Source organism: Rattus norvegicus, chromosome 9, assembly GCF_021556685.1.
Source record: "Rattus norvegicus strain SHRSP/BbbUtx chromosome 9, alternate assembly SHRSP_T2T, whole genome shotgun sequence".
NCBI classification, from domain to species: Eukaryota; Metazoa; Chordata; class Mammalia; order Rodentia; family Muridae; genus Rattus; species Rattus norvegicus.
The window spans coordinates 32,067,556-32,138,895 of NC_141542.1; the positions used below are offsets into that span (position 1 = coordinate 32,067,556).

At 43.5% G+C, this 71,340-nt stretch overlaps 2 protein-coding genes and 3 long non-coding RNA genes across 24 annotated transcripts; 2 read left to right on the forward strand and 3 right to left on the reverse strand.

Annotated features, from left to right (window-relative positions):
- Positions 1-15,183: 15,183 nt before the first annotated feature.
- On the reverse strand, positions 15,184-27,095 carry LOC134480346 (uncharacterized). 3 transcript variants are annotated; one of them, XR_015629439.1, is made up of 3 exons: positions 26,861-27,095; positions 25,984-26,099; positions 24,342-25,161 (listed from the first exon to the last, which is right to left on the reverse strand). It is a non-coding gene; the product is annotated as an uncharacterized LOC134480346 (long non-coding RNA). The 3 variants fall into 3 exon arrangements; XR_015629438.1 differs by lacking the exons at positions 24,342-25,161; positions 25,984-26,099 and adding an exon at positions 15,184-15,487; XR_015629437.1 differs by lacking the exon at positions 24,342-25,161 and having other exon boundaries at positions 25,925-26,099.
- A 33-nt stretch (positions 27,096-27,128) lies between these two features.
- Positions 27,129-36,775, forward strand: Enpp4 (ectonucleotide pyrophosphatase/phosphodiesterase 4). 17 transcript variants are annotated; one of them, NM_001432305.1, is given in 6 exon segments: positions 27,152-27,412; positions 29,341-29,516; positions 30,380-30,463; positions 30,876-31,237; positions 31,558-31,728; positions 33,444-36,775. In NM_001432305.1, coding segments are annotated over 3 exon segments (759 nt in total). In that variant the 5' UTR covers positions 27,152-27,412; positions 29,341-29,516; positions 30,380-30,463; positions 30,876-31,017; the 3' UTR covers positions 33,812-36,775.
- LOC148003633 (uncharacterized) lies at positions 28,894-43,540 on the reverse strand. Its single transcript, XR_015629440.1, has 2 exons — positions 43,239-43,540; positions 28,894-32,523 (listed from the first exon to the last, which is right to left on the reverse strand). It is a non-coding gene; the product is annotated as an uncharacterized LOC148003633 (long non-coding RNA).
- A 36-nt stretch (positions 43,541-43,576) lies between these two features.
- Positions 43,577-45,929, forward strand: LOC148003634 (uncharacterized). The gene is made up of 3 exons (XR_015629441.1): positions 43,577-43,801; positions 44,032-44,203; positions 44,349-45,929. It is a non-coding gene; the product is annotated as an uncharacterized LOC148003634 (long non-coding RNA).
- A 2,356-nt stretch (positions 45,930-48,285) lies between these two features.
- Positions 48,286-55,627, reverse strand: Enpp5 (ectonucleotide pyrophosphatase/phosphodiesterase family member 5). 2 transcript variants are annotated; one of them, XM_087565904.1, is made up of 4 exons: positions 55,588-55,627; positions 53,346-54,210; positions 51,954-52,130; positions 48,286-49,679 (listed from the first exon to the last, which is right to left on the reverse strand). In XM_087565904.1, the coding sequence occupies exons 2-4, from the start codon at positions 54,172-54,174 to the stop codon at positions 49,252-49,254; spliced, it is 1,434 nt and encodes a 477-aa protein (XP_087422030.1). In that variant the 5' UTR covers positions 54,175-54,210; positions 55,588-55,627; the 3' UTR covers positions 48,286-49,251.
- Between the last annotated feature and the right edge of the window lie 15,713 nt (positions 55,628-71,340).

The window sequence follows — 71,340 nt, forward strand, 5'->3', positions numbered from 1 at the left end:
TTACAGGTATCCCTTGCCCCCTGTATCTAAGCTGATTGATTATACCTTAGTGTTATTTTGGATTACACATCTGTAAGAGGTTCTAGAGGAGATTAGGTGGATGGCATTTATGGACACTTTACTATTTAGGGAAGATGAAGAAAGAAAGCAGTTAAAGTTGAAACATTAAATATTGTAAAAACAAGACAAACGGAATACTCAGTCAAATATCAATGGCATGGGATGACAAGATTATATTGTTTTAATTAATAAAGAAATAGAGCACCCAAAATAATACCACTTGTAAAATAGAGTGCACTGTATGCCATCAAATACCAAGGCAGAACATCCTGCTTCATCCTATCCCCCCATCTAATATTGTCATCTGGACACTTTATATATATACCTAGGAGGGGCTACGTTCTCAACATCTGCACCCATTTTCAGGAATGGTGTCTCACTGTCCATTTCTGGACTGCTTCATTTCAACTGTCAAGTCGTTACAGTCTAAAAACACCTGGCAAAGAGGTTCTTAATGAGGAATTATCTAGTTAGCCTCTGAGCACGAGGGATTGTTGTGGTAGTTAATTGACTCGGCCCACTGCAGGCAACACCATTCCCTAGGCTGTGCTCTAACCTATATAAGAGTGAGGAAAACTAAGAGCAAGCAAGCAAGGATGCATGCATTTCTCTCTCTCTGTTCTTGATCGTGGCTGTGATTTTTAAGTTCCTGCCTTTACTTTCTTGTAGTAAGGGACCGTAAGCTGGAAATCTGACCCAAATAAACCCTCTCTTTCCCTGCATTGCCTTTTGTCCAGGTATTTGTCACAGCAGCAGGGCAAAAACAGGACCTCATCTTTCTTCCTTATTCGGGGTACCTCTAGTTGTCTTCTTCTGTCTCCACCATGAACAAGTTGGACCCTCTTGGAGGTGTTATGTCTCTTTTCTGGAACCTTCAATACAGGAAAGCAACATCTTGAAGCAGATGAGCCTACAGATTGAGCCTACAGATTGCCCAAAGGTGACCAGCTTCACACAGAGCAGAAGATGCAGTGCCTGTATATGTATATGTATATGTATATGTATATGTATATGTATATGTATATGTATATGTATATGTGTATGTATATGTGTATGTGTATGTGTATGTGTATGTGTATGTGTATGTGTATGTGTATGTGTATGTGTATATGTATATGTATATGTATATATGTATATATGTATATATGCATATAACACAAAAATGTTCTCCTGACTTACTCAGAAAAGAGAAAGGGCTGCCTGGTTTGATACCTAATTCCACTGGGTTCAGGATACAGGTTTCATGTTTTCTTTGTGTGTGTTGGTGTTCACTTACATATGTATTCATGTGGGTGTGTGCTTATATGTACAGGTGCTCAGACATGTGCATGTGAATGCATATGGAGGCCTGAGTCTGATATCGTATCTTCCTCCACTGCTTTCCGCCATACCTTTTGAGACAATGTTTCTCCCTGAAGTTGGAGCTCATGGATTCAGATAGCTGACTGATCAATAAGTTCCAGGACTCCACGTGTCTCCACCCCCCAGCTCTATGCCAACACATCTACCTCTGTACAGGTACATCTAGCTTTTGCATGGACACTCAGGAACTGAACTCATGTCCTCATGCTTGTCCAATTTTACCAATGGCGCCTCCTCCCAAGCCCAGTTTATATTTTCTGGACAGTATTTCCCAGTTCTACTGTCTTTAGGTCTCTTTCCCAAAATACAAGCTTAGCATGAACTAATGTTATACTAACAATGTCAGTCCACGGCAGGAGACATATTACAATGGTGGTTCCATAGAGTTGAAATGAAACTGAAAATTCATACTGCTTAGTTCATTCATTTTTCTCTTTTACTGTGATGAACATCATGACCAAGGCAAAGAAAGGTTTATTTGATATTATGCTATCAGAGGGACGCATGTCTATAATGTCTAGGTAGTGGCATGCAGGATGGCTGGAGTAACAAGTGCAGAATCATACCTTGAACTGCAGGCAGGATGCAGAGCAAATTGGAAATGGCACAAGTCTGACCCTGATGACATACTCCCTCCACCAAGGCCATACCTTCCAAACAGTACCCACTGGGAACCAGGCCAAAGTCTACAACTTGGTCATTCAAACCAGCTCCCCCAGGAACCTTGTAGACACCCCTGTATGCTGTAATCACAATGCATTACCCAGGTTGTCTATGGGGACACTGGTGTAGACCAACCTATGGTATAACAAGCTGTATGAAAAAGTAGTATATACAGTTATGCAAAGTAGACAGTACCCAGAAATCATAATAGTAACTATGTTACTGGTCATATAATAGTTCTGTGATTGTAGAGTGTATCTCCTCTATTTAAAGAAATAAAATCTTAATATAATACAATTTTCCCTGTTCACCTGGCACCAAGCTCACATATGTTGTGTTTATGAGTTCTATTAGTGGGCCATATCGCAGGACTGTCCAACCATTTGGTACTGTGGTGGGTGGCATTCATAGCTAGTCTAGGATGCATGCAGCTAATAGGATATAGATTGGCCACAAATTACCCTATTGCAATATAGATTTGTGTAAGGAAAGTCTATGGGTGTTCATACTATGAAGAAATCACCCAATGGTGCATTTCTCAACATGTATTCTCATCATTACAACTACAGGGGTGCAGGGAGGCAGCTGCCATCTTGGAATTCTTGGGCTTCTGTTGTAGAAGGTGTTTTAAACAGGGTTTCTCTGTGTAGCCCTTACTGTCCTGGATCTGGTTCTGAAGACCAGGCTGGCCTCAAACTCAGAGATCCACCTGCTTCTGCCTTCCAAATGCTGGTATTGAAGGCATGTGCCACCACCACCTGGCTAGATTTTTTTTTTAATATGAAGAAATTTTTTCTGTTTATAAAGGAAATTCATACACACACACACACACACACACACACACACACACACACACACACACACACTATTTCAGATATTGAATACCATATCGGGTGATGTAACTTGTAAATTTAGAAAATTGAAAGGTAGATTTTTGTTGTTGTTGCTGCTGCTTCTGCTGCTAAACCAAATGAAATTTAAAAAGGCAGAGGATGCTGTTAAGACTGCTCATCAAATCCAGCACTGAGAAAAAGAGATTGCTTGTGTTAGCTTACCTCTGTGTCCTTCCCAAATGGCAATGCTGTGATTCTTCAGAAAATACAGATTTATGACCACAGCTGGAAGTCCACCCACTGTCGGGCAGGACACATTCAGAGGGTGGACCACTTCCCTTCCGGGTAGTGTAGTCAATTGCTATCCATATGCAGCATTTGCAAGTAGCATAGACAAGCCAAAAGGAAGATGGAACAAATAGTGAGATTGAAGGAAGAGAAAAAAAGTGTTCAGCAAGGCCTTTTGTGTGAGAGTGTGTATGTGTATGTATGCGTATGTGTGCATGTGGGGGATTATGTGCCCATGAGTGTTTCAGTACCTGTGTGATGTATGCGCACAGTGTGATTTATGCAGGTGTGTGTGATATAGACACATGTGTGAGGGTGTGATGAATGTATATGAGTGTGTGTATGATGTATGCACATGAATGTGTGGGTTCAAGTGTATATGGAGTCCAGAGCAGACTATCCTCCCTATTCCTCTATTGCTTCTACTGTCTGTCTTTCTATTTTGAGACAGGGTCTCCTAATGGACTTGGAATTTATCATTTGTACTAGGCTGACTGGCCAGGAAGTTCTTGGGGCCCTACCCGTCTCCTTTCCCAAAGCCCAAGCCTTTTATGTGGGTGCAGGGAATTCCAACCCAAGTCCTCATGCTTTCAAAGAAAGCGCTCTTAGCCACAGAGCTACCCTCCTGCCCCAGAGGTATTTCATTTAATAAAAGTTGTGTAGACATAGGGAGACCAACCTGCACATTGCTTTAGCAACGTGTAATGTGGGGTTGGGGTACTTGAGTTCAAACTCCCCTCCCTGAGGACTCCTGGTCACAATCCTCTAAACTTTCATAATCATCGTTATGAAAATGGAATATCCTCCTCAAAGCATTGCTGGGAAAAGTACGTGTAATCTATGAGTAAACTCTCAGTATCCAGCAGACGAGACGGCACAGGTGTTCTGTGCTAGTGCCTTACATCTAAGCACTACCTGACATAAGACTTTCAGAAGAGGAAGAAAATGATGGAGAAGAAACATAATTAATCATAACACATTAGCATATAGACGGAACCGCATTTCAGTGTATCGAACTGATTGGTATGCATTTGGGAACGTGCTCTCCTTCAATGAACTAATCCCTAGTAATCATAGTGATTGAATTTGCATGTTGCAATAGTTTCAACCTTCAAAAGTCAATCACAGACATCGTTTTTTATGATGTGTGTGCTTTCCTAAAAGTGAGCCTGAAAATTCCAGATGCTAGAGCTGATACATAGTGATAATGCATTGAAATGAATGTGAAGATGGTCATTTTCAAAAATCAGATGCAAACCTTTGAAGGAATCATGTTCAAATCACTGAGAACCTCTGGTGCTTCTGCTCCCAGAGTCCACGAGAGGGCACCATTGTCCACCGTATCTGATCTCTCTCCCTAAAACTTGACAAGCTAGAGCAAAAATTGTATCTCAGAATGGAGTCAGCCTTGGAGCGTTCCCTGAGGTGATCTGCTTAAAGGAGGGCATCTTCACGTTCTAAACCTTGTCAAACGCATGTGATCAGTGTAAGTCAGGTTGCTTTAGGAATCAGTATTACTTACAATTCACTTAACAACTATTACATTTTATTAAAAAAAAGCTTTTAATTTGTATGTGTGGGTGGGGGTGGGTTTAAATGTGTGGTTATGTGTATGTACATGTGTATGGAGGCCAGAGATTGGTGTTGGACACATTCCTCTCTCCACCTTAATTATTTTTTAATTAAATCGTATGTATTTGTTTATTCATTTATTTTTATTTATTTACTTAGAGTTGGTGTTTATTGAGATTGAAGCACAGTGATTGGCTAAACTGGTTGGGCATTGAGCTTGGAAGATCTATGTCAGATTTTATTGTGACTCTCTGTCCCCAAGCCTCAGTTCTAGGATTATAAATGTGTACCTCCACACCTGGCCTGTATGTGGTGCTGAGGATCTGAACTCTGGTCCTTGAGCTTTTAGACGCTTTACCATTAAGGCATCTCCCCAGCCCTCTGCTTTTGGAAACTTAAAGAGATCAATTCGTGTATACTAATGGTGTACAACATAGTGCGTGCGTGTGTGTGTGTGTGTATGTGTATTTGTGTGTGTGTGAGCCATATATGTGCCCGTGTGTGCCATGTGTGTTCATGGTGTGTGTGTGTGTGAGCCACGTGTGTGTGTGTGTATTTGTGTGTGTGTGTGTGTATTTGTGTGTGTTTGTGAGCCACATATGTGCCTGTGTGTGCGACACATGTGTGTTCATGGTGTGTGTGTGTGAGACACGTGTGTGTGTGTGTGTGTGTGTGTGTGTGTGTGTGTGTGTGTGTATGTGATGGCTAAATATACTTAGCTTACTTCATAGACTTTATACTTTGTGTGGTGAGAACACTCAAAACATGTTCTCCAATCAATTCTCGAACATATAATATTTTCTTATTAACTTCCGTCGCCACGTGGTACAACAGACTTGTTTAGTTACTTTCAGAGGTTCCAGGACAAAATACCTGATTAAGGCAACTCACAGGAGCCAAAGGATCTACTCTGGCTCCTAGCTGCAGGCATGTCTAAGCTGCAGCCTGTGGGCTGCATGCAACCTGAGCGCTGTGGCCCAATACACTTCTAGATGACAACACCCTGGATACCCCTGGTAGGTGGGCAGTCTGCCATGGCAAAGGAAGACATTGAGTTGGGAGTAGTTTGTGTCTGGCAGAAAGACCTTGCTCACATCTGGGGATATCAAGAAACTGAGAAATGTCCCGCTTCTCTGATTACCAGGACCCTAGCCCATTACACTGTACCACCCACAATCTTCCCTGCCTGGAACCTGGTAACACCCTCAGACACACCCAGAGGTGTGTCCCTTAGGCTGTTACAATCCAGTCAAGGGAACGATGAAGAGTAACTTACAAGACCATGTATTAGTTCTTTTTCTGTTGTGGTTAAATATCAGCTTATAGAAGAAGGAAGAGCTTGGTTTGGTTTACAGTCCGCAGTCCACCACGGTGGGGAGGCATGATGGCTGATAGTGGGCAGGGATGGTAACATGTATCTGGCATGGTGGCAAGGAGCTGAGATCAAATTTTTAAACATGAAACTGGGCACTGTAAGTAGGTCCAGAGGTAGAGACTAGGAATTCCCAGAGCCCTTACCAAGGTTGTACTTCCTTTGCTGACAGCGCCCCCACGGGCAAGCAAGAGTCAAACCCCTGAGCCTATGGGGAATGCTTCTCCTTCAAGCTATCTAGCACAGACTGCTTGAACTGTTGCCTCCTACCGGAAGTTTTGTATCATTTCACCAACATGTCCTCACAGGAACCCCTTCCCCAGGGCCTGACAACCACTATTGCATTCTCCACTTCTGGACATTTTACTGTTTCACAGTCTCCATAGAAGGGAGTGCGTGTAAAATAGGGTTTAATACACTTAGAACGATGTCTTCCAGGCTCAACTATGTAGTTTCAAATGACAAGATTTCCTTAATTGTAAAAACAAAATAAGGCTGCATTAGTTTGAACACACTGAATTTGCTTTATCCATTCACCTCTTGGTAGAAAGGTAGGGGAATTCTGGATCTTGCCTGTTATGAACGATGCTGTAATAAACATGGAAGTGAAATAGTTTATTGGATATATATAAAAAATATATCTATTCACCCAAGCTACACCATTGGTCCACCTATACACATTGTACTGGCTGGTTTTGTGTGTCAACTTGACACAAGCTGGAGTTACCACAGAAAAGGAGCCTCAGTTGTGGAAATGCCTCCATGAGATCCAGCCGTAAGGCATTTTCTCAACTAGTGGTCAAGGGGGGAGGACCCAGCCCATTGTGGGTGGTGCTGTCCCTGGGCTGGTGGTCTGGGGTTCTATAAGAGCAAGCTGAGCAAGCCAGGGGGAGCAAGCCAGGGGGAGCAAGCCAGTAAGCAACATCCCTCCATGGCCTCTGCATCGGCTCCTGCTTCCTGCCCCGTGGGAGTTCCAGTCCTGACTTCCTTTGGTGATGAACAGCAATGTGGAAGTGTAAGCTGAATAAACCCTTTCCTCCCCAACTTGCTTCTTGGTCCTGATGTTCGTGCAGGAATAGAAACCCCGACTAAGACACACATTGTTCTACCCAAGTCTGGGTCAGTGGACCAGTGAGTTTACTGGGTTCCTTACAGGAGTGGGGGGTGAAGGGTTAAGGCACGAATAACCCTGCAGCAGCTCCATCACATAAGAGCCCACACCAGCGTGGGTGATGACTTCTGAAAGCTCTTCTGGAGCTCCATGCTCAAGTTGTAGTCAGTTCCACAGAAGAATCTCTGTTCCTCCACATCACTACTGATGATGCAAGCCTGGTAAGAAGCCCTGTGGGTCTTGTAACTCTCTGAGCTTCCCAAACCATGGCTTTACATGCTTGCTTGGGCTCTGGCACCTTACACACCTTTCTCCTCCCCACACAAGGCAGAATTTCAAGGTAGAGGAAACAGCTAAGCACCCACCTACCAAACGTATGGCATCGTATTTATTTTTAATTTTTGAGGCACCTCAGTACTGCTTTTCACAGTGGCTGTGCTAATTTCCATCCCTGCCAACGTGTGCACACAGGCTCCCTGTTTTCCACATTCTCCTCACCATGTATCTTCTGTAACTTTGATGAGATCCATTCTATAAAGCTATGTAGGGATGACTTGAAATTTTAAAAGGAAAAGGAAAGGAGGCTCGTGACATAACTGTTTGAGGCAATCAGCTTTTCTACTGCATAAATGAGGACATGGTTTTCAACAAGTTGTCCATGATCACAGAGGCAGGAAGTAAGAAAGCAACTGAAGTCACAATGGCTTTGAACCCAGGAATCACCTCTTCCCTCCTCCTCTTTAACATCTTGACTTCCACTGCAAAGTATCTTAAACTAGTAAATCCTCCTTACATCTACTAGAAAAAGATGATATTTTTAAATTATGTGTCTTAGGGCTTGTATTCCTGCACAAACATTATGACCAAGAAGCTAGTTGGGGAAGAAATTATTCAGCTTACACTTCCACATTGCTATTCATCACCAAAGAAAATCAGGACAGGAACTCAAGCAGGTCAGAAACTTTGAGGCAGGAGCTGATGCAGAGGACATGGAGGGGTGTTTCTTACTGGCTTGCTTCCCCTGGCTTGCTCAGCTTGCTTTCTTATAGCACCCAGGACCACCAGCCTGGGATTGGCACCACCTACAATGATCAGTAATTAAGAAAATGCCTTACTGCTGGGTCTCATGGAGGCATTTCCTGAAGGGAGGCTCCTTTCTCTGTGATAACTCCAGCTTGTTTCCAGTTGACTCACAAAACCAGTCAGTGGATAATGCTTACTTCAGAGGTCCTTTACAGAACCTCTAAGGTTTTGTTTTCTATCTTTCTCTTTAACAATCCCCCCTCCCTCCAAGGTTAGTCAACAGCAGTTCTAGGATGGGGCCTGGAACTCTGCACTTCTAACCAGTGCCCAAGGCACACAAATACTGCTGATGCCCAGAACACAGTGAGCAAAAACCACCTCTGTACACACCAGAGATGACTGAAAGCTAAAAGGCAAGAGCAGAATATAAATCAAAACTAACATGACTTTCTGTCGTTGTGACAAACGCCCCCACAAGAGCAACCTTAGGGGAGAAAGGGTTTATTATTGGGCTTGCTATTCCAGACCACATCACTGCACGGAAGTCAAGGTAGGACCCTGAAGGGCCTGTCTCACCCACAGTCCAGAGGAGAGAATGAACACACGCTTGACTGCTGTGCTCAGTTTATGTTTTCGCTCTCACAGGGTCCAGAACACAGTCCGAAGGAAGACGGAGTGCAGCAAGAGCTGGGTCTTCCTGCATCAATTAACATAATGAAGACTTACCCCCCCCCCTACAGACGCGCCCAGAGGGCAGCCGGATCTAAATCCCTCACTAAGACTCCCTCCACACGGGACACTAGATGGTGGCAGGTTGAGCATTAAAACTATCCATCGTGGATGGGTGGTGAGTCGACTCCCACCGACATGGCTATAACTTAAAAATCGACAACATGAAGAGTCCTTGAGGATGTGCGAGCACCTGAACGCTTGCATCCTCTTGCAGCTGCTTCAGGGGAAAGGCGGCACGGTTCTGAGCATCGTTTGCTCCTGAGAGACGGTCTCATCGTGAAGCCCAGGCTAGCCTCTAACTGCTGAGCCTCTTGCTCAGTGGTTCTCAACCTTCCTAACGCTTCAACCCTTTAATACGTTTTTGTGTGTTGTAACTTCCAACCGTCAAATCATTTTGTTGCTACCGCATAACTGTAATGTTGCTAGTGCTGTGAATCATAGTGTAAATCTGGGACGTGCGGGGTTATCTGATATGAGAACCTCCAAGAGGTCCCGACCCACAGGTTGAGAACCACTGCTGTGTAGTCAGCGTTCTGTGTGCTGGGATGACAGGTGTGTGCACCACAGTGCTCAGCTTTAAAAAACATTTCATCTCACACGCAATTCCAGGTATTTATTACACATGAAAACACACATCCACAAAGATGTCAGCACAAGACATCATGATTCATAATAGCCCCAGACTGAAACTCGCCCAGAATCCGCTAACTGGTAAACTGATCTGTGAGTTGTGATGTGTCTCTATGTGTCATTCAATGTTAGCTACTCCTTCTAGGCCATGTGATACAACTTCTTCTGGCTAACATTCCCCCATGATGGTGCAATCATGAATAAATATGGATAAAAACATGCTTTGCATTCAGAGAAACATCAGACACAAAACACATGTGATCAATTATATTTCTTTTATATAGAAGAGAAATCTATAATTTAAGCTAAAACACAACAGTGACTACCTGGGGACAGACTATTTTAATGGGATCATGTGGGAAGTTTTCTGAGGGGCTGGGATGTTCTGTTTTTCAATAGGACTCTCTGGGTTGCAGGTACATGTGTGTGTTTTAACTCAGAATAAAACACACTATTCTCTACAATATTTATTTATCTATCCATTTATTTCTGTGTTTGCCTGTGTGGTATATGCTTTTGGGCATGCATGTATGCATGTGGGTGCACTCTCACATACATGTGACTGTGGAGTCTACAGGTCAACCCTGGGTATCTATCTACTTCAGTACCTTGCCACGTGATTACACTTTTTAAAATATTTTTATTGGATATCTTATTTATTTACACTTCAAATGTTATCCCCTTTCCCAGTTTCCCCTCCGGAACCACCCTGTACCATTTCCTCTCCCCCTGCTTCTATGAGGGTACCGACCCGTTCCCGACTCCCTGCCCTGGCATTCCCCTACACTGGGGCATTGAACCTTCACAGGATCAAAGTCCTCTTCTCCCATTGATGCCCGGCAAGGCCATCTTCTACTACATATGCGGCTGGAGCCATGGGTCCCTTCATGTGTACTCTTTGGTTGGTGGTTTAGTCCCTGGGAGCTCTGGGTGTGTGTGTGGGGGGGGGGGTCTGGTTGGTTGATATTGTTGTTCTTCCTATGGGGTTGCAAACCCTTTCCAGCTCCTTCAGTCCTTTCTCTAACTCCTCTATTGGGATCCCTGTGCTCAGTCCAATGGTTGGCTTCAAGCATCTGCCTCTGTATTTGCCAGGCTCTGGCAGAGTCTCTCATGAGACAGCTATATCAGGCTCCTGTCAGCAAGCACTTCTTGGCATCTGCAATAGTGTCTGGGTTTGGTGTCTGTATATGGGATGGATCCCCAGGTGGGGCAATCTCTGGATGGCCTTGCCTTCAGTCTCTGCTCCACACTTTGCCTCCATATTTCCTTTAGACAGGAGAAATTCTGGGTTAAAAATTTGGAGATGAGTGAGTGGCTCTATCCCCTAACTGGGGGCCTTGCCTAACTCTAGATATGGTCTCTAAAGGTTCTCCCTCCCCTTTGTTGGGCATTTCAGCTAATCTCATTCCTTTTGCATCCTGGGAGCCTCTTGCTTTCCTGGCATCTGGGACTTGCTGGTGGCTACCCCCAGTTCCCATCCCCCATTGCTACACACCTCTGTTCAAATTCCTCACCCTGTGTATATCATCCCCATCTCCTCCCATACCTGATTCTGCTCCCCCTTCTCCCCCTCCCTCTCCTCTCTTCTTCCAAAGTTCTCCCACCTCCTACCTCCCCTGACTATGTTGTTCCCCCTTCTAAGAAGGACTGAAGCATCCACACTTTGGTCTTCCTTCTTCTTGCGCTTCATATGGTCTGTGAATTGTATCTTGGGTATTCCAAGCTTTTGGGTTAATATCCATTTATCAGTAAGTGCATACCATGTGTGCTCTTTTGTGACTGGGTTACCTCACTCAGATATTTTCTAGTTCCATCCATTTGCCTATGAATTTCATAAAGTCATTGTTTTTGATAGCTGAGTAGTACTCCATTGTATAGATGTACCACATTTTCTGTATCCATTCCTCTGTTGAAGGGCATCTGGGTTCTTTCCAGCTTCTGGCTATTATAAATAAGGCTGCGATGAACATAGTGGAGCATGTGTTTTGGTTGTATGTTGGAACATCTTTTGGGTATTTGTCCAATTTTCTGAGGAACCTACAGACTGATTTCCAGAGTGGTTGTACCAGCTTGCAATCTCATCAACAATGGAGGAGTGTTCCTCTTTCACCACATCCTTGATAACATCTGCTGTCATCTGAGTTTTTGATCTTAGCTATTCTGACTGGTATGAGGAGGAATCTCAGGGTTGTTTTGATTTGCATTTCCCTGATGACTAAAGATATCGAACATTTCTTTAGGTGCTTCTTGGTCAAGGAAGAAATAAATAAAGTAGAGAGACATTTTAGAATTTAATGAAAATGAAGGTACAACATATCCAAACGTATGGGACACAATGAAGCAGTGCTAAGAAGAAAATTCATAGCTCTGAGTGCCTCCAATAAGAAATTGGAGAGACCATACACTAGCAGCTTCACATCATATCTGAAAGCTCCAGAACAAAAAGAAGCAAATACATCCAAGAGGAGTAGAGGCAGGACATAATCAAATTCAGGGCTGAAATCAACCAAGTAGAAACAAGAAGAACTATACAAAGAATCAACAAAACCAGGAGCTGGTTCTTTGAGAAAATCAACAAGATAGATAAACCCTTAGCTAGACAAGCCAGAGGGCACAGAGACAGTATCCAAATTAATAAAATCAGAAATGAAAAAGGAAGCATAACAACAGAAACTGAGGAAATTTAAAAAATCATCAGATCCTACTACAAAAGACTAATCTCAACAAAACTGTAAAATCTGGAGGAAACGGACAATTTTCTAGACAGATACCAGGTACCAAAGTTAAATCAGAATCAGTTAAACCATCTAAACAGCCCCATAACCCCCAAGTAAATAGAAGCAGTCATTAGAAGTCTCCCAATCAAAAAATCCCAGGACTAAATGGGTTTAGTGTAGAATTTTATCAGCCCTTCAAAGAAGATCTAATGCTAATACTCCTCAAACTATTCCATGAATAGAAACAGAAAGAACTGCCCAATTCTTTCTATGAAACCACAGTTACACTGATACCTAAACCCTAAAAAGACCCAACAAAGAGAACTTCAGACCAATTTCCCTTATGAATATTGATGCAAAAATACTCAATAAAATTCTCACAAACTGAATCCAAGTACACATCAAAATGATCATCTACCATGATCAAGTAGGCTTCATCCCAGGGATGCAAGGATGGTTCAATATACAGAAATACATCACTATATAAACTAACTTAAAGAAAACACATGATCATCTCATTAGAAGCTGAGAAGGTATTTGACAAAATTCAACACCCCTTCATGGTAAAGCCACTTGATTTTTGAGAACAAGCTCTCACACTGAATGCATCATCAGCTAGTCTGGCTGGCCTGGGAGACTTCGGATCTGCCTGCCTCTGTCCCCAAGAGCTGGGGTTATGGGCACACACTGCTACTCTCGGCTTTTCCATGGGAACTAGATCCAAACTCAGGTTCTCTGTAAAGTCCATTTGAAGCCATCCACTTATTGAGTGTTAAAGTTGCAGATTTATGTAGACAAAAAGGGTGGCAGAGTATAAAAGGAATTCATTTTTGAAACTGTGGCCAAAAAAATTTCATTGAAAAAAACATGTGAGTGCTTTAGCTTCTAGTCCGTTTTCCCTGGCAGAGTCACTGGAGTTGTGTTAAACAGAAGTCTTGATTTCCCTCTCTACTCAAGTAAATATGTATACTTTAGAACATTGAATCCAGATGAAGACCTGTGGACGTTTCAGTTCTTGATTTAATTAGTGTTGAACCAATTGGTTGGGTGCAGGCTCCTTATTGGAGTCAAAGTAAGTTTCTTCTCCCCACTCCCAAGATTTATTTTGTGTGTGTGTGCATGCCTGTATGTGCACCACATACATGAAGCTGCCTTTTAGATCCCCAGAAATTGGAGCTACAGACAGTCGAGAGCCATCCAGTGTGGGTGCTTGGAATCAAATTCTGTTCCTTGCAAGAGGAAGTCCTCTCAGCTGCTGAATCCTTGATGGCTCCATCCCTCGAAGGCTGGCCTCTCACTGGAACCACATGGTGCTTTTAACAGCCGAAGGATGCAGCCCACCATACAGAAGGCTCAGCATGGAGGGCTGCACAGAAAGAGGCCTGGGTATCGGTAATGTTAGTTTTACTTTAGTTTTACCGTTTGTGTGTAAGTGTTTTGCCTGAACCTGTCTCTGTGTGTCACTTTTGTTCCCATGAAGGCTAGAAGAGACTGTTGAGTCCCCTGGAACTAGAATTACAAACTCTTGTGAGCTGCCCTCTGGTGCTGGGACTAATTCCTAGTACCCTGGGAGAGCAGCAAAAGCTTGAACTGTAGAGTCACCTCTCTAGTCCTGTTCATTTTTTTTAAATTTATTATTCTTTCATATATTATATCCCAGCCAGTTTCCCCTCCCTTCTTTCCTTCCAGTCCCGACCTTCCCTCTCCCCCAGATCCACTCTTCCTCCATTTTCCTTCAGAAAGGAGCAGGCCTCCCAGGGCAAACATGGCATGAGAACCCTGAATGGACCAGGCAAGGTTTCCCGTGGCGGGACTCTTCATTGTATTTTTAAAATTCTCCTCCTTGGTGGGAATTTTACATAATAATATTTTAAATTTCTTTTAATGTATTAAAATATAATCTTCAAACAAAATATAACTTTCTTTAGGGAGCAGACTTCTGTTTGTTTGAGGCTGGAGCAATGACTCAGTGATTAAGACAGAATATTGCTCTTGCAGAGGACCCTAGTTTTGTTTTCAGCACCCACACTGGACAGCCTTTAACCTGAACACACATGCACATATGCAGACACACATAAGTACATTTAAATGAAAAAAAAAGAGCACTTTGGTCTCAGATCATAGGAACACCTCAGTTTTCTCAGAAGGATACTTTTTTTTTTTAAATGATGTTTCTAACCTTAAGATTAATTCCAGAATTCCTCTGGGTATATGCATGTTACCTCCTGGGCAGTATCAGCATGAGCTTGGGGCAACTGTCAACTGCTTTTGGGAAAAGCTTTATGTTTGATATTTCTGAAGTAGCATTGAAGGACTCACTGGAGTATGAAAACAAAAAAGGAAACCAGAATTGCACCAGCATTCTTTATCCAGATATGGGAGGAGGGAGGAACCATGGCCTTTGGAAGGAAGGCCGGTTGTCAGAAGGTCTCTGCAGACTGTCCAGGGAGTGAGCTCTCCTGTTTCTGGGCTCTCTCCCCTCCTTAGTCCCAGCTATTAGCACTCAGAGGACTAAGGAGTTAAAGTACAGGAGGTCAGGAGGGAGCCTGTGCCTGCCCCTGAGGGTTACACACTAGACCTAATTGAGAACAGAGTACTTACTGTTCTTTCTTTGCTGAGCAGGGCCAGCTGCCAGCTCAGAGCCACCCAGCTCTGAGATGCCCAGCTGGGCAGATGCCTCCAGAACCCCGCCAACTAGGTGTGGGAGCACCAGCAACCAGTTGCTCTCTTTCCTGGTCACAAGGTCAGGAGGAGAGAGCAAAGAATGTGATTAATCTGCGGTTAGAAATATCAAACTTCCCAGACAGGTTCCACCACAAGATTTGGAGTTTAGAACTTTATTTTGTTCGAGAAAAGGGGCTGAAACCAGCTAAAAGTTGGGCTAGCAGCGGCTCAAAGACCAAACCCAGGAAGGAGGAGGAATTTATCCTCGCTACAGATGCAATGCTCTGCTAGAGGTTTGCAGGCAACAAGAGGCAAGGCAGTCACCAGACTGTTCTCAGAGCTTTGTGGGAATAACCGGAGCATCACAGCTTCCTGGAGTAAGGCGACAGCTGCAGGAAGCCCGAACTTTCTAGAAAGATTATCACTGCACACCAATATGAGCCCAGGCAGTGGTTTCTTCCTGCAGTGGGAAAAGTAGTCAACACATACATTTTAGAAAAACACAGAGAGAAAGTTGTCTTTGGGTGAGAGGATTGTGGGAGGATTTTACTTTCATTTCTGTATATTTCTAGAGCATGCAAAGACCGTGCACATCTTTAAAACTGAGGGCTGGGGGGATGAATTATGTGGGCTGTGAATGTCCACTGGCCTTGTGGCTGGGGTTTGCTGTGTGCACTGGTGCTGGAGAGGGAATCACTAACGGACATATTTCCTCATTGACATGAACAGCAGAACAGAGACCATCCTGGTAAAAGCCTGCCCTAAAGAGGAGGGCTGGCACTCTCTAACTGCTCCGGTGACTTGCCACCAGCTCCCCTCCTGGGTATGATGTTATTTAGCCATGGTCTTAGCTCTGCACACATGCTATGCTACAGACATATTTGCCATGACAGTGTGCTTGCTTCTCTTTGTTAACCCCCTCAACCCTTGCTTTGTCTGCCTCACAATCTTTGTCTTCCTTCAGTCTTCAGTTACCGAGGTCAGAGATGTAATGTGTGGAAAAACACAAAAACCGAACCAAACTTAAACCAAATGAGAAAGCTGTATGCTGCAGACTCAGCCGCATCCTTGTATTGGAAAGTCATCACTTTACCAGTCTTTCCACACTGAGAGCTGGACCAGTTAGGAGTAGGAGGGAATTACGTGTCAGGTACCTTTCCACATCAGTGTATGTCACAGACACGAGTGGCAGAAGACCAAGGCCAAAAATGAACACAAGTACAAGGTCTGGAGATGAGTTAAGGTCACTGGCACCTTTGGCTCTTTCTGTGCACATGCTCCACCATTTAGGGGCACCGGCTGGCACAGAGGGAGTGCCAGCTAGGTACCATGTTGCTGGTGGTAGTCTTTTTCCATGCACACCATTGCAACGCAAGTGAGGAATGGTACTCTACGACCAGCGTGAGGTGGGGAGAAAATTTTAAGTATGGATGCCCTCTACTGAGTACAAGGAAGTTCACGCTATGCTTTCCTAGGATGCTATGATCACTGGCAGGAATGTCTTAAAGCCTGGTCTCTGGTCCTCAGCATCAGATGTCTCATACATTTGCAACAAAACATTCAATTCTTTCTTTCTTTTTCCATTTCTTTCTTTCTTTCCTTCTTTCTTTCTTTCTTTCTTTCTTCATTCATTCACTCATTCATTTTACATCTGGATTGCTGCCTCCTCCTCCCAGTCCCCTCCACACAGTCCTTCTCCCCATCCCCCTCATCCTCTTCTCCTCTGAGAAGATGGTTCCCTCCTGGGTATCTCCCCACCCTGGCACATGAAGTCACTATAGGACCAGGCATATCCTCTCTCACTGAGGCCAGACAAGGCAGCCCAGTTAGGGGGAACAGGATCCACAGACAGGCATCAGCTTCAGGGACAGCCCCTGTTCCAGTTGTTGGAGGACCAACCTGAAGACCAAGCTCCACAACTGCTACGTATGTGCAAGGGGCCTCGTTCCAGCCCCTGCATGCTCTTTAGTTGGTGGTTCAGTCTCTGAAAGTCACCAAAGTTCTAGGTTAGTTCTATTGGTCCTCCTGGTAGTATTGCTAACCACTCTGGGAGCCCCAATCCTTCCCTCAACTCTTCTACAAGATTCCCGTTTCATTCAGCTGCTGGATGGAGCCTCTCAGAGGACAGTTATGCTAGGCTCCTTTCTGCAAGCATAACAGAGTATCATTAATAGTGTTAGGATCAGATGTGGGGAGTCAGGAGAGAGGCTAGAGGGCTATGTGAATGATTAGAAATCAGTGGCTTGAGGGGGTGGGGACATGGGGGGGCATCTCTGGGATGTACCAGAGACCTGGGATTGGGGAGGCTCCCAGGAGTCTTGGGGTGGGGTGACGTTAGCTGAGATTCCTAGGAGTGGGGATATGGAACCTGAAGTGGTCACCTCCTGTAGCCAGGCAGAACCCCCCAGTGGAGGAACGACACCAATGCACCTACACAACTTTTGACCCTAAATTTGTCCTCTCTATAAGAAATTCAGGAAGAAAGATGGAGCAGAGACTGAGGGAACGGCCAACCAATAACTGGCCAACTCCTCCCTGGTCCATCCTCTCGGCTCTCATCTCTCTACCCACCCCACCTTGATTTTCTTCTTCTTAAACCATCCATCAGCCTAGTATGTTGCTCAACTACTCTAGAAGTGGGACTTGGCCCCAAGTATGGTTGACCTGCCAGGGCTTATACCACTAAATAAGACTTACCCCACTCGGCAGCTACGAAATGCCAATAGCCCCTCAACTTGTGGTAGGACATCATGCCCACCTCCCATTTCCTACCTCCATGCCAGGATCTTGTCTGACTTGATCTGCTCAGGCTTTGTGCAGGCTGTCAAAATCACTGCAAATTCATATAAGCATCTGCCCTGCTGTGCCTGGGAAATAGTTTCCCCGAAGTTTCCCACAATCTCTGGAACTTAAGATCTTTCAGCTCCTTCCATCAATACCTGAGGCTTTGAGTGTTGTGTATGTCCCGTAGAGGGTTGAACACTTCACACCTTCTTATTTGTGGGTTGTGCAATTGTGGGTTCCTGTGTGAATTGTGAACTAGAACAAGAAGTTTCTTCACAGAGGGTGTGGAGAAATGTACTGGTTTATAGGTATAGATACAGTCATTAGGAACTGTTTTCATTCTATGTCCACTTAGAATAATTGTCGTAAGTTTTCCCTTAGGTCTCAAGACCTATCTAGCCTCAGTACCAAGTATAGATTTTATCTCATAGAACAAGGCTTAGATCTAAACAGGAAGCCATCAGTTTCATAACCTCTAGATATGTCACTAGTAGATGTGTCACTAGTGCACCAGTGGACACATATTGTCAGGTCAGCTGTCATTGTGGTTTGCAAGGTTCACAACTGGGTGATTGATGACAACTTTACTTCTGTGGTAGTGTGCTACCACACCATGAAAGCTAGGGGGGATGGGATGTGAAGTGTCCATGTGAGTATCAGCTATATTCATGTTCTATGACTCATGAACATGGTCTTTTCAGGAAGAGTATATTACCATCAAGTTCTGATGGGTTATCAAGACCATTGCCAATAGCCTGTATTATTTGGGGTTCTATGGGGCTCCATTGTCCAATGACTGAGAAGAAGGAAACATGTTCTGGTGGGTGCTGGGATTTTAATTTGCTAGCATGTACAAACTAGTTGTAGGCATCATATTCTTGCCCACAGTATCCAGCACAGATCAGGCACTCAGCAGGGAACAGATGAGGGAATGACCTGTGCACTCATCAGGGATTAGTTGGAAAAACATAGTGTCGAAGATGTAAAAGTTCTGTTCTCAACTGGATGAACTGCAGTCTGCATGGAACAGAAATGTATTCAGAGAAGGCACTGTGACTACAAGACTGCCCCGACATTCAGACAGTGTCTGACGTACCCAAGAAGCAGGTGTAGACATGCCTTAGACAGTCATTCAATGGAGCACAACACAATTTGACAGCAACATGGCACAGTCATGGGAGGCAGCCAGTTTCTAATTAGAAATTAAGACGTTAACAAAAGCTTCTTATATATAAAGTTCAGGGATGACTTCAATAATCTCTGAGGTTCTTTTTGACATGAACTTTCTTTAGTCACCCAAGAAGTTTACTATCCCTTAGGAGTCACCATTGTGGGGAGTACCCCGTCCTGAGGGAAGAACTGTCTTTATATTTCTTCTGGGGTTGTTCTAGACATGTTGAAGATTTCCAGAAGAATGTGTATGGTGAGTAACGGTTGAAAAGTGTGGTGACAGAGCAAGAATTCACATTCTGGAAACATGTTCTGGTGGGTGCTACCATATCTTCAAACTAAATACACCTAATTTAGGGTTTTTATAAAAGGGGGGGCAAAAAGGGGGCTGGAGAGATGGCTCAGCAGTTAAGAATACAGTCTGCTCTTCCAGAGGACCACGATTTAATTCCCAGCACCCATAGGGAAGGTCACAACTGTCTATAACTCCAATTCCAGGGTATCTGACACCTTTTTACAGACATACATACAGGCAAAACACCAAATGCATTACACACATACACACACTTCAAAGCATTGTGGAATTTCTAAGTTAACTTTAAGCATGAGGTATGTCTGTGAAGGACGATCTGCTGCTCTGAACTGTATTTACACAAAGCCACTTTTTCCAGAAGACACTTGGTTGACATAAAAAGTAAAAATCAAAGGAAGAAAATGAAAATTGGAAAAAGGTTCAACGATGACACCATGTCAAGAATCTGTGTCGACATGTTCAGAGACAATGGGTAAATACCCAGGTGAGTTATCAGAGTCTCTCCTTTGGTTGCTCAAATGTTCTCTCACCTGGGCATGTTTAATGTGTCACACAGCTTTGCAGGATGGCCCTCAGGTTTCCGTTGTCTAGGGGACTATCAGAAACTTCAAGAGGTTAGTATGCCTACAGTCACATAACTAGTTTTAGCAGAATCCATAATTAAGATTCTTTAAAAACAAATCAAAACATGGCTTTTGAAACTGAACCAGAAGCTATGGGGAACATGCTTTAGTGGCTTGCTCTGGTGCTCTAGAGCTTTCTAATAGCACCCAGGACCACCTGTGCAGAACTCACAGAAGACTGGGCCCTTCCATATCACCTATCAACCAAGACAATGCCACACAGATAGGCCCACAAGCCAGCGTGAGTAGAGTGGTTTTTTGTTTGTTTGTTTGTTTGTTTCTTTTTTCTTTTTTTCGGAGCTGGGGACTGAACCCAGGGCCTTGAGCTTGCTAGGCAAGCGCTCTACCACTGAGCTAAATCCCCAACCCCCCCCCCCCTTTTTTTTAATCAGAGGAGCTGCTCTCTTCTCAGATGACTCTGGTTTCTGTCAAGTTCACAAAAGCTAACCAACAAAATGGCCATACACAAGCAGAGGAGAGAGGCCCTCAAAGCTTACTGGCACTTTCATCTTAAGACTTTTAGCCTTTGAAACTGTTCAGCCATCTCAACTGTTCAGAGAGAGAGAGAGAGAGAGAGAGAGAGAGAGAGAGAGAGAGAGAGAGAGAGAGAGAGATCTGAGGGGAAATGTGAGTGAGCAAATAACATGGAAATAAACACGAAGTTCAAGAGTTGCCGGGGAGATGGATGTCTGGAAATTACTGGGTGACCCTAGCAAAAGTCTGGAGATGATAACTGTCATTTATTTTACTGTTGCAGTAATACAATACTAGGACCAAAGTGACTTATGGCAGAAAGAGTGTATCTTGGCTTGCAGTTCCAGAAAGAAAGGCTATAGTGTTTGGGGAGCCATGGCAGCAGGCAGCTGAGGGATCATAGCTTTAACCACACACAGAGAGCAGAGAACGTGAACTAGAAGTAGGCTGAAGCTACGAACTCTTAAAGCTCACCTCTAGTGACATGCTTCCTCTAGCATGGTTGCATTTCTAAAGGTTCTGTAACAACAGTTCTTAACCTGTGGGTTGTAACTCCCAAAAGACCACTGAGAAATATCTATTTTTATATTATGATTCAGTAATGTAACAGTAACAAAATTATAAAGTAGTAACAAGTCATTTTATGGCTGGGGGTCACCACAATACGAAGAGCTATGGTAAAGGGTTTCAGTATATAGAACTGCTGTAACTTCCCAAGTATCGCCATCAACCTGGGTGCCAAGTGTTCAAATACACAAGCTCGTGAGAGATAATAAAGAAACATCTTAATGAGACAAGAGTGCCTGAGTGCCGAAGATAAATCATATGGGTGTGGAAAGTGGGAAGATACTGGTTTGGGGAGCTCATTTTGTGTTGCCACTGAATCACTAGAGACTGAACCATAAAGAGTATTAGGCTTGACTGTTGAAAAGCAACAGTTCTCAGGTGTCACACATAATTTCCCAGGTACAAATCCTTAGGGGAGGCATCTGTACCAGTTTAAATGGAAGCCATGGGATGGCTCAACATACTGGAGGAAAAGCCAAAGCATGAAAATGCATTAAGAATCACATTAATCTATCTGTACGTAAGTGACCTGAAACTGAAATACATCTTAAAGGGACACACGCATTGGGAGATTACAGGTAGGGCCCAGGGGAGGATTTATTCATTAAATAGAATTCCTTTAATGGTACTGTTAGGAAGAAATACTTATTGCAGTTCCATGGGTTAAGTGACAGGGGAGTGTCCCCAGTGAAAAGTTATAGAATAAGCAAATAACTAGAAGATATAAGTGACAAATAAAATGACAGGAATGAAGTCATTGTTTCAAAAGTCACTTTGCCAAGAGTCTTTAAATTTGAGAAGAGATACTATCTACAGCTTCCCAATGGAACATGTAACATGTTCACGGTGTAACATGGACGAAATTAGAATATGTTCTGTAGCCGGCTGTGAACGAATTCGTTTAGTAGTGTATAAAGTAAACACGTAATGGGGTTTCTTCCTACAGGGTCTTAGAATTGCTGAAGGACTAAAAGCACAGACACTGACCAGTCTTTCCATTTCTTCTTATGTGGCTTCTTGCCTAGATGCCACCAAGATCTCGACTCTACTAACTTGACCATACGTGTGGCTCCAGCACCAGCTAGCCCATTTCACAGTGTCCCGTACCCTGCTCCCCTAGGACAATGCCACACAGACATTGTCTTTTTTTTTTTCTTTTTTTTTTTTTTTTGGTTCTTTTTTTTCGGAGCTGGGGACCGAACCCAGGGCCTTGCACTTCCTAGGCAAGCGCTCTACCACTGAGCTAAATCCCCAACCCCAGACATTGTCTTTTACATCTACTTTGTTTCTCTGTGTAAACCTTTTTATATTCTTCTGTGACCAATTAGCTTTTAGGGTGTCTTATCATTTGTAACATTCTAGGTTCATTTCCTGTAGCTGAATAGCTTCTTCCTCTGTGGTGTCTCTCGTAGAGTGTTTACCTCACTTGATGGCAGAGGACAAGCTATCAATTTGATTTTCTCATCCCCACTTTAGATATAAGCAACAGGAACTCAAGTCTGTCTAGTTTTTAGATAAAAGAATTTATCAAAAGCTGGGAGAAGGTTCAGTGAATAAAACACTTGCTGCACAAATTGCCTGAGTCTAACAATCCCAGAACCCAAATGACCTGGAAGCTTCTAGGGCATTTGTAATACCTGTGCTTCTGAGGTAAGACGGGAGGGCAAAGACATGAGAACCCTTGGAAGCTCATGGGCCTAAGAGCCTGGTATATACAGCGCAGCCACAAACAACTAAGGGGCTGCCTCTTACAAGGTGTGGGGGAAGGACCAACAACCAAGCTTGTCTTCTTACTGATTCTCACATGATGTGGCACAGACAAACACACACACACACACACACACACACACACACACACACACACACAACAGCTACACAAACAACAACCACAAATTTACTGGGGCATGTAAATTACACTCAGCATGAAGTTACAAGGAAACGTGGATATAAGCAGTCAATGTTCCCAAGTGTTGGTTTCCTGTTCTTGGTTCCTCTTTCTCACCTTGCTTTATTCCCCTTTCCTTTCCTCTCCACAAGGTTGACCAGGATGACCTCTGCACTTACTGATTTCCAATGTTGACACACTGACTTTCTTAGTCAGCTCATCAAATGTTTATAGAGACTGTAGCATGTTACCATGACTGAACAAAATCTTTTGGATAGAGGAGTGGAATTATTCCAACAGACCAGGCTTCGGGCAGTTTTGACAAACTCACTCCAATTTGTCTAGTATTCTTCTGACTTTCTATTAAAAAAAGAAAACCTCCCACACCCCAAGAAAGTCCCCAATTTAGTGTCAACCAAGACAGTTGGCACCTCCAGGGTCCATTCTGGAGATGAAGGAGTACTATGGCTGGCCTCACCGAACTCTCATAGACTAAGAAGGTGCAGGCACCACACTGCAGAGATGGCTCTGTGGTGAAGAACATGTACTGCTCATCCAGGGGACCTGGATTAGGTTTACAACACCCACACAGGCAGACTGCAACTGCCTGAAATACCAGCTCCAGAGGAACCTGCAGCCTCTAGATTCTTCAGGCACCTGTCCTCACATGCATATAGTCACACACAGACACTCACATGCACACAATTAAAAATAATAGTTAAATAGTTAAATAATATAATATTTAATATTATATTAATATTTAACTATTATAAGTATATATATTAAATAGTTTTTAAAAAAGAATGAAGGTGGCAAGTTTCCATTAGAACCACAAGAAAAAGGAAGAAAGAAAGCTGGGCAAGGAAAACACCAGAATAATATCTGGTCATCTTTTCAGATTAGAGGACCCCAGAGGCAGAATCATATTCATTTTCGTTTCTCTCAGGAAGGGATGACCATGTTAATCTCTACATAAAAAAGCCTCAGAAGAAGATTTGCTCTCTCGTTTTATTAAATACTTGGGAAAATATCTCTCAGGATGAAGAAATGTCACAACAGATTATACAGGATCATTTTAAACAACGTTTCAAACCCATCACCTCTAACAGAGATTACTCAGATGCGGTATTGCTTAAAGCAAGGTAGATGGATGAGTTCATTCACTGAACTTTCAAAATCATTATGGAGCTATGTTTCCTAAGGTAGCTTTATGCCTTATAGCTACAATAAAACCTACATTATATATTTAAATATAGAAGCATTAATATATACATCAGAATCTGAACTATAACCTGCTCTCCTGAAGAGCTGAGAGTGACCCTCGGGCTTGTGTTTCATGGCTGTCTCCTTAGAACTGAGCAGTGAGCCGCTACTGTTTTTCTTTGGCCAGGGTGTGGCTTTTGCTCTGAAACCATTTTCCTGTAACTTCTGACCTAACTCCTGCCAACAATGAGTTAGGCATGAGGATTTTATTGTTGTGTTTGTTTGTTTCTTTAAATCACAAAGAGCGACATCTTTAACTCTGAAACTGAATAAAGTTATTTTAACATGTTGGGTTAATGAATGGATGGGAAATCTTGAGCTTAGTTCGTGAAAGAAAAAGAAACATTTGACGTGCTGCTTTAAATCTAATGTTGCCTGTGGAGACAACTTTAGTCCCCGTGCATTGAGCCTGGGCAGTTCTTTCTGAAGCACAGCCTTTAACTGTGACTGAGTTTGGGTGTTGCTTCTTTGCAGTCTCCAAGGCAAGGCGAGTTTAAAAGATCTCTACAAAACCCTCTTTTCAAAAGCTGAGTTGGAAGAACACAGTAAGTCAATTTACATAACAATAGCATGTTAGAAATGAAGATCAGTAGGAATGTCACATTCTTTTATCATTACATTTCCAGAAGGACCTCTCCAGTACCCACTCCATCTCTAACCTACTAAGGAAACTGTAGTTTTGGTAAATAACTCCTGCCTCCTGCTCAGCCTAGGGTGTGGATAGGAAGAGTGGCAAGGACCTGTTTTTATTTTTATTTTTTACTGCCTTAGACTTGGGCACGTGGGACAGGAAGTAGTCTAATTGAAGTGGGAGGTGACACCAATGAGAGACCAAACCCTCAAGAAGTCACTTATACCACCCAGGGCACATGAAAAAAAAAAATGGATCTTATTCCTGTAACTGCAGGTACTTAGACCCTTTACCACAGAAGGAAACAGATGCCAATTAATTTCCAGACAGAAAGGAGAGAGCGGTGCACATGAATGATGCCTCCCTCAGCAAGTTGCAAAGTCAGCGAGTGCTGAAGAGTACCTTCTCTTCTGGATTTCTTGTTCTACAAGGAAACAAATAATCCTTACCATTTACCCTTATTTGATGCAGATTTCAAGCATGTGATGAAGGAAATATAAGAGAGATAAGAGGAGTCTGGTACCAAAGGAGACCATTTTGTCCCTTTGTTCTTGACTGCTATATCTTTTTTTTTTTTTTTTTTGTAGTTGATTGATTTTTTTTAAATCTTTATTAACTTGAGTATTTCTTATTTACATTTCGATTGTTATTCCCCTTTCAGGTTTCTGGGCCAACATCCCCCTAACCTTTTCCCCTCCCCTTCTATATGGGCTTCCCCTACCCAACCTCCCCCCATTACCACCCTCCCCCCAACAATCTCGTTCACTGGGGGTTCAGTCTTGGTAGAACCCAGGGCTTCCCCTTCCACTGGTGCTCTTACTAGGCTATTCATTGCCTTGACTGCTTTATCTTAAAGCAGAGGAGATGACAGATACAGGGGACTCTGAGCCAATACACACACACACACACACACACACACACACACACACACACACACACCCCTCTTTTTATTACATGTTTTGCTCATAGAGAACTCAATTCTGTTTGGTTTTTTGTTTGTTTTTTGTTTTTTGTTTTTTTTTTTTTGAAAGCAATTGTGTCTCCAATCAGAAAGTAGCAGGATATGCAGAATCTCAGTCCCCAAATGTGGAAAAATTTAAGTTCTGCTAAACCGTGCATTACACAAACTCTTCTAGAACTCCATCTTACCCTCTTGTCCAAAACAGGCCACACTTGGAGGCATCACAATAACAAGCCACCATGACAGTGACTGTGCTGAGTGCTTTATTTGTTTTACTCGACTTACTGGGCAAGAACCCTGAGAGGTTGGTCCTTCGGAAGGACTTGCTCTGCAGATGAGGAGATGGAGTTCAAACAGGTTGAGGCACACCCCCAACATTACTCAATGCTGGCGAAGACAACCTGTGGGTCCAAGATGTCAGCTTTTGACATTTAATTGTCCAGAACCTGATGCATCCAGCTACTGGGCTCCTGGCTAAGTCTTTTAGATTTCAGGATATATAGTACATGACTTTGATATCCTTAATTTGTTTCATTACGTTGAGTATTTGGTGTAGATACGGTAATGAAAATATTCTCTGGGCTCTTGTATCTTAACAGAGGAAGCATTTAAACATGGAGCACCTTAAAATAGCTCATTAAATCCAATAAAGATTGAGTACTTCGATGTCAGGTTTATCTTTGGGCGTTAGAGGTACAAAGAAAAAAAATACTAACCTCTTTGTCAAGTATGTCTGGTCAATACAAATATTAAATATATCTCCGGCAATTCTGCTAATTAAGGTTGAGGGTGGATTATTCAGCGATGTGACTAGTACTCTTTTTAAAGGCAAGAGCATAATTTCACATTCACAGCTGTGGCAAAATTAGAAAAAAATTAGTTTGAGGACCCTAACTGACTTTTATTTGGGACTGTAGAAGCAGACATCACCTTATTATTCTAAACAGAACGAATGTGCAAATGAAATGACCAGAGGATGATTTTAAAACAGAGAGGGAATTTAAAAGGGCAGAAACATGACCAGAAAAAGTGAACTGGTTGTTTCAGAGTTTCTTTCCTTGTGCAGGTGAAAGCAGAAGGAACTTCCTCATCTTATGCCTTAAAACTGGGCACCCATAACTACGGTGATAAGAAAGGGGAATGGCCGGTGAGTGAAGCAAACCTTTTCCCCTCGGTCCAGCTCAACTCCACCTGTCTCCGAGTGGTACAATGAAAAGAACCAATGGGGAAGGGAGTCCCATTCACCACGGGTTCAGGCATCCAATCCAGGTACGCGTCTCAGACTCCACAGCCGGCCAGAAGCGCTCTCCCCAGCGTCCCGCAGCAGCTGCGCACTCGGAGCGCCCCACGCAGCGCTGGTCCGGGCCGCGGCCCGCTGGGTGGGCGTCCGCTACTGCGCAGGCGTCCCAGGAAGCGCTCCGCGGAGCCGCGCTCCGCCCGCGTCCGCCGAGCCCACAAGTACCCCGGAGCGCGCGGTTCCGCTATCGCCGAGTTCCGCGCGCCGGACCGAAGTGGCGGCGGAGGCGGGTGAGTCCTGAAGGGAAATGCCACTCCCTTCCCGAGCTCGCCGAGGGCGGAGGGTAGAGACTGGGAGAGTTTCTGGTCCCTTCTCCTCCCGCGGCGTCAGTCGGCTGGTGGAGATGCGCGTGGAGTGACCAGGGGAGGCGGGGAGGAGGAGCGTACTGCGGCAGGTGGATGTCAACTGTGGCGTTAGGTGAGGGGCGGGGGTCGGGGTCGGGGTCAGGCGTGCGGGCGGGGCGGTGCCTGCCTGTGTTTCTGCTCCAGGGTTAGTGTTTTCATGCTGTCAAATGGCGTTCCTGTCATAAATTCTAGAGAGCAGGCTGAAAGAGATGCCGGATGCTGGGTTAGGCGCTACACAAACAACCCTTCCCATGCTGGTGCCAGCCCTGAACCTTGATAACCGACCAGCTAGTGACTGGAAAAATCCCTGTGTACCTTTGGTAGGACTCCAAAGGGGCCCACTGCAGAAGCACGCGATAGTGTGGTTTTCCCCCTTTCTTTCAGTTTCCCCAGAGATTTCCCAATTTTAGGGGAACTCAGAGCTTTCGAGCTTCTCCCCTGCCTTACCCCTCAATTAAATTTAATCACTTTTACTGGATATAACTGAGAAGAAATTTTGTTTGTTTACATTGTGGGGCTTTTTATGTTTAGTAAGATAACTGAGTTGATGATGCTTTGTGTGACTTAAAACGGTGGAGAACCATTTAGAATTGTAGGGTCTTTAAGACCTAGAAAGCTTTCAGGGTGTCCGGTTTTTCCCCTTAGGTTGTTAAGCACTTAATCTAAATCTATGGGCAAACCACCTGTTACCTGTGCCACACGGGTAATAAAGGATAACGCTATTTTGAAGCCACATTTGAATTTCATTGCTTTAAAGAGCAGACGGAATGCCAAGACTGGAAAGTGCCTTTTACCCTCTTCCAACCCAAGCCTTTTAATAGTCTAAGATCCAGTGAGAGCTGATTGGCTTGCATTCCATTTAGGCAAAACAGTCAACCCAACGGGGGCAAGGGATGTTTTGTCCCCCAAACTGGAGACGGTATCAAATTTCCAGTTACTGACAAGCTATTTTATGCACTCCAGATATATCTGCCTTTTTTTTCCCCCCTTTTTAAATTCCCTTTGGGGTTTTGTTGGTGGGAAAATTACAGAATTTCTAGAAACATTTTATAATTTCATTCATGGAGCCTTGGCTTTCTCACTGCTAAGGAAAGATGTTCTGACCAGCATGGTTCTGTTCAGCGTGGAAACTGTTGTCTGGTTTGATAAATTGAAATATTTCTATACTCGTTATAAGCATGAAATTAAGGTGATAGTAGACTTTCTGAGCTCCACCAGTCAGTAGACTAAAGCATCACCACATATAAAAAGAGTCTAAAATCTTCTTAATTTATCATTAGTTCCATTGTAATGTTCTGCCCGCCATAGCACAGGCCTAACTAATGTTATAACTAAAATGGATGAGGGAAGCTAATATTGAAGATCTGGTCCTAACCTTTAGGCTTTCCCATTTTACGTACAAGGAACTAGAAGCTGGGAGGGAACAGATGGCCAAGGATTCCATCTTCTAGGAGACTTCCTACTCTGTCCATGTTGCTAAGCTTAAAGACAAGGACTGCCTTCGATTCCAGACAGTGTTCTGAGAGCTCTGGGATTCATAAGAGCATATTGGGTTTTTTCTTTTAAAAACATCCTTTTTATTCCTGATTTGGGAAAGGAAGATCCTTTTGTCTGTCTGTATTTTGTGGGAGAAGGGCAGACATAGTTTTCATTATGCGGTGTCATTTTGCATATAGGAAGTAGTGCAAGACATTCTCACATTCAAAACACCCGAATCTGCATTAGAAGATGCGTCATTCGAATCATTTTTTGAGGCAAGACGAGATAATAAAGATGTTTGCTATCTTGCGGCGGGACATTTAAGGATACAGTTCCACTTTTTAAGCTATAGTTTGATATGTAAGGCACCATTGGATGCACTCCTTTAAGTGTGCAGCTTATGAGGCTGTAACCATCACCACAGTCCATCTTTTCACCACCCTCAAGAGAAGCGTCTCTCCCCTTGGCCTTTACTCACAAGCCTACCCCTAAGGCTATATCCATGCCGTCTTATCTCAATAGAAATGGCCCTCTTACACATTTCATCGAAATAGAAGCATACAAGAGGTGGTCGTTGGTGAGTTCGTCCTTCATCTCTGCTCTTGGCATGGCATCTACGTTTTGGACATAACCAAAGGTGATGAAGAGTCGCTGCCGTGTTTTCCTCTAAGAAGTTTACAGATTTACCTTTTATGTGGGTCTGTGATCAGTTTTGATTTAACTTTTCCACGTGGGGGGAGATGGGAGCACCGTGGTCATTCTTTGACATGTGGCTGCCCAGCTTTTGCAGCATTTATTGAATTAGCTCCTTATCTCTCCCGACTGTTACAGGTAACTGTTTTTGAAACATTTTAGGCACACTGTAAACTTGCATATAATCCAGTAATCGATGGGATATTAGGAAAAACTGTCATGCCTTGCCTTTAGCTCTCCGGTGGACATTGAATGGTGGTCTAGTGATGAAACTCTGTTTAGTATCTGTTGAATTTCTTCTGAAGGAACTGTGGCATCCAAGTCCTTACAGGCTTTGTCCTTTAGTCAGCCTCATGTCAAAATTAGAGCAGTTGCCCACTGAGATTTCCCCGGTCGGGTAGCATTATTTGTCTCTATCAGCAGTTTTGTCTTAGACACAAGCTGGTGATGGGCCAAGATGGTAGGCTTCCCACCAGCTACTCATGTGTGCTAACAAACAAGAAAGCTTGTATTCTGAACAAAAGAGTCGTTTCTATGTTTCCATCTATGTTTTGTAAAGGTTTAGGATAATTCCTGCTGCTCCAGATGAGCAAGATAGACCAACAGGGATATAAAAAGGTCCCATTTTCTCTCCAGAGCTTTACGATGTGTGCAACAAGTGTTGGGAGTGAACTGGGAAAGGAAAGACAAACTTTTTTTCTGTGTTTCAACTTCATTGTTCTCTTTAAAGCTAAGTTCTAAGTTGCCCTCAGTAGAGTTAGCCTATAAGGGATTTGTAAGCGTTGATTCTCTTCTGCTGGGTAAATTTCTGAAACTTCAATAGTCTTGCTACTTTATGCATTATGGGTTTTTTTTTTTTATGTTTTAGGGGTCCCAGCTGCTGTGTCCAACGTGTTCAATATGAAGTTACTAGTAATTCTTTCATTTTGGGGACTTGTTGCTGGCTACAGAGGTAACTCTTCCTATAGCTCGGCACCTCAGTTACTTCTGGTATCCTTTGATGGCTTTAGAGCTGACTACCTGAACAACTATGACCTTCCTCACCTCCAGAACTTTATCAAAGAAGGTGTCTTGGTGGAACACGTTAAAAATGTTTTTATCACAAAAACATTTCCAAACCACTACAGCATTGTGACAGGCTTATATGAGGAAAGCCATGGCATTGTGGCCAACTCCATGTATGATGACGTCACAAAGAAACATTTTTCTGAATCCAATGATAAGGATCCGTTTTGGTGGAATGGGGCAGTGCCTATTTGGGTGACCAATCAGCTTCAGGAAAACAGATCAAGTGCTGCTGCTATGTGGCCTGGTACTGATGTGTCCATTCATAATGTCACACCTTCCTATTTTATGAATTACAGCAGCTCAGTGCCCTTTGAGGAGAGACTAAATAACGTTGCCACATGGCTCAGCAGTTCCAACCCACCAGTCACCTTTGCAACGCTCTATTGGGAAGAACCGGATGTAAGCGGCCACAAATACGGGCCTGAAGATAAATTCAACATGCGTCGGGTATTGAAAGAAGTAGATGGCCTTATTGGTGATCTTGTCCAAAAGCTCAAGGCGTTAGGACTGTGGGAAAGTCTTAATGTGATCATTACAAGCGATCATGGGATGGCTCAGTGCTCTGAGAACAGGCGGATATATTTGGATACCTGCATCAACCATTCAGACTATAGTGTCATAGACTTAACCCCTGTGGCTGCGATTCTTCCCAAAATAAGTAAGTAGCTGTTTAAAATAAGTAAGACAGACATTTTTCCAGTGATGGAATTAGTTATCAGCTGTAACAGATAGTTTATATTTGCTTAGGAAACTTGATGTAAAAACTATCCCCTTTCTAAATCAACCAGGACAGGCTGGTTGGATATGTGGGTTATTCCAAGTGCCCATCTCTGACACTGTCGCACAACTACAGTCTGTTTTGAGGATTAAAAGCAATTTAATTAGATATTACCCAGAATGTATTTCTATTTATGCTAGTCAGTTATGTCTTTGCTTCTAAGTCAACCACTGTTTCCGGTTCATCTTTCCCTTTTACAGATGTAACAGAGGTTTATAACAAACTGAAACACTGTAACCCTCACATGACTGTTTATCTCAAAGAAGCTATCCCTAACAGATTTTACTACCAACACAGCGATCGGATTCAGCCCATTCTTTTGGTTGCTGATGAAGGCTGGACAATCGCACTGAACACGTCATCGTCAAAATGTAAGTGTTTATTTCTGTGTTTGGGAAGTCTCTGAGGGCTACATCCCACACTGCGACCTTGTTCAGAAAGATTTAGTTAGGACCATACCGAACTCTAAGCGCAGTTTTGCAGGGCAGTCCACAAGTGAGTTTGATCACACAGCTGTTTACAGTGGCCACAGTTCTCGCTTCCATCGCGAGGTTGTGTAATTCTAGGGAAGAGCTGTACTTTCACTTTCCAATTCCTTCTCCTTGTATATGTTTGGGGAAAAAAAAAAGTGTGCCTGAGTGACTCCCAGACTTTCCTAGATGATAAACACACTTCCTTACGTGCTCCGGTTCTGAGGGGTCACTGGGCAAGAGTGGAAAGCAAACAGATAAGTTAACAAAGTAGCTCTGTCCCAGCCGCCCAGACAGGGACCGATGTGCAGGGTGAGCCGTGCAGGGTGAGCCGTGCAGGGTGAGCTGCTCGTCTCATCTCGGATGCACCTTACGCATCTGTATTTTGTTTGTAGTCTCGCTACTTTAAGAATTCTGATCCTGAAGTCCGTTGCAGGGCTCAGCAAACCTCCTTAAAGTGCTGGCCAATGACTCTTTCTGGCTTCGTGGGCCCTCGGGTCTCTGTTTCAGCTCCTGAGCCCAGCTCTGTTGTTCTAGCATGAGAACTGCCATGGATAGCCAGCTGGTAGGCTAACTGAGGTGGTGTGTGTAGTAATGAAGTTAGCTTACAGAAGCAGATGAAGGAGCGCTTCGGCGCAGCCCGACGAAGGACAGGGATGTGGTTTTATGTTGTTTTTAAATATTTATTTCTGTAAACTAGGAAAATACAGAAAGAGAGCAAAACCGTCACAATCGGTCAGTACGAAAATACAGACGAGTAGTATTCATGGGACTTTGCCCTCCCAATACATTTTTCATGACAGTTGAGTACTCGAGTTAGAATTTTGATCACAGTGGAATCATCGGAGGCTTGTGATACCAGTTCCCTGAGCTCTACAATAAACTTCCATATCCCTAAAATGGAAATTCACCAAATGCATGTGGTCCACATCCACAGACAAGGTCCTTAGAGCTCCACTGAAGAATCTGCTGTTGGATTTCTATCGGGGATGACTGGCCGTTATTCCTTTGAGCCAGAGTTTACGGGAGCTACAAACTTGAGTTGTCTGCATTTCTTTTACATCTGGTACACAAGTGCTTTCTCTAAAATCCTCACTTTTCCCACCTTTCTGACTTTTGAGGCGTTTACTCGCCGGCAGTAAGTCAGTGATGTGTTATGCTGTGGTATTGCTTATTGGGACAATTGAGAGACTTAAGTCTGGAACCCCATCCCTCCATTCAGTGTTCTGTCTTCTCTCTCAGTTGTACAGGCCCCTTAGCACCAGCACTGTTGACAGTGAGCTGTGCTGCACCAGCGCTGTTGACAGTGAGCTGTGCTGCACCAGCACTGTTGACAGTGAGCTGTGCTGCTAGCACTGGGGATGAATAGGTGAAGAAAGAGGTCAGATAGAAACATTAGGACCTCAGGTTGAGAAGTGTTGACGTCTAAAGCTGGGACTCATGTGACGTTCACCCGCCCTAAGTTGACGGAAACGCAGATTTTCATGTCTGCCTTCTGCTTAGTGCAGCCAGAACCTTCATAGATGGAGACAAGGCTGGCACGAGTGTGTTCTAGTGAACAAGATCTTCTGTAGTCAAACACTAAGGTTTAATAGCATTACTGTCTTTTCTTGCAGTAGGTGACCATGGCTATGACAATTCACTGCCCAGCATGCATCCGTTTCTCGCTGCCCATGGGCCTGCCTTCAGGAAAGGCTACAGGCAGAGCACCATCAACACTGTGGATATTTACCCAATGATGTGCTACATCCTGGGACTGAAACCACATCCCAACAACGGAACCTTCAGCCATTCCAAGTGCCTGTTAGTGGACCAGTGGTGCATCAACCTCCCAGAAGCCATTGGGATTGTCGTTAGTGCACTATTGGCATTAACCGTGCTAACAGGCCTCATAATCTTCATGCAGAACAGAGCGTCTGCATCCCGTCCATTCTCCCGCCTACAGCTGCATGAAGATGATGATGATGATCCTTTAATTGAGTGACCCACTGTGTCTTAACTCATTTCTAAACTAAGGATCCATGCAAGGAGTGAGTGGTATTATAGCCATAAAAAGGTATATTTCCAAAGACAAGACAGACATGGCAAAATCTCTCTGGGGTGTGTGTGTGTGTGTGTGTGTGTGTGTGTGTGTGTGTGTGTGTGTGTTGTTATGTTGCCTATGCAAATAACCCTGATAGTAATAGAGTCACTGGTAAATCAGTTCAAACCGCCTGTTTCCATAACAAATCTAGCCTTTGAGAGAATACTCTGAGCTTGCCTGCCTGCCTGCTTCCCTTCCTTCCTCTCTTCCTTCCTCCCTTCCTTCCTTCTTTCCTTGCTTTCTTCTTCCTTCCTTCTTCCTTTCTTCCTTCTTTTCAGTGAAATATATCTTTAAGTGAAAATATACCAGAATTTAATAGGCACGCTTTTCTAACATGTTTATATATTTGTAAATGACACAAAACTATTTATGTAATTTGTTCATTTTGTGTATCCCGGAGAAAAGGTTGCATATATTTTTATATTTGTCTTTAATGAGTGTGTGTCCCTAGAAAACCCTTGAAGTAGGAAATTCTGTGATAGTTAATAAAACTGATTAGCCACATAGCATAACTATAGCATACAAAGAAATCACTTTAAATAAAGCTGCTAAGAACAAACAAAACCCAAGGAAGACTATGTAATATAAAGTCCGAGCTTGATAAAGTCCGTAAGCGATTGGCGCCTCAGAAGTTGAGTGTGGAGCTGGGCGGGGCGGTGCACACCTGTAGGAAGGGTGAGGCAGAGGGGCCTAGAGGTGGAGTCCAGCTCGGACTGCATAGTAACACTCGAGTTTTGTTTGTTCACTTGTTTGCTTTAGTTACAGTTTTAGATACTATTGTTAATAAGGAGTTTCAAAGAAAATAGAGAAAAAATGTTCTCTGTGTTTAACTCTTCTGGGTAAGTTGTGTATGCCAGTGTGTTTGTATGAGTGGATGTGCAGACGCCGTATGACATGTAAAGGGGCTGGGCTCTGTGCCAGAACACAGCTGTCGGGAACGATTCTGCTCAAGGCAAGGCTACTTCTTACAGACCTTATGTGCATACTTAATATCACAATTAAAATATCGTATTTTTTTGTTACAATTTTCAACTCTCACGTTTGTTGGAAGTATCAAATGCTGCAGGAAAAAATATGACCCGAGTATACAGCTGCAAGGTCAGGACTTTTGTATTGACCTTTGAGGCTCTTGAGTGTGCCTTCCATGCAGTCGAGTGGGAACACATGTACCGTGGAGGTTAGCGTCTTCCCCCCGGCAGTGGCCGTGTGCTAAGGGCGGAGCACTCCAGCCCTGCACTGCTGGCTTCTCACCTGACTCCTCCTAAGCCCGAGAACCAAAGAGCTGTTGTGAAGCACTGATATCATCCGTCCCCTCCATAGCGGGGTCCTCAGAACCGGAGCTATTAGGACAACCAGCCTATGTGGTGTCCGTTAAACGGCAGACCACAGCTTCGTGTTACTGGTGTGTTCTCCAGCATTCTGACAACGTAAAGCAAACTTGGTCATTGCTCTTCAGAGGCAAGATGGAGCTACACTGAGGATCCCTGTGGACGACACTTGTCAGTCGTCTTAGATTTATTGCACTGCTGTGGCTCACTGCAAATTTCCTTAAAGTTTGGTGTCTGGTGCCTCATTGTTTTGGGGTTTCAAGAGGCATATCTGTACATAATCTATGCTCCTGGCCACAGAATGGCTGTTTTAAGAACAGGATAGGACTGGTTTTGCTCATAAATGTTCTGATCTATTTTGTTACACGCAATCGTGATACTAAGGGGTCAAGAGTTGACCCAGTAAAACAGTAGAGAAACTCGTGCTTATTTCAATTTCCATGTAAGGAAATAACAAGTAAACTGCCACCTTCACTTTGAGAGAAAATGACTGGAGCATTTTTGAACTGTCTCCCAGCAGAGTTGAAGATACCTTAGTTCCTACAGTGGTGTGGATCCCAGCGACTGCCTTACCTCGACTGCACCTTATACTTGGTGTCTGCCTCTAGAATAGAAGGTTTAAAAGGGTGGGAGAGGAAGGGATGCCCTTTCAGTGTCTTAGCCCTGTGCAACACATGTATTTATTTTGTATTTTACTCTGTTCTCAGAATACTAGAACTAGGTAAAATTTTATAAAGCACTTATTTGGGAGACAAGAATAGTATTTATTTAATCAAATAGATTATCACTGAACTTTCTGCTAATACGTTTATATCTTGGAAAAAAATTATCACTATTGCCTACAGTTTTGCTCTGAGAAAAGCTTTTTAGTAAGGGTAGCCTTTGACGTGGGGGTTTGGGTGTGTGTGTTGCAAAGAATTAACTGAACCTGCTCTGCTTTCTGGTCAGGAGAAAATCATTTGGCTTCAGGAAATATTTAGCTCTTGGTGATAGTACCCAAAGGTCAGAGGAAAGTATTTAGTCTCCTTATTTTTTGTTAATTGCACTAGTCAGCTCAGAACTGTGTACTTTGACTTTCTAGTAGAGGGCCAGTTGTGTTCCTGTTAGCCACCTATCATGCATGTTCTTCTGTAAAAGCAATGGGGTATAGCAAAGGCTTGCTCACTGTGCTGCTCAGAGGACTTCCTTTTTAGAACCCACAAGCATAGCCTTGGGATATTAAAGGATCAAATGCCTTTGCACTGATCTTGGGCATATCCCTCTCTGCCCACCTGGTAAGCTTTAAGGATGGTTGGCTTTAATTCCTTTTAGGAAGAGTGGTTTATTTCATTTTAAATTTATAACATTATAAATGAAGGACAAAGATTAGGTATAAAGTATGTATTGTCAGTTCTCAAACAGCATGTAAATACTGTGAGTATGCTGTAAGGAAATTTGCAGTGCCTTAAGTTAAAGGAAATACATTGTTTCAACTTGTAGCTAACGACTTTGCTTATGATTTCAATTTATGTAAATAAAGTCTATGCAAACAAATACATCAGCCTTCTTAATTTGTCACCTTCTTATATAATGTGCCTACTGTGAAAGCTGAATGTTCATGACTTGAGCAATTCTGTAACAACCCTTATAGACATTCATTACAGATCTTTTTTTAAACCAGGATTAAAGGTATATAATAGCCAATTTTAAAAATAATATGTAAAATACATGTAGTTTGAAGGCATCATTGACAAGAGACCCAGAGTAAATTTGTACAACCTCTTGAACTAAGATCCATGCCTTAGAATAAAAGGGAAGAAATTTTATAAACATTACTGAACAATGGGGTACAGTCATAATGTCTATACTTTGTCTTTTGTGGAACTGTAGGCATTTAATGACTTAACCAAAAGCCTATGGATTCAACTACATTCTCTCTAGGAGAGCGTTCACTCATTCAGTAATTTTAAACTAAATAAACACTCATAGGAACTAGGAAAACTATTTGTTCTTTACCCTGGAAGAGAGGTCTTTAAAACTTTGTCATTTGTGTGAACAGATGACTCACATCTACCTGTGGTTTAACTCTTGTTGAGTTTCAAGGAGCCAGAATCATTTTCTGGGCCCTCCACTTGCAGAGCTTAGACGACCTGTTTGCCTCTTTCTCTGCCTATTCTTGGCTGTTGTTATATTGTCCCTCACCCAGCACTTACCTTAGCCATTGCTTGAGAAACTATTCGAAAGTTCAAAGATCCAGTTGGGTCCTGAGGTGCTGTCCTACAAGATGATGATTTGTATCCTAACATTTGTGAGTGTAGTGATTAGCATTGTCAAAGGGAACTGCTCTCATGCCCCAGGGTTAGAACTGCTTGGGAGGCAAATCCTCGACTGCTACTCAGGCTTTCTGCATACCTGTGGTAGTTTGAATGTCATTGGCCCCCATAGGCCCATAGGGAATGGCACTATTAGGAGACATTACCTTACTGGAGGAAGTGTGTCACTGTTGGGGCAGGCTTTGTGGTCTCATATGCACAGGCTTTGCCCAGTGTGACACTCAGTCTCCTGCTGCTTGCGGGATCAAGATGTAGAACTCTCAGCTCCTCCTCCAGGGCTATGTCTGTCCACATACTGCCATGACCATATAGGCTGAAATTGTAGCCAGTCCCAATTAAGTGTGTTTCTTTATAAGAGTTGCTGTGGTCATGGTGTCTCTTCATAGCAATAGGAACCCTAAGGCAAAAGTTGATACTAGGAACTGTGATATTGCTGTGAAAGGCCTGACCATGCTTTTGTTTGGAAGAATGTAGATCCTTGGATTTTGGATTAGAAAAGCATTTGAATGCTGTAAATGGGGCTTAATGGGCCGTCCAATAGGAACATGGAAGTTAGTGGTACTGACAGTGGTTTGAACTGTTGGGGGCCTGTCTCAGGAGGTTTTGGAGGAGAAGAATATTAGTGGCCTAGAGCCTATTGTGATATTTTGGCAAAGAATTTGGCTGCATTTTGCCATTGTCCAAAAAAATATGTCTGAGGCTAAAGTGAGGAGTTTTGAATTAATTGCATTGATAAAGGAAATCTCAAAACAGCCTAGTGTAGACTCCATTGTGTGGTTACTAATGTTCACCCTCATGAAGAGTGTATTGATAGACGCACACTGAGCCAGCAACGATACAAAATGTACGGCTCTAGGAGAAAAGGGGGCCCCAGGAAGCCCAGTTGCGCTAAATTCCATGTTCAAGGAGGTAAACAGATTAAAGATACTTAAATAGAACAAAGGGAGCCGTGATCTCAAGGCAAAATCCCACCCAGTTAAGCGTCCATCTTGAGAAAAGGAATTAAAACACTGCTTAGGTCCTAGTCCACACCTTCCAGTGTCACAGCCTAATGGCCAGTCCCCTAGCTGGTATACATTTCATGGCCACCATGCTTCATCTCACCTTCATAAAGACTGCATATTAGCTCCAAAACAAATCCCCAAAATATCCATAAACATTCTTAAAGAATTTAGCACTCCCCACTAATTGGTTAGCCTAAAACCACCTCTCCCCACCCCACCCACCCCCAAAAGTTACAAAAATAGACCTAAGGTCAACTCAGGTATGATGTGACATACACGTCATTGAGAGCACACTGCAATCCAAGCTGCAAAGGACATTCTTTTTATAGGCCCAGATCAAACAGGACTCCCGATTATGCTGAAGAAGTCAAGTCATACATCTTTTCCATTCAGACTTTCTGTGAAGATGCTGTCCCTAGCCTTACCTGCTTCCTTTGCTTTTATTTGGATACGTAAAAGGACAAGAGGAATTTTATTATCACAATGGCAAACTGTATGACTCAAACAGCTGTCCTGCTAGAGACTGAAGAATTGGGGGAAAAAAGTAGAAGACTTAAAAAGAAATTCCAAGAAAGTGAAGTATCCAGAGGCTGAGACTGAAAACAAGAAACTGCACATATGGGTCCCCAGGGGCATCTGAACATTCTAGAAAAAGTCGTGGGGCTGAGGAGCTGGCCTGACCATCAGGGAGAGGCTGAATGGGTACAGATGTTCCCATATATCATTTAACCATAGGAATCTATTTCACATTCTTTGGCATAACTAAATTTGAATGTACACATTGGATAATTTCCTAGGGAGTTATTAGATCTACAGAAAAATACACTGGAATGATTTCTTGATCTAATTTTTACTTTATTTTTAGACTGAATTTTATTGCACATATTTACAGCTCTATGTTATGGAATAAATACACATATTAAAATGTTTTCCGTAGTGAAGCATTATCCCTTAGTCACTGTCCCTATCATCCCTTAGTCACTGTATCAGTTTCCGTGTCTAAAACAGGTTCAGAAGGTTCTAAGCTATTGTACAAGAACATTGCAGGCAAAGACCACAGATCTCTGAGTCCTTTTTTCTTAAATCAGTTTTCATTTACCACTGTAGCAAGAGTTTTCAAAAAAAATAATTTTTTTAGGTGAAAAACCCTTGATATCAAGTCAAGCAAGGATAGAACAAGTTTCTTGAATGAGACCGTTAACAAAGTGGAAATTTAAACTTGAAAATGAATTACATGTATAGGAATAGAACTTTTGAATGAAAGCGACAGGAGTTAATAACACTGGATGGAAAAACAGTATCCGTGGGGAGTGTACAAGAGAGATTCCTTAACTGCAAAATTGCAAATTGTAAGCAAATGCATGGGAATTGATATCAAACCATCACCTGGATTAGTTCTGCTTTCTATGAAAAGCTCTCAAGACCCAAGCTTCAAGCTGGGGAGAAGCATTGTATTGTGGTCCAAGGAAGGAGGATATACCAGGAAGAGACAACATTTCACACCCAAAACCCTTTAAAACATATACATGAAAGACTGATAAAGAGTCCCTAAACATACCTGAAACAAAATTTACTCTCAAATCGATAGAATTAGACCAAAAGCTTGCAGCAAGGAAGGAGACTTGCATCAACCACCTTTGACATTGAGAGACACCACAGTGCAAACACAAAGGCCGTTCTTTCTGAGTCCATAGACTTGCCAAGACACAGTGTTTACATTGTCATAGTGACACCTTAAGCAAATAGTCTCAAAGGACTGCAGTCTTATAAATTATACTTTCTGACCAAAGGGGAATTACACTCAATATAAGGCAGAAACATATTTTAGAATTAAATAAACTATGCTTTTAAACCCTGAGTCAGGTAGAAATTCATATGAAATATTTTGCAATTCCAATATATGACCTATCAAACTCTAAGATATGCAAATGAATCCTTCTTTAGGAGGAAAGTTACAACCTAGAATTGCTATCTTAGGAAAAGTTTAAAAGTCAATCATTTCAGCTACCTCTCTTTGGAAGCTAGTAAACAAGAAGAAAATTGCAAAGATAAAATCTAAAATAGAAAAGACAAGCAGAGAAAGCTCATAAAACCAAACTTGGTTGTATGGCCTTATTAGTGAAACGGTTAAGTCCACAGTAAGCTAGCACAAGCTAGCACAGTGAGTTAAACTGGGCAGTCACAACGGCAGTCCTATGGACAGTGAAAAAGATGCCAATGAATGTGACCATGTGGATAAAAGGAAGAGATCCTTTGAGAAACTAAGATCACAGTTAACACAAAGTAGGACGTCTTAACTGCCTCCATCCACATGAGGAATTGTTAATAACATTCCCAGGAAGGAAACGCCTAGACCAGGATGTTTTATTAATTCTGTGAGACATAGTATCAGTTTTACACAGACTTACAGAAAATGGAATAAAGAACACAAAGTAGGGAGACAGAAGTTCTCGTTCTTATGGAGAAAAAACTTGAATTCGTGTTGCAAAGGATGGTGTATTTACTAAGTGTCGTTTGTGGCGGTGCAACATTATTTTCATCCTTTCAAATGAGTCTGTTGGAGCTGCAGATGTGCATTGGCGGCTAAGAGCTGGGGCTCCTCTTGCAGAGCGCCTGAGTTTGGTTCCTTGTACTAAGATGGGGCAACTGATACCATCTGCAGATGGTATCTTCTGGCTGTGTGCTTCTACACTCATGTACACATATGTACACACACATACACACACATATACACACACATACACACACATACACACACACCACACACACATATACACACACATACACACACTCACCCACATATACACATATCACACATACACACACATACACACACACATACACACACATACACACACACCACACACACATACACACACATATACACACATACACACATACACACACACCACACACATACACACACATATCACACATACACACACACCACACACACATACACACACACATACACACACATACACACACACATACACACATACACACACACACCACACACACATACACACACATATACACATATACACACACCACACACACACACACACACACACACTTAAAAATCAGCCTGTCATCCTTCACGTTAACAGAGCAAACAGAACGCACAAGAATTTGCTAAAACCCATCACTCATTTCAACAAAAGGTTAAAACTTGGAATAAAGGGGAACATCTTAAAACTGGTTAAGCAGTGTGTATAAACCAATCCAGGTAGACAAGCTACCGATAACGTTGTCAATGGTGAAATACTGAAGGTTCTAAGTTCAAAAACAAAGGGGCTCAAACTCATGACGTTGATTTAACTGGAGGGTGCAGCAAGCATGAAGGAGCTGATGGGCATTTTCTGAGTCCATCGTTAGCTACCGAATCTTAGACGCACGACTCAGCGTCCCCACTGGCGTCCTCGAGTTTATGTTGGGGTAAGAACAGTAGGAACCCGTGAGGCTGTCGCTGTATTAAAGTTACTTTATCCTATATATTTAGAATCTTAGTTAGGAAGCAGCAAGTTCCCATACACGTTGGTGCATTCTATTATGTCTCCTTTGGTAATTATGTGTGAGTGGGGTCTGTTCAGGCCAGGAAATGCTCTTGTAAACCCTGAATCTGGAGTCACAGGTGGCTATGGGTCAACAGATACAAGTGCTGGGAACTGGACTTCATCCTCTACAAAGCACCGTTCCTTAACCTCTGAGCCATCAGGTCAACCTCCGCCTGTCACCTGTTACATTCTTTGCACCTAATAGTGGGTCAGGAAACTATTACCAATAATGGTAGGATTGATGGTTCAGAACAATACATCCACCACAAGGAAACGAGAGGGCCACATAAATATTTTCAGTCCTTTTCACGATTGAGGAAACATTGAAGTGATTGTAGATTTGTAAGAAATAAGAGGGGTTTTTTCACATTTAGAGATTTGTAGTTTACTGTCACCAGCTGAGTGATATTGATATAATTCACCTGCCATTCTCTTGTCTGATTTTTACTGGGATCATCTGATTTTTTTTTTCTCTTGAGCAGAAGTTCCCTGATTTGCTGTTTTTCAGTTTAAGAGACACAGTGACACAGGCTTAAAGGTAATTAGGGACTTGTAATTTCCGAACCAGTCTTGCAAAGTGTTTAGAGGTAATAATTCTTTAGTACCTGAAATAGCCACACGAAACAAAATCTGATCATTGAAAAAATAATTTGTATCCCCTCAGAATTCACATCTTGAAGCCTTTCCCTCCCTCCCTGCCCCATATGATATTTTTTCCAAGTGAGGGCTTTGAAAACGTCTAATGAGGAGAGATGGAGTCTCTACAATGGGATCAGTGTCCTTTAGAGGAGGAGAGAGGATAGAGTGTCTTCCCCTCCCCAGCCCTGTCTGCCCTCTGCTGTGGGGAGTTGGCCATCTACAGGTCAGGAAGAGAACTCAGGAGAAAGAGCTCTGGGCCTTTCCACCCCAGAGCTAAGACACTCAGGGTGGCAGGAGTTAGCTGCAGTGTGATTTACTTCCAACACAAGGGTGCCCTTGCACTGCCTTTTAATAGTCACCCTCCAATTCCAAGATGGTGTCATTTCAAAAATGTCATGTGATTAACTCTGGAGCACTAGATTTTGCAATCAGCATCCTCCACCACGATTTATCCATCCATTTATGATAAATCTCAATAAACCTCTTACCTGCTACATTTCCATGCCATTTTCTATGTTTAAAGTCCTGTTTGTGTGTCCAACAGTTTGAAGAATAGTCAGTTCCAGACTTTGGTCATTACTATAAAGCCACTATGAACACTGTGTATAGCTTGGCTTTTGAAGATGGTTTTCTTTCATTGGGAGAAATATCCAGAAAGGCAAATACTGGGTCACGTTTGGCTTTCTAAAAAACTGCTGTTTTTCCAGAGCTCGTCTTCTGCTTATACCTCCAGGAACAAATGGGTGATCTGTGTGTCCCCGTAGCTTCTGATGGAACTCTTTTTAAAATCGTAGCAAGTCTGACAAATACTGTTACTTTTCTGCAGCTCTAATTTGCATTCCTCGGGTACCACTGATGCAAAGCAGTTACACGACCGTGCTTGCCCCGTTTGGTCTCCGGTGAAAAGTCTCCATGAATTTGCCTGCCTTGAAATGGAATGTGTTAGTCCTTTGTTGGGTGTGTGGTTTGAAGATATTTTCCTCCCAGTCAGTGGCTCGTTCTCTGTCCTCTTCACACGGACTTTCACGGAACAGTAAAATAGTTCATTTCAGTAAGTGTCAGGGTCCCAGTTCATAGTCTCATCTCCCAACCTCTGTGCGCATTTGTGCGTGTCCGTCAGTCTGTCTGTCTGTCTTTCTCTGTCTCCCTGGTGGGCTCTCCACAGATGGCTTCTTGCATATACTAGGGACGCGCATTACAGCTGAGCTACGACCTCAGTCCTCAGTTTGTACTTTAGGGGTTGTACCTTTGCTGACGCCTATTGACGCCATCTTGTTCTAGGGTCTGAACATTTTCTACTTTACTCTTCATTTAAATGAGCTGTTTTCTAAAGGACGTTGTATTCATTATTCACGCGTCTATGGGTGCACACGCTCTACAGCCTGCACGGGGAGATCAGAAGGCAACATATGGGGATGGCTGCTGGATTCAACTCAGGCTGCTAGGCCTTGGGGTAAGTGACTCTACACAGTGAGCCATGTCTCCAGCCCTGGCTTTAAACTATGGTTGACATAGATTGTGCATGTTTTTGTTTGCCTAGAGATGCTTAGTTGCTTCTGGTACCCTCCTTGTAAAGTCTGCTCTTTCTCCATCTAAAGCTTTGGAACATTCGTCAAAGCCTTAAGAGGATTTCCATGAATGTTTTTCCAGTTCTCCGGGGTTCCTTCAACTATGTGCCTGTCCCTCGGTCACTTCCAGGCTGGCGGCATCGATTATCACCTTGAGACAGTAGGACTTAATATCAGGTCGGATGATTCTCACTTGTCTCTGTCAAGTAGGTATAACTCTCGAAGGGCCTGTGCCTAGAAGGCACGTAAGTGTTGGAATAAGCTCGTTTTATTTATAAAGAGCTCCCCTGAGGCTCAGATGATCAAGGTATACAGTAACTCTAGCTGACATGACATTTTATTATGTTGAGAGCAACCTATGAATATAGAGTGTTTTTTTTCCCTTATCTTTTGAGGTTTCTTCCAATTTCTTTCATCAGCATTTGCTTGCTTTCAGGATACAAATTCAGTAGGTTTTGTTACGTTTACACCGGTTTTCATTTTATGGGGAGATTATAAACAGCATTGCGTTTTGAATTGTTTTCTGCTTGTTAATATGCAAAAATGAGACTAGTCTTGGTACATGCTGTCAACATGCAGAAATATAGGTAGTCTTGGTATTGCTATCTTTGATGTTATAGTGTGCTATACTGCTCTTAAGAGGGTTTTTTTTTTAAATCTTGTTTTTGTTTTTTTTTAAAAAATACTTGTTTCTTTGTGAGTTTCTACAGCCATGGCCATGTCCCCTGAAAATGGGGACCATTTTATTTCTTCTTTCCAGACACATGTGTCTCTTTTCCCTTTTCCTCACTCTACTGAAGGGCCCAGCCTTTGCCCTTTCACTTCATCCTAGCAGAGAATCACCACACACAGGTTCAGCATGTGACTCAGGGTGGGCGTCTGCCTGGTGTTCGGTCTTTGCAGTGGGACGTTGGTGCGCTTTGATGGTGTGCTGCTAAAAGTCACTTCTTCCAGTTTGTTCTGCAGGAGATGGAAGGATTTCTAAGGGGTAAGATGCCAGGTGTCACTTAGGGGAGAAGGGACAAGAGATCCTGTAATTCATCCTTCCACATACATCCATGGTACTTGGGGGCAGAGGAAACAAATCTCAGGAAGCAAGGACAAAGGGGGTTCGGTTCTTAGACCAGGACACTTTCCATAACTTGGTTCCATTTATGGCTGTGCTGCTCACCCCTGCGTCTCTGAGTGGGGAACCCTGCAAGGACATAAAGGTTGGGCCTCTCTTACAGGTTCCGCTTGCCACATCTCTCAGTAGTAGGGCCTCAGTCTGAGGATGGGGGGAGAAAATACTTCTCTTGGTTGATTTTTAACAGGCCCCCGACTGGGGCCAGTGAGATTGTCTTACCTGATTCAGGTACAGAGGATCCTCTTCAGTCCCAGGGAGAAGACTACTTGGGCTGCCATCTTGCTGGGCTGGGCTTCGGGAATGGAGACTATCTGCCACCCTCTTTTGGGTGAGGAACATGTGAAACCCTGCCACTGTACTCTCCATCCACGTTTTGGCCCCTAACCAGCTCTCACCCTCTAATCACCTCTCAGGGTCTTCAGATCCATTTTCAGGGTTACATTTGTGTTCAGTGTGGAAAAATAACACTACACATGCCAATTCTGTCCCGTTCTCACCAGATGACTTCTGTTTTTTTTTCCTAAGTGTATGCACGCATGCTCTAGTGTTCAAGTGCACATGTGTACAGTGTATGTGCTATGTATGTATACATACAGAGAGCAGAGGAGAACTGTGGGTATCACTTGTAAGGAACACCATCCACTTTCTTTGAGCCAAGGTCTCAGTTTGTCCTGGAGTCCACCTATAGGCTATACTCCAGGGGTCTCCCGGCCTCTGCTGCCTCAGGGCCCAGATTGCAAGCCTGGATTACACTCAGCATAATTGTGTTTTTCATGTAGGTGCCAGAGCTTTAAGTCAGGTCCTCCTGTTTGCTCAGCAAGCACCCTCCTCATGGAGCCATTTGCCTAGACCAAGATTTATAAATGCTTTTTTTTTAAGTGTCCAATTGTCTACAGCATAGGAAGGAGTTACCAGGGTGAGCATCAGAGAAGGTTGAAATGCTGAGGTGAGAGCCAGCACTCGGGACCACCTCTGTTCTTGTCGCACTTGGCCAATCAGGAAGGAAGCTAAAATTGTGTGCATCTCCGAAAGTCAAGTGTGGTAGGACAGAGCTTGCCACTGCAGAAACCTTCCTTAACCACTTCCTGCTTAGGGTGGGATCAACAGGCTTCCCTCTAGAAGGACCTGTAAGTCCACTGACCTCAACTTTGCATGCAAACTAAGTCAGGAACCCTGGTCCTCCTTCTACTCCTGGCATAATGTCATTCAAGTTACTTCTCTGAAAGAAGGCAAGGACCCTACCTAAATTAGATCATTGAATGGTCCCTCAGACCCTTCCAAGCTGTGTGACAATAGTAAAGGCTGTCCCCCTCAGCCAGTGTACAGCTGGAAACATTTGGCAGCTAGGTCTTTTGGGTAGTAAACAGAGTAATTTCTTGTTGGAAAAAGACCAATAGGATGCTCACTTTCCTAACTCAGAATTTAGAAAAGCATTTAGCCGAAAATGGCAGGTGGCAGAGGGCATAAACTTTATAAAAACCTATACTAAAAAAAAATCTTACCAATAAATTGTACAGATCTTTAAAGGAGCAGGAGATTCTGCAAGCCAGGGAGGAAGAAGGACTCTATTCTACTATTTAGAGATCTCATTTGCAATTATAAAATTAGGTAGTCTTAAGTGCCGTTGCAGAATGCTGGTTCGTGTTCCCCCACATAAAGTTGGACCATGAAGACATTTAGGTAAAACTACCTAAAGCTACCAAAGGGTTCTGAAACGACAAGATTTTCCCAGGAAAGTTAAAAAGTTTCTTTCTGCCCTCCCCTCCCACTACTGATTTTACAGGGATGTGGGTATCTCTGATGAACCATTCAATAATCAAATGTGTGTGTAACAAACCACTGAGTAACAATCTAACCTTCCTATCTGAATTCCTGATGCCCTCATCCCTTTGTCCTGAGGTAACACAATCAGCTGAGCTTGCACAATGCCATCTGGGTAGTGGTTCTCTGAAATGGACTAAATCCCATCTACAGGTCACTGTCCTTGTGTCTCTGCCTCACTCAAAGCCACCAGTCACCCGGTGTGGTGCGTGCACTCCTTCAGGATGTGGGCAGCCAGAGTTGAAACTCACGAGGCATTTGCTACCAGATGTCTGACTTCCCAGCATCCTCTGGGATGTTGTCCACTCACGTTCTCTTCGGTCCTGTTTAGAGGTTTTAACTGAAATGAAAAATATGTGCTAATGTTCTTTACCTCAGGGAGCAGTCTAATCGTTTATAAATGTCTCAGTTCATCTTGGGGAACTCATTAAAGTCCAGCTAAATCTCTATCATTTTTGTTTTCCACACATAGCCGGGCCTTTCCCTCAGAAATATTGATGTCCTTTCTGTAATTAGCAGACAGGTATATGGAGTGCAATGCACATCACAGGCTTCCTATGGGCTTTGTGTCTACTTTGGTATAATTTTTCCAAAGGAAGCTTTCCTTAGCCAGTCCTCTTACCCAGTTTCCTCACTGCTTAGCATCTAAAAGACACAGTTTGAAGCTGTTGTTAACTAGAGCAGCTGATGCAAAGAGGAAGCTGAAAACTGCTAGCTGGGAATGTTCATCCTCCTTCTACATTAGTAAACACCTGGCAGGTGTTACAAGAAATGTTCAAAATCTGAGTGGTACCCTTTGTTACTATGGTGACAGGGCGCGCATCTCACCTGTGGTCCCGCTTGATTTATTTTCCAGGCTCCATGGTACTCTTGCCAAGGTTCAGTGGCCCATCAGTCCCCTAATACGGTTTGTCCTCTTGCACCTCTGGATTTTGAAAGGCTCGGGGGTAAAATGATGTCTGTACGCCACGTATGCCACTTCGTGCCATCCAGAAACAACCAATAAGCAAAACAGAACACTTTCTTTTTTAAATCTCACTTTTTTTTTAATGTGATTAATAATGTTGTTTTCAAAGAAGCAAATCATGACAGGCAGGGAAGAAAAACACAGCAGAGATGGTGTCAGGCTCCACTTTTCAGGCCACTGCTATTCTACACAGAAAGGAAGTCTTATGTGAATGGCGTCCTCATCCTGGAATGAGGACCAGGCTCATCCACAGGGAGCGATAACTAACGTCTAGGACTAAGGTCTTTAGAATGCACCTTTCCATGCTGGAGTCTATCTGAGGGAAGAAGCGAATGAAAACCTTGGTCCTTGGAGAGGAAACGTAACTAGAAATGCCCACAATGCAATCTGCTGCTGGAAATGCATCTACCCAGATGCAGGCTACAAACTTGGTCCCACTGACTTTTTACCTCCACCTCTTCCACCTCCTCCTCCTCTCCCCCTCCTCCTCCTCCTCTTCCTCCTCCCCCTCCCCCTCGAATTTAAGGAGACAGAGTTCTACATTATTTGGGAATTGCCAGAACATTCTTCACTCTGTACATAGAATGCTAGTATTGGGTGACAAGATGCATTGTTAGTTGTCATTTTCAACCAAGCTACTAGATGTGTTTCTAAAGTGCACGTCAGAGGAAAAAGGACCTACTAGGATAGTGAAAGTACACCATCTTAGGTACCTTTAATAGTGCAAAGTTGTTAAGTATGTATGTACATCACGTGTGCCAACCCCAAGTAGAGCACCATCTACCTACTGAGCCAAAGAAAGCCACAGAGGGGTACCCTTACGTCTCTGACCATTTGCAGGCCGGGGTGTTTTGATCTGTCTGTGTGCATGTGCGTATGTGTGACTGTGCCCACGTAAGGGTTAACTGCTTGGTGGCCTATGCAGACATCCGTAACTCGCTTTCCAGAAGCTGAAGGGTCACCACTGTTAAGAATTTCGCACCCTCCACTTCAATCCGGAATCCCGTGTCCAAGGAGCGCTAAGCTTGGAGTAACGGTTGAGCGACTTCGACCTGCATATACTGTAAGGTGTGCATTTGACTGCGTATTAAATGCTTAATGAGAACTACGAAGAAAACAATAGCTATAAGGCTGCCAAGAGAGATGCCTATGTAATAAGGGTACGACTCCTCTTGCTCATACTCTCCTGGCTTGGCACTGCCAAGGGGGAGCGTGGTGCTCTGTGTGTAAGGAATTGCTTTTGGAGCTGCTGAACTGAGAAGATCCTGGACATTCCTGAATGATCCATTGTGTGGCAGGGCGGTGACATTGAGGAGATGGCAGACCAGTGAGTACAGATCTGTGGAGTTCATGGCTTCTTTTGTGAAATTCTTTCTGAAGGCAGGACCGTGGGCTAAAAATATTGGATGCATTTCTGCTAAGGCATTATCATAACCATGGTTGCCTACTGTAAAGAGAAAACGCATGAATAAGTTAGCCCCACCGGATGGCGTGAGGATGGTAAGAACTGTCCTACGGTCAGGTTCTGACCTTAAGTGCAAAGGTTATCCAATCCGACTTTATAAAAATGAAGTTCTCGTTTATCATCACTGCCGCTGTCCACCCCACAAATCACCTCGAGAAAAATCAAATGTCACCACCTGGCTACCCATCTTTCTCCTGGGCCTCTTACTACCCTAAAGAGCAAATTAGGAAGGGAACAGGGCGAAGCTGAGCCCGGTCAAGGTGGGGAATGCAGGCAGATGGTTGATTTTGTTTTGTTCTGTGGCTGGCTAATTCTTGGCAAACACTTCCTGGGTAGCAACAGAGTCTAACCGTTATTCTAAAGTAACACGGTGGCAGTCTCAATCACAAAAGCAGAACCCACGATGGCTAACAGAGAGTGAAAAGCACTGTACGAAACAAGACAGCACAGCAACCCAACCTTTGGTCACAGCTGTGACCCACTTTGAAACACAAAGGTCAGAACGTGTAGGGAGACTGGGAAGTTTGGACTCTCGTGGCTCCAATGGAGATCCACCTCAGTGTTCCATGCTCTAGGGTGGCTACAAATAAAACTTTAAGAGGTCTGCTGGTGTGGGCATAACCAGGGATTTCTTTGAAAACAAAACAAGGGATCGAAACTGCATGTCCAAAGCTGAATGTATGGCCAGTGTGGTATTAGAGCAAAGGCATGGCCAGTTATGGCTAAGACGGTGACCTAAGAAAACTGACAAGCATGTATTTGAGAGTAATGAGGAACACGACTCATGACTCCAGTTGTATTAGTTAGTTTTGCTTGCTACAGGGAAATCCACAACAGCATTCAAAGGCAGGAAACGAAAATTCAGGTTCACTGCTCTGAAGTCGCTGATCTGTCATCCCCAGAGTAACTGGACGTCTTCCTGTGAGTCAACTCCACCTGCAGAAACGGCTCTAAATGCCGTAATTCCTTTCGATCTATCCAAGCATGAATATTGCGGGACTTATGAGCCAAGAGCAACAATCCGACAGGGTGCTAGGCTCGTGTGTTCAGTTGATAAATTACACTGGGAAATGTACCATTATATAATACAGACTTGATTTAGTGTGTTCATTTTTGTGAGAAGTTGGGATCTAGAGTCTAAGCCATATGAGAAACAATAATTCTCTCATATGCTGTGGACCAGAGAATCTGATTCCAGAGGAGGGAAGAGCAGGGACCTTGTTTTATAATGGTAGCGGTTACCATAAATATTTGAGCTAGGGGACACTATTTAATAAGTGCCCACGGGTGACAGTTCTCAGACTACACTGTGAAGGTGGCTCCTGGGGTTCACATAAAAACAGAGGAATAGGCCAGTGTCCAATTCAGTGTAGGTAGTTTGGGCCCAAGGATGTGACTTTCTGACAATTTTCTGATGATTTAGTCACTGTTTAGATACACTTTGAAATCTGCCTTTGGACTCAGTAACTTGTAGAATTCTGACAGAGAAGGACCCCAGGAGTTGGGTTGAATTATCCACTGAATACATATACATACAGTAGTAGCAACAGGATCACTGGGGTTTCTTTTTACCAACAAAATAAATGTCGGAATCTAGAATACCCAGCCTATTGTGCTATTGTAGCTCACAAAACCAAACGTCCTACAATGCCTTCTAGATTGACGCTAACTTTAAAATAGGAAGTGTCCTCAGACCTCTTCCAGCAGACCTCTTCCATCTACCTACATGGTTAACAAGCAAACGAAGGTGGAAATTATTCCCAGGAAACAGTCTTCCCAGCTTCCCTGATGTGATCAAATACTGTTTTACTGATTAATTTGTAGGTACAAACGATTGGAAACCAGAATGTGTGAAACTGTACATAGCTGCTATTAGGAGTCACAAAAACACTACAAGCATGTGGTCATGCAACTGCTTCGCTTTTAGTCACTGAACAGGGCAAGAACTCAATTCTAACTCAACAGACAATTTTACACATTTTTCCCATGGTGGGGATCAAGCCCAGGGCCTTATACACGCTAGGCAAGCATATATGTGCCGCCAAGCATAGCCTTAACCTTTATACGTTTCTTACGAACATATCTTACGTATATATCTTTAAGACATTTCTAGATGAGTACTGATACAACACAGATCCTTCAACATTTAAGTAACAGAGAGTTAAAACCATCAGTAAGTAAACTGCTGTATTATCCACAGCCTCCAAGTTAGCAAGAAACGGTGCAGAATGGGAAGAAATACAATAACATACTCACACAGGAATTCATCTGACTTATTCTGCAAAATATACCACCCTTCGTCAGCCACCGCTACGATCGGTTGAACTCGGTCACTGTGTTTGTAATGCCATCTTTCGGGTATCTCTTCCTTTTTGTAGACCGTTAGATTAGGATGGGCATTGGCCAGCGCATCATAGACTTCATTAAATTTACCTAAGGAGAAAGGAAGAGAGGAGGACTCAGAGCAAGACTCACATTCCTACAAACGCCCAGGGTGGGGAAGCCAAATGTAAGTCAGGCATGGTGGAATTCCACATCCAGAAGAAGAGCGAGTCTCAAGGGCTGCGCTTCTCTTACTAGCACATTCTCTTACAGAATTAATAATAAAAAAAGGCTTTTTTAAAAAACAGTATTCGCTACTCTCTTAAATATGCATGTAGAAGCACCTGCTGGGACTATGAACATTACCTAAACACCAAGGTTCTGTGAAACCCAAACAAGAAGGACACAGGTAGATTAGACAGACAGCAATCAGTTGTTGTAGCTATAGAGACAGAGTCCCTAGAGAAGAGAGCACGGTACATGGAGATCAGGAGTAAGGTAACTGGGGTGGAAATCAGCTTGGGAAATTCTGGGGGTATTAAAGAACACCCCAGAACTGAAAATTTACATCTTGCCACCATCTTTAACTCCTGTTCCTCAAATCCATTTGTCAGGTCTTTGTCTCTCTAATCAACAAACCTCAACAAGTGAAAACTCACAACACCAAAACCCAGTTGCCTAAGGGAATCTAATGGGCTGGTGGGAATCGAATGGGTTGGTGTGCAACATGTGTACCGGCATACTTCCACATTGCTACTTAATAGATTTTGTTAATAGATTTTTCTTAACTCCCCCGAGAGGACACAATCCCCATTGGTGCAGTAGTATAGCTTTTCAAAATCCCTTCTCTCTAAGTAGGACCAACTCTCCAAGGTGCTACAGTTTCACTCAGAAAAGCAAGCCTTGCATATCTGGCTAAATATTCTGTGACCTCTCCTCCACCTGTTAACCCTTTACCTCGATTTAAAAGGTTGCCGATGCTTAGGTCACGGTTTGGGAAGGGGGACTCCTGCAGATGCTTACAAAGCAAGGCACTATTCAAACCTCCTTACCAAACTAAAACAAGCCTAGGACTGACAAACACACCCTCTCCTTCACATACTCCACTGCTTGCCTATTAACCTATTGATTCTAAAATGCTTAAAACCTATAGCCAAAGTGTCAGTATTTCCAGGTATGGGAGGAAATTAAACTCAAAAGACAGAAGACTTTGTTTTCCAAGTCTAAGTACACCGTGATGGTGTAGGCAAGTTTTCTGGAAAGACAGCACTTAATACACCGGGCGTGCACAGCTCTAGGCTCCGATCGGCGTGAGGTCAGACTTACCTTCTTTTGGCAGGATGGCAGCTACAGGTGAGTGATCAATCAGGGTGTAGTGCTCTTTGTCCAGGTATTGATCAAGTTCTATCACCCTTTCCTTAGAGCACTGGGTCATCCCGTGGTCGCTTGTGACGATGAGGTTAATATTATTCCACAACTTTGCCTTTTTCAGCATCTTTATCAGATACCCTAACTTGTGGTCAATATCAGAAATAACAGGCCCCATGAGGGGACTGTCAGGTCCCACATCGTGGCCCGTGTCATCCGGCTCTTCCCAATAGAGAAAACCGAGATTGATGGGGTCTTTGGCTGTAAACCATTCAATGATTTTAGCAACTCTGTCCTCAAAGGAAACAGACTCATTGTACGGTAGATAGTGGGTAGGGTAACTCTCGTGAATCTTGACGTCTGTTCCAGGCCACATGGCCGCACCACTAGCGTGCCCTGCCCTCTGGTTTGTGATCCACAGTGGTGTGGCTTCTTCCCAAAACTTAGAATCATAAATATTCATGTGCTCCAAGGAGAAAGACTTGTTCAGAACAGGATCGAACATGTCATTTGCAACAATCCCATGATTCTCTGCAAAGAGACCAGTGACCAAAGTGTAATGGTTAGGGTAGGTCTTTGTGATAAAAACATTAGTGACTTGCTTCACATGGACACCGTTTTTCATGACATAATGGAAGTGAGGGGTTGGAACTTTATATAAGTAATCCCAGCGGAATCCATCAAAAGAAACTACCAGAACCTTCTGCTGTTCTGTCTGCAGAGAGAGGGGAACTGAATGGCACAGAGCAGCCAATGTGCAAGACACCACGAGAAACTCTGGAATCATTTTCCCAGGTCCTTGATTAGCTCAGCATAAGGTTACCTGTAGAATAAGCACAGAGGAGTTAACGGTGACAACGGTGATCTGTACCTTTTCTTCCAGACTGAGAGTGACAGTGGAAAATCGCAGTACAGGACTCCATTTGACACGCGACACCGGGGCCCAAAAGCTTTAGTGCCACTTCAAAAACAAACAACCTTTTAGTTTCCTACAACCTAGCAAAGTATATCCCTCAAAGAAATAAAGGAATTATTCAAATGGACCCCACAATAACATTTAAAGAGATGATTTTTATATGTAACTTTTCAGAGACATATTCAGGGGGATTTAGAATGCTTGAAAATTTGTGGATATGGTGTGTATGTGTAAGGTGTGTGGTGTGTGTGTGTGTGTGTGTGTGTGTGTGTGTGTGTGTGTGGTACGTGTGTATGTGGCTTCGTCTTACCTTGCTATGGTCTAGGCGGGATGGCTTTGCTTTCAGAACAATAAGCTGTGTAGGATACCTATGCCCTTAAGGAAAGATTTGCTTCTTTAAACTGTGGTTTCCTCCAAACTAGAAACTGTTTTAGACATTGGTCTCAAGACAATGACTGATTCCAAACTTAAATTTGCTATTGTACCTTGAATGCTACTCATTTTGGTCCAGTTCTGGAAGCATCAATAATGGCTGTGATAGGGGAATTAATTGTATGCAGGAAATTGCAACTGACTGATCCCAATTCCTTCCCCTTTGCTTTTCTTTCCTCCCCATTTTCTCTCCCATCTCACTAACACGAAGGGAATTATTATCAATCAAATACAATTTAACACCAAGACAGAATTAATTGCACAGAACATACGATTATTTTCATGTCTTAGTTAATTGTGGTAAATAGAAGACAACTGTTTTCTTGGGGCAACCTGAAGTGAGACAGGAGGCTCTGTCTAGAGCTTGGGGATGTTCGATAATAAGAAGTAATATTTATAATTATATGGGTGACATAACGCAGGTGGGGGCGGGGATGAGAAAAAAAAAAAGACAAATCTTTCGTTTCTCCACGCAGAAACGCACGAAGACCTGAAAATCTCTAGATCTGGATTGAAATCGCCAAGGCTTTTCCGATCCTTCCTCGTTCCAGCCCTTCCCCCAAAACCTGGGCAAACAGGAAAACCAAAGAGCAGAGGAGGGTAGAGAAGAGGAGTGGGTTTAATGTCAGAGTGCTCGCAGGGTGGTAGGGGGTGGGTGGGTGTATCGCCTCCTCCCTCCCGGGTTACTAGGCCTCCCCGCACCCCTGGCTGGTGACAGCCCCATTGTGGGCCTGGGGAGGCAGGCCACCCATCCCTGGGGACTCACCCGCGCTGAGATTGATCTGTCTTGGAGCGTTTGGGACCAAGAGGTGGTGGAAGCAAGGGGGCGGATGTCGGATCCCTTTGCCTCACCTGCTCGCAGCCTCAAGCGCAGAGCACCTGACCCGTCCCTGCAGCCCGCCCTGCTGCTGGAACGCCATTGGCTCCCGCCAGCTTGTCACTGTTACCAGGGCGAAAAATCCGCTCCTAGGAGTAGCCGTGCTGCCTGTCAATTAGCAGAAGCAGGGAGGCGGGCGCTGTGTGGGTTTGAAGCAGGGGGAACTTGGTGGCCAGGTTTGGAGATAGTCATGGGTGACTGGGGGCTCTTGAAAGCTTGTCACTCAGAACTGTCCTAGTAGGCCTATTGTGTCCGTGGTGTTGAGGGACTTATGGTGTTATTTCAGTGGTTGGTGATCTGAAACTCATGTTTGTTACAAGCCATTTCTCTTGTCCTCAGTTTTTCTTCTTCCTTTATCATAAGCTGGTGACGTCACTCGGTAAGCTTTTATCGAAGGAGGAATATCAGAATACCCAAGATTGCTATGAGATGGTGTTTATAGTTTGAGACAGGGTCTCGTGTAGCTCACCCTATCCTGGAACTCAGTTTGTCGCCCAGGATTACCTCAGACCTAAGATCTTCCTGCTCTAATTCCCTAAATTCTAGGGATTACCGACATATATCACAAATACCAGGTTTTATAGGTGCTGGGGATTAAACCCAAGTTTCCCTGGATGCCAGTTGAGTACTCCCTCAACCGAAGTATATCCCCAGCCCTCACGAGTCTTTTGTTCATGAATAGCTGGTGTCAAGTATTTTCTCTACGGAAGGCTTTGGGTATCTAATCAGCTCTGCAGCTCAGTGTGTGACTACCAGATGTTTGCAACTTATTCTGAGTTGGTTATGCATACACTCCCCTGAAAGCTCCCTCTAACCAAGCCAGGCTCCAGACTGGCTTAATTGACACTCAGTCGGGGGCGGAACTGCTGCCTGGAGGGTCGCTGGGCTTCAGACACAGATGCTTAGCTTTGAATCCAAGGATACTTTATAGCTGTTATTTCAGGGAGGCCCCCACATGTCTGGTTTATTCAGTTTCATCTCTTCAAAATTTTTGACTGTAGACAAATTATTGTTTTAAATGTCATTAATGCTAGTTTAAGATCTGAAGGGGTTGTAGTCATGGTCCCATTTTGTCTATTTAAGTCAAATTATATGTACTGTATGTGATAGCAATGGTACCATGACACTCTGAGGGACTATGTCTAGCTACCCAGTTCCCTGTTCTGACGCTAGCCTAATTAGATAGAATCCTAAGTCTGTCTGCAAAAGGCAGTATTATCTGCTTGATTGTCACAACTGAAATTTCAACATTTAATCAGCCGGCCAGGGTGCAGGCATCCACAGCAGTGACCTTGGTCTTGGTGTCTGCAGCAAACACCCTCTGTTCTGTGTGCTTCGTAGCTACGCTCTGCTGTTCTATAAAACAAGTAGAGCCTTTTGTCTTAGCCTTCGGTAGATCTTTAAAGAAGGGACAGTCTCAGCTCTAACCGTGGCCACTTGCTAACTTGGGCTGCACCACCCCGAAGGGCATTTGGGCATTCTGCCCTAGGGACTTTATCGTTTTCAACACGTGGGAAGGAGACTGAGAGGGAGGTTGCCTCTGTGTATAGTCAAGACCGTGACGGTGCACAAGTTGTTCCAAAGCCCCAAGCCCTGACCTTTGATACTGCTCAAAGTTGGAAGGAGGTGGTTCGATCTCGTAAGTCCTTGTCTCCCGGCCTAATTGGCCAATTTCGTCATTCACTCCAAAGAAAGAACTCCTTCTGATCATCACAGAACAGGAGTGAGAATGGACCTGTTTTGATGCGGGTCGTTGAGTATCGAAGGCTCTGCTCAAATGACAAACTGCTGTGCTCTGCAAACTTTTATGCAAGTCGTGATTCTTTCTCACTGGCTGCGCTTGCAGAGTTGTACACGGTAGTTGCTAAACACAGCTTATAACACAGAAGATGACTCACAAGGGGATCACTGAGCTCGGGCACCGCTTCTAGATCTCCGTAAAATAACGTCTTAGTGATCAACAAGCAGGCTTGCGGCGTGACTTACTTTCCTAGTGGGCAGGGTCTTGCTTAAACAAGGAACGACTGTCGAATTTTGTTGCTACACTTCCTGATTCCATGTGTGCACTCTGCCGGTTGCTTGAATTTCTGTCCAAAAATTTGCTCGGCAAATTACATCAGCATGGGTTAGAAAGATTCCTTTATTTCCGTTGAATCAGCAGGGGGATATCAGAAGTAGGGGTGCACATCTGAACACTGAGCCTCAGAGGGCTTCCCTTTTGTTTCACAGGTTTGGGGTACGGAGATCCCTCTACCTTTTAAAGACCTCAGAGAAATCGAACAATCATTTGGGGGCTAGATCATTCTCTTTCCGGGACTGCGAGAACAGTGTGCGAACACTGGAAAGGTATCAGTACTTTAAAAACCAAAACAACCAGCTGAAACACCTTAGTCTTTTTTTTTTTTTATCTAGAATTTGTGATAAGAATGAATAATTTTAAGCAGAGGGCAGGAGAGATGACTTAGCGGCAAGGAGAGCTTGCCGTTGAGTTGGTTCCTGGCACTCATGGCTACTGGGCAGCTATGCTGGCTAGTTTTATGTCAACTTGCCATAGCCATTTTGGAAGAGGAAGCCTCGGTTAAGAAATACTCCTACCCGTTTGGCCCATGGACAAGCCTCTGAGGCATTTTCTTGATTGATGTGGTTGTGTGAGGACCCAGCTCGCTGTGGGTTGTGCGTCCTAGATGGCGCATCCCCCTACCTGCATTGTCCCTCCCGAATGCTTTAAGAAGGCAGCTGGGAAGCCTTGGGGAGCAAGCTAGGAACTTAGCATTCCTCCATGACTGCTCTACTTCCTGCCTTCCAGTTCCTGCCCTGACTTCCTTCAGTGATGGACTACAGTGTGGAAGTGTAAGCTGAAATTAACTCCTTCCTTCCCAAGCCGATTTGGTCCTGGGTGTTTTAACCATAGCCACAGAAACCTAAGACCAGTGGTTTCACAACTGCCTGTAATTCCGACTTCAGGGCCTCCAATGCCCTCTTCTGGCTTTCCTGGGCAAGTGCACAAATAACAATAAAAACGAATCTGAAAGCAAAACCAAAAATAAACCCAACAACATTAAGTTTGTGTTCCAGGTCATTGTACTATAAAAACAAACAACAAACAAACAAACAAACAACAACAAAAACACTAAAAGAAACTCCATTTCTTAATCCTTCATAGAACATTCTGCAATCCAGTAAGCAGAAGTAGGCCCTTGAACTGAAAGGCTTCTCAAAGTTCCCGAGGCTGACCAAATATATTGCCCCATCCCTCATGCTGTCCCAGGGCTTCAGTGTGTGAAAGCAATAAGGACCTCGAAGAGAGGCTCTCAGATCAGCTGAGCTAACCCTTCTTCAAAAGGAAGCCCTTTAACCTGTTGATCCGCTGCAGGCTGTGCAGTGTGGCCTTTGGGATGGAACTGTCTTTGGGTCATTTCTGGTGCTATGAGTAACCCCTTACCCATACTTCTGTAAGTAACTCCAGCAAAAGTCTTTCACCCAGTTGGACTTTGGTGGTATCCGTGCTCTGATTCTCTCACTGGTTCCCTAATTGGGTGAGTGGATTTTGTTCACCTCTCCCTAGGAATCAGGTCACATGACATCCAGAGACCCGCATGGTAGAAGGAGAGGGTTAAATCCTGGAAGTTAACCTTTGGCCCTGGAAGTTGACCTTTGATTTCCATACATGCACTGTGGCCTGCTCCTTCTCTCCCTGCCTTAAGCAATGAATACATACAGTCATAAAAGTAAAAATTCGGGCTGGAGAGATGGCTCAGCGCTTAAGAGCACCCGACTACTCTTCCAGAGGTCCTGAGTTCAATTCCCAGCAACCACATGGTGGCTCACAACCATCTGTAAAGAGATCCAATGCCCTCTTCTGGTGTGTCTGAAGACAGCTACAGTGTACTTATATATAATAAATGAATTAAAAAAAAAGTAAAAATTCTAGGCCACCTGTCTTAGGGTTTTACTGCTGTGAACAGGCACCATGACCAAGGCAACTCTTATAAGGACAACATTTATTTGGGGCTGGCTTTCAGGTTTAGAGGCTCAGTCCACTATCATCAAGACGGGAGCATGGCAGCGTCAAGGCAGGCATAGTGTAAGAAAAGCTGAGAGTTCTACATCTTCATCTGAAGGCTGCTAGGAGAAGACTGGATTCCAGGCAGCTAGGCTGCCCATAGTGACACACCTACTCCAACAAGGCCATACTTCCTAATAGTGCTGGTCTCTGGGCCAAGCATATTCAAACAACCACACCATCCTAAATTACAAAATGGTACCTTGTCTAATCCCAAATGGGTGGCAGAGTTAACAGTTCACAGGGCCATGCTCCCTACAAAGGCCTTGAAGAAGGACTGCCTTTGCCTCTTCTACGCGACCTCAGTCTCCACCTCTACCAGCTTATGGTGGCCTCCCAAGACTCTCTGTAGGATCACATATGGCTTATTACTAGAGGACAGCCATGAAAAGCATCTAGAACCACTTAGACTTAAATATATATGCTCAGAACGTAGTTCCATATAACGTCACAATTTGAGATTCTGGTAAATTTGAATTTTTACAGGCCCAAACCAAGTAGATTTAGCTAGCAGAGGGTTAATTTTACAGTCCAGACTAGAGAGAAAAAAATTATGAAAATATCTAAAACCAAAGAAACCATCGCATCTAATCAGGGAGAGCACCTGGACCTGTTGTGTGCTGCTGATGGGAGGGGCTTCTCTACTACAGAGAACAGTTGGCAAATTCCTTAAGAAGTTAAATGCACACTTACCAGTCCTGGGTATGTATTTGAGAAAAAGGAAGATGGAAACTCCCTGAAAAATCTACATTCTTATAGCAATTTTATTCATTAAATCTAGGAACAATGCAGTTATCCCTCAACCGGTAAGTTGATAAATGGAATACTACTCAGAAATAACAAGTAAAATCTGGTGACAGTACCATTGAGTATCAAAACCACTATGCTAAATGAAAGAAGCCAGGTACAAATGGAAACAGACTGCACAGTTTCATTTATGTTGACACTCTAGGCAAGAAAATGGTGACAGAAATCACATTCGTAGTTGTTAAGAGGTAGGAGTTGAGGGAGGCATTGACTGGATAGCCAGCCGATGATGGTAACCTCTCATGGTCGAGTTTGGTTTGCAATAGCGCTTACATGACTGTGCGGGCTGATCAGATTAATATACTATGTGCACGAAAATGTTTGCTATGGAAAGTCTGTCTCAAGGAACCTAACCTCCCACCAAGAGGTAGCCCTGATGGTGTTTTACTTGCAATGTTATTTTTCTCTATGAATAAAGCTATGTTAATCCAGCCTGCACATCGGGGAACAGGCTACCTGAACAGAGATAACTTGAGGACCATGCTCTGTTGGCTTTTGGGTTCTCTAGCCTCCTAAACTCTGGAAACTATACAGGAAACAAACAAACAAAACAAAAAACCCACTTTTTTAAGGCTATGGGTAAATATCATTTATTTAGCATCCATTCAAAATCTAGGCTGCATAAATCCAGGCTGAAAGGACAATTGCCTGTTGGTTTGTGTGTTCGTTTGTTTTGAGGTGGGAACTTGCTAGGCGGCCCATATTGACTTCAAAATCATGGCAATCCTCCTGCCTCAGCCTCCTCAGTACTGGGATTGAAGGCATTTGTCATCATGCCTTGGAGGCTGTTCTATAGCCATTTTCTCAAAAGAAGACTGGCACAAATCTGCTCATGATTTGGGGGGCCCCAGGGGAAACTGCCTTCCACCCGTGTTGAAGAGCATGCCAAGTTCCCTAGATGTCTCCATGGTCCACACTCACTGTGATGCAAAAAGTGCCTGGCATCGTCATCCTATAGATTCCCTCCAGTGCGGAGAGTTCCAGATTACTGTTCAACTCCCACAATTTTCCATCTCCGGCATTTGCATTACAAGTGTGGATATAAACAATCAGCTGTCTTGTGGCGAGTCCACGGATGGGTCTCCCCTCCTATTCTGGGACCCTGTAGTTTGCTTGGAAATTACTCAGCCTTAAGCTTTTCTCTAAGGAGGAACGCCATAGTTGCCTCTACTAGCCATGGGAGGTGAAGAGCATCATGTATAGCATTCAATAATGTGGTTGTTCAGAACAACCTAGATGAGTTGTATAGAGCCCAGGTAATCCTCCAGAGATATGAATCTAAACAGCAGCAATATTCCTAACTTCCCATGAGGACCCACTCACTCTCTTTTTCTCTGCAAATGCTATTAACTGCCAGTCAGTCTATGTTGTGTATGTGTGCCTGTGTGTGCATGTTTGCATGCATGTTCATGTGTGTGAGCATGCACATGTATCCCTGTGTGTGTGTCTGTGTGTGCATGTGCATGTGTATGCGTGTGCATGTTGATTGAGAATTCCAGGTCACTACAAAATGGAGAACATGTTTGTTTAAGGCGAGGTCAGGTGAGGGGTTGCAGGACCATGTTGCCATCAGAGGCTCTAAGGACGACTCCTTCCTTCCTTCTTCTTCTACCTCATGTTGCTTGGTTCATTGCAGTGCAGCTCTGTTCTTTGCCTTGTCATCCCATGCTGTTCGCCTGAATATGTTTGTGGCTTCACATGGCTTATTTATACCACAGTAGTAGAATTAAGGTCTGCTTTAATCTAATGCCATCTCATCTAGTCTAAATTACATATGCACAGAGCCCAGTTCCAAATACAATCAAGTTGTGTATACTCATACACAAAGAGCTGCAGAGGTTAAATTATATAAAGTGAGGTGGGGGCGGGATAAGCACATGCCTGATATTTATATTCCTGGGTTTCTAACGATCCCTTGTTTAGTTTCTGTGCCCTTTCTGGTTATTTATGGGCACAATGTCACCATCATACCCTTCTCCGTGTAAGGTACAGGTGGCCAAACTGGTACAAACACCTACTGCAGTCCTTAGCTCCTGCTGACCTTATGTTTATGCAAGGATACTGTCACACTGCCCTCTCCATTGATGCCTTGCGAACATATTTCTTTGTGTCCGGCACCATCAAGGGTCATGTGTAGTGCTGAGGTGGGGCTGGGGGCAAGCAGGCAAAAGGAAACAGAACAGAGTATGCAAGTGATAGCCACTTGAGAAATCCCTGGCTTTGAGAGAGTAACCCCTCTTTCTCTTAGGTAGGTAGTCGAACAAAATAGGGTGATCTTAATCTCTTTACTTGATCCCTCAACATCGTTCCTTATTGAAGACTAGTAGCAAACCATTGAACTGAGAATGGGACCCCCGCTGGAGGAATTAGAGAAAGGATTGAAAGAGCTGAAAGGGCTTGAATTCAACCCCATAAGAACAACAATGCCAACCAACCAGAGCTCCCAGGACTAAACCACTTCCCAAAGACTACACATGGACTGACCCGTGGCTTCAGCTACATATGTTGCAGAGGATAGCCTTGTTGGGTAACAAAGGAAGGAGAAGTCCTTGGTTTTGCCAAGGTTGGACCCCCAGTGCAAGGGAATGTCCGGAGGGGGTGGGAAGGAGGAGTGGATGGAGAGAACACCCTTATAGAAGAAGGGAAGGGGGAGGGGATAGGGAAATAAAGAAAAGAAAAGAAAAAAGATAAAAAGAGAAGAATAAAAAGAAAAGACTCAGGCCACTTATTGTATTAGTTAGGGAATCACCAAAGAAATACAATCATTGATGTGTAGAGGGACTAGATTATTGTGGGCATTGCCTCATCTAATTACAGATTTGCATTCCCAAGAGTCCCACAGTATACCACAGAATCTGGAAAACATTGGCATGGCTCAGTCCAAAGATCTTACAACCAATGAAGCCAACAGTATAATTCCTGCTGGAAGCCTAAGGCCTGAGACCCAGTATAGGGGTCAGAGGCTGGCTACTGTTGTAAGTTCCAGAGTCCAAAGACTCGAGAGTCAATAGGTCCAATGTCAGGAGCAGGAGAAGATGGCTGTCACAGCTCGGGAAGGTAGAGCTCATGGGGTAGGGTGGAGCATGACATAGAGACTTCATTCTTCTGCCTTTTTGTTCTTGTTGGGTCCTCAACAGGTCAGAAGATGTTCTCGTCAATGAGGAAGCGTTTAATCTACTGGTCTCTTTGCCTAAAACCCTCATGGCCTGTTTTGTTCATCTCAGCTCTTTATGTCTTTATGCTGTTGTATACTATATGAAGACCAATTTTTCCATCTTCTATGATAAAAGATGTGTTATGACATTTAATTTCCTCTGTGGGATCTTAGCAGCATTGGCTAGAACATCCAGCGGTATGTTTTATAGCCTGGAGCAGGCTGTAGAGATTTTTATTCTCAGATGTCAGATAAAGCCCCTGGCATTCCAGACGGTGGCTAGGTGACCCTGTTGGAGCACTGTTTACACTGAAATGATAAATTACCCCTCTTGATATAAAAACAGGCAAAAAAAAAATAACAAAGTGAACAAAGCTCATGAGCTGACCTCGTTCTAGGGTTCTTATCTCTTCAATTCATTTGTTCCTAATTTTCCTTGGCAATTTCAAAGTGTTGAATCGCACATCCACTGCTTATGCTCATCATAATTTAGTGACCTAGGGGAGGAAGATATGCTCAGAAAAAAAAAATAGAAACAAGGTTTGCCGATTTGTAAAGGGGTGCGTTATCCTCAGGAGTCACTGGCTCAGTTGAAAACAGGCAGCCCAAGGGGACCATCTGACAAGAAATAAAGAAGTGGCCAGGGAGACAGTATTTGGATTGTATCCAGTATGGGGAGTGTGGATCCCTGTCTTTCCTTCTCCTCTACATTAGCTCGTAGACAAAGTTAGAAAGTTTCTATCCTAAAGATGAAATGAAACAGAAATGCTCACTACTGGACATATGGATCTCCTCATAGGCCCTTCATGCAAGCCACTGACTGCACTCCATTCCTGCTCCCTTCCCCAGCAGCGTTCCAAGACCTGCTACCAGATGATGCAGAATATCACTGGCTGCTGATTCATCTAGTGATGCTAGAAGAAACGTGCCTGTGGCAACAACAATTCCTTCGCCTGAATTTCCCAAAGCCATTATAGCATTTCCTTTAAGCCATTTTACAGCTGATATTTTCATATCCCTCCACAGTCTCTCTCTCTCTCTCTCTCTCTCTCTCTCTCTCTCTCTCTCTCTCTCTCTCTCTCTGTGTGTGTGTGTGTGTGTGTGTGTGTGTGTGTGTGCATTTCTACATGTATGGTAGTTTGAATGAAAATGGACCCCATAGGCCCACAGGGAGTGGTATTATTGGGAGATGTGGCATTGTTGGAGGAAGTCTATCACTGGATGGGCTTATGGCTTTCAGAAGTTCAAGCCTGGTCAGTGGCACTCTTTCTACTTGCTGCTTTCGGATCCAGCTGTAAAACTCTCAGCTAACTCTCCAGTACCAAGTCTGCCTGTGGGGCTGCCGCACTTTCTGCCATGAAACCTCTGAACTGGAAGCCAAACCCAATTAAATGGTTCCTTTATGAGAGCGCCGTGGTCATGGTGTCTCTTCACAGCAATAAAACCCTAAGACAGCATGTTTATGGGGGAGGGGTGCGTGATTGCAAGATCTCAGGCGTTCTCCCTCAGAAATGGCACCCCTTTCAGGAAGCTGTCACAGATCGGGTCTAAGTTTGACGTGCAAGATTGGGAACATGTCAGGCGGCGAAGAGCTTGGCATCTGTTGAGAGCGTCTCTTGTGCAGTGTATAAAAGCATCATCTGTCAATGAAATGCTGTTGGCCTATTAGCTTAGGTGGGAAATAGGAAGGTGGCAGTTCTGGTACAGAGAGAGGATTTCTGGTATAGAATCCAGCATGGCGGGAATTCACCATGAACTCTGAGGAAGACAGTCGCATGAAACTGAAGGAGTGGGAACAGTTATAGGCATCATTGTTCGCGTAATCCTTTCTTTGAAGGCATGGGAATGAGGGTACCCTCGAGTCTTGTTTGAAGGTTCCTAAAAGCCTCAGAGGCCAGGAAATGTGCAAGTAGGTTCGACTCTCTAAAAGGAGTCCCCAGAGGTCACTGTATCAACTTGTGAAGAGGGAAGTCTAAGTTGCAGAATATTTAGGATGCTGAAAATACTAGAAATGGTCATCATTTGCCAAGGAAAACTGGAGGCAGTGAATGGAGTAGGCTTCAAGAGAGGCTACTTGCATCTAAGGCACCAGAAGCTGGTGAATGCAGCTGTTCAAGGCCAATGGAGCCCATATGATGCCACCATACCCCGCCCCTCAACACTCATACCATATTGCATGCAGAGTAGCAGGATTTGGCGTCTGCCCTGCTGGTCTTGTTTTGGTCCAATTTGTCCTCAGCACATTTATTCTGTAACATCATGTATCTGTATTTGTACTGAGTAGTTAGACTTGAGTCTGTAAATTCAGTCTAGAGTTTACCTTCAGTGTCTGAAGAGACTTTGGCCACTTGGACGATGTAAGAACTGTTACAACGTTGGAAGGTTCACAGAGACGAAGTAAGTATATTTTGTATTATGAAATGTTCACGAAGCTTTGAGAAACATAGGTCAAAGTGGAATGGTTTAGGTTTGCTTATGTTCAGTTTATGTTTATGTTTTATATATTTAGATTTCAAGAACAGAATTGGAAATGTTAATTTTAATGATAAACTTGATGGAATGATGAAACACCTAGGACATTAGTGACCTGTATACCTTTGCAAATGTTTGTGTGGGTCTTTCCCAAGAGGAATAGTGTGGAAAACCTATCATGAATGTGAATGATACTATGGATTTCTCCTATCTCTGTTCCTATCCGCCTATTATGCCAGCAATCTCATGTTCAGGCTACCATCCTTTCCCCTAGGGACAGACAATATCCCCTGTAGGACTTTACAGGATAAGTCACTCTTCCTATAAGTTGCTTTTTGTCAATTATTTGGTCACAACAATAGAGAAAACTAACTGATACGTTATGTTAGGTACCAGGAAATCAGCCCCCAGATATTTCAATAATATTTCATCTCATTGTTGGGCTAGCCATTGCTTCCAGAATGCAACCATAGTCACTGCTCCTGTTACTCCGCCTCCCCTGCCTGTTCCTGTGCCTCCCCTATATCCCTGTCACAATGGAACCAAATAGCCATTTTCCCTCAAAGTTGATTTTGGTCATGATATTTTATCATGATTTGTCTAACAGAATGGATTTAGGAATGGACAGCTTGTGTTTGGATTGTAGTCACCAGGAGAGTTCAGTCTGTGTCAGGAACAATAGGAGGTAAGATTGTTATACCATGCACACCATGAGGAAGGGAAGGGGTTACAAGAGTGGGCTTGTGAAACAGCAAAATCTTTTGTTATTCACACCACATAAGTGGGATCTCTAATCAATCAGGGCCACCAGATAAAGACCCAGGAGACTTGTTTCTTCTGACAGCTCCAAGTAGAGGCTGAAGATGGTTTATAGGCAGAAAATCCACAAGCATCTGAGCCAAGTTACAGTTATAATATTTACCAATCAGAACTCAGGGACTAAGGACTTTCCCAAATGTTCCATTGTGTCAACTGGCATTAAATCTAAATGTTTTTGCTCAAACAATCCAATTAGTTTGCACTTTCTGTTGTTAGGAACAGCCATTATATTTTGAGTAACTATTGTTGCTTAGAAAAGGGAGTTGGTCAGCTTAGGTAAAATGGAGTCTAACGTCAAAATGGTAGTTCCTAAGACAAGTGCCTTTGCCTGTTCCCAACAAGATTATAAAGTTGTGGACTATTCAGCCCAATAGTCAGCCAGACTAACAAAGTTGTATTTTGTACCTATAGTCAAGATGGAGTCGTGGAAAATTGTTGAGAAATAAAAAGAATTCATATGAGTCTATACGATCTATAAGCAGCAGGTGTTGGGTGGGGGCTTTGCTGGAAATCACAGCCCAGTTTCCTGACAATGACTAGCATCTCAGTGCTTGGCCCGAGGTGGGAACTTAACACATATAAGTGTATATAACACATTAGAAAATTAGGCACTGCCAAAGAAGTAAATGCAAGGAACAGTGTTAAAGAAATTTAAGATGTAAAGAATGGACTCAGTAGAAAAAAAATAAAGATGAGGTTGATAAGATAAAAATAAACAGATTAATACTGTATCAGGCCAGGAAAGAGAATATGAGAGAACAAGAGTTGGCGAAACATTTGTAAAAAATATATTATTTGCAGTGAAATTTGTTGAGATTTTCTTTGCGGTTTCTTTAAAACCTTTGAAAACCTAAAATCATCCTTAACCCATTGATTAGGCTCTGAGCCTCAACTGTCCCCCTCATCCTGATCTAGGACTGTGAACCTGTGAGCCACTGGTAAACATTCCCCGGGGTTAAGCCACATTTTATTTTTACATAGTGACTTTTGCCTTGTCTTAATTAGTAAATAATCAGAGATGTCAACATTTTTAGTAATTTTAATTTTACTAAAAATTAAATATATGGAATTGGCTTTAGGGATAGAGTACCACACAAGAAAAATAAATGAAGAGATAGCTGGTTTGGTGCCACATACCAGTAGTCTGAGCACAGGGGGATGTGACACAAAGACAGCCAACTGCAGGATAGCCTGGCCAACGCAGAGAGACCTTGTATCACCGGAAACGCAAGACAGAGAGTGAAGGGAACGTATTCAAAGACCGCATCAATCTTGCTGCTTTAAACATGTCCCATACTCAACTCACCTGTCCTGTGGCTTGTCTATGTTATAGTTCTGTTTTTTCTGTTTAGTGTAAACACACCAGTGATCAAACGAGCCCAGTTAAGATGCAAACACGGAGAAAGCCAAGTTCTGCTACCGAGAGTCTAAAGAGGCAGGAGGAAGACTTACCAGTGTAGAACAGCATTTTTGTTTGAGCACAGGTATAGATTTCATCCGCCTGGAGACCATTCAAGCATAGACCATTATCCCGTGATGCCTTGAAGCAGAAAGAAACTATAAAACTTTACCACAATAGTTCTTGAGAAAGTAGCAGAGGACTGTCTTGGGGGCTGTCAGGGATATAAATCTAGACGATGGAGGGGAAATTGAAAGAAAACACAAGACACAAGAAGCTGCAGGATGAAATGCTAGCCCCTGCCTCTTCCTAGCTCTGCCTCCTCCCTACTCCCTCTTCACTGCCGCCAGCAGCACCTTAGAATGCTTCATTTTTGTGTGTGCCTCGTTTTTAAATCACACTAGCCTCACTGGGCCAAAATAACAGAGTGAAGTTATATGAAGGGAACAGTTACTAGAATTCTATAGAACCAAGAATGATCTTCTTGGCTTACTGCTTTTTGTGGAGCGCAGAAAGAATAGGGTTTAAAGGGCCGGGGGGATGCCTGAGTGGATAGGAGTGCTTGCTGCTCAGGTGTGGGGACCTAAGTTCAAATGCCCAGCACCCAAGTAAAAAAATCCAGGTGTAGTGACTCAAGCCTGTACCCCTGCTGTTGTGGGCAAAGACAAGAGGATTCCTAGAGCTTGCTGGCTGCCTGCCTCATTTCAAGTTCAAAGGAATGAGGTAGAGATTTACAGAGCAGAGAACCCGACTTCCTCCTCTGGTCTCTGCGTGCATGTATGTGCTTGTACACACACACACACACACACACACACACACACACATACAGCATTCCTGTTATTCTCCCCTGCCCACCTCTTATTTTTTCCCACTCCTGAAAGCCTATCTTTTTCTATACAAATATCTTCCCATACTCATAAGATTTTAAATTTGTCTTTTTTGTCCCATGGGGTTTAACCAGGCTATCTGTGTGTGTGACAATGGGTCTGGAACTAGCCATTAGAGTCTTGTGGACTCTTTAATGAGAATTGGATTTCTCCTTTCTTTAATTTCTTTGTGTTTCCTCTGAATCTAGCCAGTTCATTCCCATCCTTCGTAAGTGCATTCAGGTGGTTTGTTTGTTTGTTTGCTTTTCTTTCAGGACTTCTTTGAATTCTCTGAACATGTTTACAGTTGTTACTTTTTAAATTTTTAATTCAATCTAAGTTATTATCTGTGGGACCACGACTACAGGATTAGTCACTGGCAGGGGGATACAGTGTCTTGGTTTTTACATCATCCATTCTCCAATCACTACAGTTGAAGATGCCTTTAGAAGTTGATAAATGTCCACTGAGGGCAACAACTGGCCCCAGACTGAGACCCAGCATTCAGGTTGCTGCCCTTCCTCATGCTAATGTTTCCTTTTCCAGAATTTTCCTTCCTTCCCTTCTGTGAGTTTCCTTAGCATTTGGCACTGCTATAGAGGCATAATTACTAAGTTCTTATTAAAGTCTCTGTAGTAGCTAAGTTTTTTCATTTTATTGTGTTTTTGCTTTTGTTTATTCACTTTACATCTTGTAAAGTTACATCGCTTTATATTTACAGCCTCCCTTCCTCCAGGTACCCCCTTTACACAGCCCTTCCCCCATGAGAACAGGGAGTCCCCCCTCCCCATATCAACCTACCCTGGCACATCAAGGCAATGCAGGACTAGGAACATCCTCTCCCACTGAGACCAGACAAGGCAGCCCAGGTAGGGAAATTGGATCTACAGGCAGGCAACAGATTATGGGATAGCCCCAGCTCCAGTTATTGGGGACCCACATGAAGACCAAGCCACATATGTGCAGGGGCAGGGGGTCAAGGTCCAGTTCCTGCTTGCTGGTGGTTGGTTGGTGGTTCAGCTAAGTTTTTACATGTGTACTGAGGTATGTGAGTGAGTGTTTGCTTGCATTTATATAAATACACCACACCACATGTGTGCCTGGTGTCTGTTGAGTCCAGAAGAGGGCATCCAGTCCCCTGGAACTGGAGTTGCAGACAGTCATGAGCCACCTTGTGGGTGCTGGGACCTGAACCAGATCCTCTGCAAGGGCAGCAAATGTTTTTAACCAGGGAGCCATTCCTCTAATCCCTGATTTTTCTTTATCTTTATTTTTAAAATGTGCTTTACTTTTGAAGACATGTGTATGTGTTTGCATGTGTACATGCTGTGTGTTCCTGTGTGTTCACATGCAGACACCAGAGGCTAATGTCAAATGTATTCTTCCATGGTTTTCCCATTACTTTTTGAGACAAACAGATACACTAGCTGGCCAGCAAGCCCCAGGGCTTCCCCTGTAATGGTTCCTAGTGCTGGAATTAGACACATGCTACATTATTACCTTTATGTGGTGGGGAAGATGTAAACTCAGTCTTTATGCACGGAACCAAGCTCCTAGTTCCTAGTTTAGACATAGTTTGAGAATGTCTGCCAAGGTTGCATGTGTTGGAATCTTGGTCCTTCGGGTGACAATATTAAGCAGTGGTTGCCCTTTCAAGGTAGACCTTTCTTAGTGAGACGTTATCTATATCCTTAGGAAGGGTTAATATAATTCTCTCTGGCTACAAGGTCCTGCCTCACCTGCAGCTGATCACTCTGGCAGACACACCACTTCATGGTGCCATCTGACATTGATCTAGACTACTTGGACCATCGCCAGAGCCAGTGCCATGTGTTATGGACTTCCAGGCTCTGAAACTTGGAACCAGATAAACCTGTCTAGTACTCCTCAAGTTTTAGCAACAGGAAACACAGCACATTTGATTTAATCTTTGTAAGAAACCTGTGCAGTAGGTCCTGTTATTACCTTTTATACAAATGACAAAGATAGATTTAGCAAGGTCAAAATCTCGCCAAGCCACAGAGCCGAGAACACTGAAGCTATGGCCTACATGTAGGTCTGTTGCTTTCCAGTGTGCCTGTTCTGAACCATCTGTTGTCTAGCAATGTTAGCCTCTGGCTATATCTTGCCTCCTCCGCTCGTCTACCA

Excerpts from the sequence above, each read along its gene's own strand:
- Enpp4 (XM_087565111.1), top strand. The coding sequence starts at position 30,412 with ATGAAGTTACTAGTAATTCTTTCATTTTGGGGACTTGTTGCTGGCTAC. Across the intron at positions 31,238-31,557 it reads TGCGATTCTTCCCAAAATAA|ATGTAACAGAGGTTTATAAC; the intron begins GTAAGTAGCTGT and ends TCCCTTTTACAG. Across the intron at positions 31,729-33,443 it reads GAACACGTCATCGTCAAAAT|TAGGTGACCATGGCTATGAC; the intron begins GTAAGTGTTTAT and ends CTTTTCTTGCAG.
- Enpp5 (XM_087565904.1), bottom strand. The coding sequence starts at position 54,174 with ATGATTCCAGAGTTTCTCGTGGTGTCTTGCACATTGGCTGCTCTGTGC. Across the intron at positions 52,131-53,345 it reads TGCCATCCTGCCAAAAGAAG|GTAAATTTAATGAAGTCTAT; the intron begins GTAAGTCTGACC and ends CTTTCTCCTTAG. Across the intron at positions 49,680-51,953 it reads TAAGTCAGATGAATTCCTGT|TAGGCAACCATGGTTATGAT; the intron begins GTGAGTATGTTA and ends TTCTCTTTACAG.